At 41.6% G+C, this 72,089-nt stretch overlaps 1 protein-coding gene and 2 long non-coding RNA genes across 3 annotated transcripts in view; all 3 read right to left on the bottom strand.

Moving 5' to 3' along the window:
* LOC133379887 (uncharacterized) overlaps positions 1-908 on the bottom strand; it is a 2,673-nt gene extending 1,765 nt beyond the window's left edge. The window contains exon 1 of the long non-coding RNA XR_009761296.1: positions 727-908. This is a non-coding gene — a long non-coding RNA (uncharacterized LOC133379887). The remainder of the gene's footprint in view (positions 1-726) is intronic.
* Positions 909-6,111: 5,203 nt separating this feature from the next.
* TOB1 (transducer of ERBB2, 1) lies at positions 6,112-11,118 on the bottom strand. Its single transcript, XM_061616005.1, has 2 exons — positions 10,897-11,118; positions 6,112-7,996 (listed from the first exon to the last, which is right to left on the bottom strand). The coding sequence occupies exon 2, from the start codon at positions 7,852-7,854 to the stop codon at positions 6,859-6,861; it is 996 nt and encodes a 331-aa protein (XP_061471989.1). The 5' UTR covers positions 7,855-7,996; positions 10,897-11,118; the 3' UTR covers positions 6,112-6,858.
* A 10,264-nt stretch (positions 11,119-21,382) lies between these two features.
* LOC133382138 (uncharacterized) lies at positions 21,383-27,898 on the bottom strand. The gene is made up of 3 exons (XR_009761808.1): positions 27,785-27,898; positions 26,754-26,913; positions 21,383-21,964 (listed from the first exon to the last, which is right to left on the bottom strand). It is a non-coding gene; the product is annotated as an uncharacterized LOC133382138 (long non-coding RNA).
* Between the last annotated feature and the right edge of the window lie 44,191 nt (positions 27,899-72,089).

Here is a 72,089-nt window from a genome sequence, read left to right as displayed (position 1 = left end):
TTCTGTGTGCAACAGATGTGGAGTGGCAGGGAGGAGGAACAGAATGTGCCTTTCTGCACTGACAAAAGAGTGAATCAGGCTTTTAAAGTGGAGATGAGAGAGAACTAGTTAGGATGGTGAAGAGTGAGAGATGCAAGCAAGAGGAATCACATAAACCTGTTGCCACCTGACGGCCCTATCATTGACCATCAGACTTTTGTAAACAATGGATGGCTGTGGTATATGCAAGTACTGTTGACTGGAATGGCTGGGTCATGTGATCTTGATTATATGAGAAAAGGCACAATATGGTGGGCACCCTCCCCTCCCCATGATAAGCCTGTGTATATGTTCTTTTACTGACTACACCAGGGATGCAGAACCTTGGATGTCCGTTGACCCATAGGAAATGTCAATCAGGGACCTCATCTGTCCCTCCCTCCATGTGTGTTTGTTGGAAGGGGATTAGCTGCACAGAGGTGCTTGCTCAGGGGGGAAAATGAGGGGTGTAACAGGAGTACCATGCATGTTTGATCATTACCACCACTTCTTGCTTCTGCTCAGAATGAGGACATTGGCTAGGTAGCTTCTCACATACAAACCCTCCCTGTTCATGTAACTCCCTCCCCACGCCCAGATTAAATTAGGATATCACCATCTTCCTCTTTCCCTGTAGCTGCCATCATGCATCCAAAATTCATAATCACAATATACTGATGCTGTATGAACCAACCAGGCCACTGTTACCTTAGCTTCTTTCTCCCTTCCAACTCTAGATTCAACACCAGTTTGCTCTTTCTTGGGTGCATGTTCAGGGCTAAAACAAAACTGAAGACTGCAAACCAAAATTGGGGCCGCAGCATTTTGAAGAGGCCAGGGTAGGCCCAGAAGAACCTACAGGCCACATATAACTCAAGGGCCACAGGTCTGGAATACACAAATGAGACAGTGGGTAATTTGCTGTTGTTCATTAGTTACCTGCATATGATGCATCTCTACCTGTTTTTTTTTTTTTGGTGTGGTTTCATATAAAGGTTTGGGCCAATAACTGCATATAAAATATAATGTGCAAACAGAGTCTTGGCTGTACAACCTGCCTCACTGCCGTAGTTTTTATTCAAACCATGAAGAAGTAATGAAATATATCACTAACATATAAATACATACAAGGTCAAATGGTGGCATCTTCATACATTAGAAATGTTTTATACACTAGACTTATACTAAGACACATGGCTGATCTTCCCCCCACTCTTTAGAACTAATGTTAAGCTACTTTAAAACTGTCTGCTATATCCTATAAAATGTAAGTACAATAAGGTCACCTGCTAGTTTGACCAGCGTTACAGATGCAGTGTGCAGTCTTAGCCAATTATTGTACCACCATACACTTTTAGACATGAGTTACAATCTTTCACTAATCTTCCTAACTACACTTGAGATCTAAACAGCAATGACAGAGGTTGTAAGAAAAACTTGACAATATACAGCACAAATTTGAGTTCAGTGGGATTTGCTCCTTGATCAACTGTGGTCTTAAAACTGTGGTCTTGAGACTACATTGGTATAACACCATGGTTCCCAAACTTTTCCTCCCATGGACCACTTGAAAATTACTGGTGATCTTGGTAGACCACTTAATGATTTTCCTGCCCATTGTAACAATTGTAATGTGCTGTGCTTGATGCTGCATGATTTTTAATTGCATTTTATTGCTTATATATTGTATTATATTTGAATTCCATAGACTGTAGTACAATAAAATACAATATAAGAAATAAAAGAAGCAACACAAATACAATTAAAAATCAATATATTTAATGTGATAGATGTGCTGTCTCCCTTCAACCACATATCCACAGACATGCTGCAGACCACTTGAATGAAGTTCATGGACCACTGGTGGTTCACAGACCAAAGTTTGGGAACCCCTGATATAACACATGATTAATAAGCACATTATTTTTCTTTCTGATAATGATGCCACATGGAAAATGTAGACTTTATTTATGAGATATTATTTAGATAGATGGAATTCATGTTATTCCTTTTCCAAATGTTTTGATGACTCTGCTTTTCTGACATCTTACACAGCATTAACTACCAAATCACTTGTACTTGCCAATAATCCCAAACCTTATGTCTCTTAACTATTACAGCTAAAACACCATTGTAACCAGGGCCAGTAGGGCAGGGTCAGATGGCTTAGCCTACTACCAGCAAGTCCTCCGACCTCTTGCTTTCTGGAATACCGGACAAGAGTGTTCTGAACTCAAGTGGCCCTTTCATTGGTAACTAGAGTTGCAAGTATGTGTGTCCATAATTTTGTTCACTGGATGACCTGTGCCAGGGCCCTAGGGGGCAAACATTAGCCAAAGCTGCTAGTGATTGGTACCACAGCCAACATATGTACACCAGAACTTGTACTGGCACCGAGACCACTAAGGCCAAAGTTTATGAACTACAGGGCTATGTCAGTGTTGAACATAATAGGCACAAATATAATTAGATACAGAATTGCATCCATTGTGACATTTGATTCAGTAATCAATTATTTACTTACTTGATTCCGGTCAAGTAGGTTCTATAATTTTTAACACATTATTCAGTTTGACATTTCCTGTCTCAAAAGTAAGCACCTTCTATTATGCAGAGCACATTTTGACAAACTTCTCTCATGCATTAAGTGGAAACCTGTTACAAATAAAGTCCTGCTGAAACCAACAGTTCTTATACTCTCCACAGACCACATGTGTAGGTTAAAAGACGTTCCACCCCTCTACTGGATTCCTCGCTCTTACCTAATGCCAAATTGTAAGTAAATCATTTGATCAAGCAGCAGTGGACAGGTCCTTATTGGCAGGTCCTGATTTCAAGCTAATTTCATTTTCTGCTCATAATGGAAAGGATTTTTAACAGCGGTCATGGGTCACATTTTAAAATATCTGAATAATGTGCAATTGCCTAACATTGCAAATAAGGATACATACACTAGGGATGGGGTTCGCTGCTTAGTTCCAATTCACTTGTATTCCAATAGTCCATTGTTCCATCCCGGTCTGCCCTTTTTTTGTTCCCGCTTTGGCACTTTCCGATTTCATCCTTTTTATTTTTGGGTGTGAAAAAAATGTGTTATTTTTAACATAAAATGCCTATGTAAATGATCAGTGTTCCACATGGTTTATTTTTTCCTATTTATCACACCTACACACTGTTACAAATTCATCAGCTTAGATGAAATTACAAAGATAATTATGTAAAATCAGGGGGGGAAATGGGTAAAAAATCCATGCCAATTACAGCCGCAGCCCGCCGCAAGAAATCAGTGCCAGCCGGAAAAGACACCAGACTGTTGAATTCAGTCAGAATCAGACACGAAAGTCTGATTTAGTGGATATGTCAGAATCAGGTACTAAGTCTGATTTAGTGGATATTCTCCCCCATCCCTAACACACACACAGTGAACTGTACAAAAGTTATACAACGAGGGGAAATGGCTTGCTTGGCGCACACCTCTGAAACTTATACTTGGCACCTTATTCATGTTAAGGGGAAACCTTGCTTTTCTTCCTAAGCGGTACAAGAAAGCATGAACACACGGTAGCACTTACATCAGCTCTCAGATATCAACATCATCAGTTCTGCATTGACTCAGGGTAAACTCATAATGCAAGCAAGACCAAAATACTCAGCCTTTTTGTTTTTATTTGAGTATTTATTTGTTAAAGCATTTCTAGACCAATTTTCAGTCTTGAACAATACACTAAAGCAGGGGTTCTCAAACTGTGGTCCATGAGTTTCATATATGTGGTCCGCGGCATTTCCACATTAAATATTTGTATTGATTTTTATTGCTTTTATTTCTTATATTGTATTTTATTGTATTACAATTTGACTTCTATGGAATGAAAATTGGAATACAAAAACATGCAATAAAAGCAATACAAATACAATTAAAAATCATACAGCTTCTAGTACAGCACATTACAATAGTGACATTAAGTGATCCACCAAGATCCACTGCAATTTTCAAGTGGTCCATGGAGAAAAAAGTTTGGGAACCACTGCATTAAATGTTCTTCTGTATTTTTCTCCTAAAGGCATACATCAAAGGTATATTATTGGCAGTCTTTCTTCCAACTGTTTGAAGGCGTCAAGTATGCTAGAATGATACTAGAAAGTATGCTAGGCTTCAGTATTAATAAGGGAACATTCTAAGGACAAATTAGGGTTAGTTTTTTTTAAAAAACTACTTTAAAAGATGCAGTCCAATCCTACTTGTGAGTTAGCTCAACTAGCTTTGGCTATGCATTTCTTGTTCCTAGATTATAGGAACACATTATCTAATCGTGTCATTATCTGTGTCATGGACATTTGTTAAATGATAACAATCTTGGTGTTATATGGTAAATTAAAAGGAGTCTGACCTTAATTCCAGGACATTCACTTCTACTGAACAATAACCATTGTTCAGTTAATAATTTAAATATTACTAGAGAGGCCCATCATTTTATTTCCCTGTTGCTTTTAGGGGACAAATGGGAGAGGCTATAGCTTAATGGGGTACAGCAGCACATGATTTTCATGTAGACAGAGGGCCCAGCTCAATCCATGGCATCTCCAGCTACAAAGGCCCTTTGGCAGTAGGGACTTGGACTCTTGCTTGAGTTATTCCCAGTGGAAGTGGACAGAGTTAGGCTAGACAGACCACTGATCTAAAAAGTAGTTTTATAAATTCAGTACTTGTTGGATGTCAAGGTGAAGCAGATGCTGAGCTCAATACAAGCAAGCTAGATAATAGGAATGATAAAGGGGGGAAAGGCCAAGCTCTATTACAGCTATTGAACTTCAGTACACATAGATTTTTCTTTCTATGTCAGGGCTCAGGCTCTGTACCTACTCCATTTGTTGGCCTAATTTTTCTCCACAGCCTCATTCCAGCCTCCCTACAACAAAGCTTACTATGGAGCTAAGCAGCATGGTTAATTCTATTACAGGAACATGGAAACACCCACCGCATTCCCAACTTAAAACCAGGAGCACAGTGATGACTCAAGATAGCTTTATGTCAATGGAGCCTGCAGAACTTAATTATATATACTACAAAATTGACCTTGGATTGTGTGATGTAAGAACAACAATGTGGGACAAAAAAATGTCAATCAAATTAGTTGTCAGGCTTTGGAAAACCACAGTTGCTATCTTGCTCCATACTTTTTGTTTTTTACTTTTTAAATTGGCTCCAGAAAAAGTCAATTCAACTTTTTGTGTTCAGCCGCTGGAGAGCTGCCTCTGTTAATTTTTTTACAAGCCACTTTTACTCGTCATTTGGGATGCAGAATGAGAAGTATTTTTCCACAAATATCAATTAAAATGACATTTTACAGTTTCTAGCTTATGTAAACAGCACCTACAATACAGGCATACCCAGCTTAAAGTCGCTTCACTTAAAGTCGCCTTGCTATAACGTACATGCTCCATACTCCACCATACCCCACTGTAACGTACGTGCTTCGCAATAACAGACAGTTAATGGCATGACGCCGCTGCCATCTAGTGGCAATTGCTGTGCAGTACATGCATAGATAATTGCTTCACTTTAAGTATTTTCACTTTACATACACGCTCCGGTCCCATTGTGTATGTTAAAGCGGGGTATGCCTGTATTTATCAGACCACCCACAGAATGAACCAAGCCATGATGAAATATATTTATAGAAATGGTATTCTTTAAAAAACATTAATTTTTCTCAGACTGCTTTCTGAGCTATAAGGCTCTAACAAAAGATCAAAATATTAATTACTGATTAAAGACAAGCTCAAATATACTTATTACATGTATTCATATCAGCTTCATCAATCCCACCCCCTCAATTCTCTTTTCATTTTATAAACTATCCCTAGAAACTCAGCATTAAATAATTCACATAGGGAGAACTAGATGATGTTTTGTTCAAAAACAACACCTAATAAAACAGTGAACTGTGTCATAATTTTAAGTAGCACACCAAATTATCATGGTGCATCAACACAGCAAACTGTTTTATGAGCCATGTTAATACACAGACTGTTCCATAGCATTAACAGTACAATACAACCTTATTTTTACCATTAAAAAGTCCACAACAGCAGTTGAATTTTGAAGAATTTTAATACAAACTTAATATAAACTATTTCAGTCCCTCTCTTTAACATAAGACACTGACTCAAAATACTTTTATACCTTTTTCAAGTATTGCACAATGTAGGTACAAAATTAATATTTACGATTACATTTTTTCCATAATATATAGCAAAAAATCTTTAAACTTTTTAACAGAAAATACAATTTGTGTTTCTTTCTTGGAAAAAAGTATTCCATACAATTTGAATTCCATCGCTTAAGGAATATTTTGTACACTTTTAGAACTGATGTTTTTTTAATATGGATTTTATAATTTCAGTAAAAAAAATACAACATGAAGCTGCTGCAGTTGTCACAGATCACGGTAGTAAAAAGATAAAAATGCAATACCATGTTGTAGAAACAATATATACTCTGATATTTTACAAACTTTGTACTAAATTAAATTATACAGTTAGAAAAGACCAATAACCCCACTTATTAGTGCCAATTTTTTACATATAAAAAAATCAGCCATGTCCTTGCTATATCTTAAATACTGTAAGAGGCCATATCTTGAGTATATTTAATGTACAGTCAATAAAAAATAACTTTGTGCTTGGTTGGCAAATGAAAAAAAATGATGCATGTTGTCCTTATCTAACCAAGCTTGAATGTATTCATACTACAAGCTTTTTTAAAAAAACTCAAGAGGTGGAAAAGATACACCCTTGGGTACGTGCATTTCAACTTGTACAATATGATTTGTATTTATTTTAGTTAGCCATAACAGGCTGGAATTGCTGGTTAGAGTACTGCATGCTATTTAAGCTGAAATTCAAGCCATCCACAAAAGATTTCTCATTTAGACCTCCATAGGCCGCAAACATATCAAAGGCATTACTGTACTGGAGAGGATTAAGGTTAAGGGGACTGTCGCCAGGGAACAGGTTGTTTGTACTACCTTGGCCCTGTACATTAGGGAAAATGAACTCCTTTGCATTAGGAGAAAGAGCAGATGTTTTCTGCTGCTGTGGTGGTTGCTGCTGTTGTGGAACCTGTTGGCTACCTAGACCAAGACCATAGAGAGAATGCATGGAGGAGGAAAGAGCTTTCTGTTTCAGCAGATCGTTGACATTCAAGCCAAGGTTAGTGGGAGAAGTGCGGGCAACCTTGTTGGTACGGTTGCTGTTCTTCATTTTGGTTGAGCCAAACTTGGTGGCAGCAAATGTGGCAGTGGTGAAAGTTAAAGGCTGAGTGGAACGGGGCATGAAGGTTGGGCTCACAGTAGCAGAGTGACCAAAGGGAGGTGAAGGAGAACTTGAGACAGAAGATGCCGGGTCACTAATTGGCATGAACACCTGGGCCTCTGGATTAAAGCTATTCTTGATTTCCTTATCCAACTCACATCCATTTTCATTGGAATCATCCACATAAAGCACTTTCACTGGTCCCTTTTCACCAATTTGGTATGAAACCTCAAATGGGTCAATCCAGACACTAAGATCCTGAGGCAAATTGCCACGAACATCATCAATGTCCAAACCACTCTCTTTGGATGCTTGTTCAATAACTGGGTCCACTTTCTCCCCTACATGTATACATCTAAACCCTGATCCTTTGTATGGCTTTTCTGGATACCAATGCCCTTCATATTTCTTCTTAAGTAGTCTTTCAAGCTCTTCACCAAAAATGTTCACACGTCGTCTGGGAAGCTTATTGTACAAATATGAAATAATGAAATTGAGTGCTACTTGTATTTCAAGCTGCATAGCTGCTACGGCACTGAATTACAAAATCTCCGTTTCAAACCAGAGAAGGAGAGAAATGTTCAAAATACCACAGGAAAGCAAAATTTTGTTCAAAGTGCTGTTTCTAGTAGATTATTATTCTTCACCTTGAGTAGTGTTGTTCCTTTAAGAAAAACAAAAGCAAAGATCCAAATAAGGAAAGTGTAGCAGCAAGTTGACTAGGCCTGATATTTTAGCATCACACTTTACCTAAAACAGGCTATATTTCCCAACTGCAGACATTTGCAATATACACTGGCACTGAACATGCTACTTAAAAGCTTTATTCACAGAACAAATGCATAATCACTATGGATGAAAATACATCAATAAAGTGTTTATAACAGAGAGCCCATTTCAAATTCTAAGTTTACAAACCAGAAACTTAAGTAACAAGGAGAGAAAGCATGTCTTTAAGACATAATCATTGCCAAAGTTTTAGTTACCAGCCCTAGCTTTGGTGATTTTTAGAACCCAGCTGTAACATTAGGACATTTGAGAAAGTAAACAGACTAAAAAGTAATTCCTCCTTTTGATGCTGTAAAACTCTTTATTTGAAGTGTAATATGTTTTCAATACTGATAAAATTTCAAAACTGCTTGAGCTCAAAGACAATAGAAATCATTCCTTTTTTATATAGAAAATAGTTTTAAAAATCTATAAACAATTCCAGAATGATAATTTTATTACAAGGTGCATACATGAAGTCTATTAAAAGGAATCAAGCAAAAAACCATCCTTACTACACAATAGACTTCATGATTCTATAGAAAGAATATACTAAGTTCCGCAACGTATTGGGGAATTTGAAAAAGCTGTTAGCCAAATTCAGTCCTTACACAGGAGATATTTTTGTCTCATTTATAATGTCAATGTAACTGCCCTATAGAGTCAATAACGAAGTGTAATATAAAATACAATGCTAAATCAGTAACATTAAAATGCTACCAAAATGTCCACTGCCAGGATTAAAAGCCTTAAGACAAAGCTTCCATCTTACATATGTTGCTGCAACATTTAACTAAGTTGTATTTCCCAATTAACATTTTGGGTTTTTTTTAACTGTACTGCACTGCAATAGTAGTTTTAAAATACAGTTAAGTTCATAAACTAGACAGCAAAGATGCACTCAAAATGAATGGATTTTATTTCCTTGCCCTAAATCGTTCGCTTTCAAAGGTTAACCCAGTGTTTAAAGACATTTCCCTTTCCTTCTGCCCTCTTTATATGGTAAGAGAAACACCAGCTGTATGATAAGTCGACCTTTAAATGACTGCTGGATCAGCACTAGGTGGGGATAAGAAAAGATCAAGGGCAAACAAGATATTTACAAATGCAACATACAAGGGGCAGCTATATGGAACATTTAAAATGATTTATTAATCCTCTGTTTAACCTCCCCAGCATGTAGGAAAGACACCCTTTAAAGAAAGACAGAAATTAAATTTTCATTCTTTCAACTTCCCTAGCACAAAGAGCGGACTAAACAAAACAACCTGGAATATTTCAAATGTTTTCTAACTTTAAAAAAGGACCTTTTAAAATTAGTTAAATCTGTTAATTGCATTAATCGTGGAAGTGGAGATGGGAGGGAAAGAGGAGGAACCCTTATGCAGAGTATATGGCGTTACATAACCAGGCAGTTGGGTCTCATTAGATTGCTGCTCACAGCTCTTGGAGCTTCAGCAGCAGGAGAAAAAGTGTTTTCTATGAAGAGGGAAATGATTGGCCCTCTCTCTCCCGGTCAAGCCAAGCCAGGCCTAGTTCTCCACTGTGTCATTCCCAGTAGCCTTCCCCCTCAGTCTTCTTGTGCTACGAAGAAGGGTTTGATCATAAGGGACAGCTGATACTTTTAAAAGTGAATTTTCAACCTAACATACGTAGGCACAGATATAGATAGGATTACCTTATGATTTCTCTCCCAGCCTTGCCTGATATTGTTTGGATCTTTGTAATCTACTGTTTCCAATACTGTATAAAGACAGACTCACTGTCCAAAGAGTCCCCCTCCCATTATAGCTAGTATGCTTTTCGCTCAGCACAATATATACTATCTCATCTAATGAAGTCCTACCACAACAGCCCCACAGCCTTGCCCATGTTAAACTCCTGCTAACGCATGTCCCCCCCCCCTTCTGGGTAGGATTCTGTCAACCCCCTTCCCTCCGCCAGCCTCTCCAACTGCACTGGCCTTTCTGACAGGCTGTGCCAACTACACTTGCACCTCCCCTCCTCTTCCCCCCCCCGCCAACATTCAAGTGGGCTGTCCCAATACTTCAGCCTCCTCTCCCTCCCACAACTAAAGGAGGGGCTGTGCCAGACGCCCCAAGCAGGCTCCCTCTCCCCAGCCATGAACTGGGAGTGGGAAGACGAGGGAAAGAGCTGTGCCAACCAACACCGCCCATTCGCACCCGAATTTCCCCTCTCCGGTTGCTGTGCGAGTCTGTCTTGTGCCAACAACATCCACCGAGCCCCCTTTCCCCACCGCCACCCGCTGCCTCAAAGAGGGCTGCGCCAGTGCGCCTGCCTGCGCCTCTCTCTCTGTCTCTCTCTCTCTCGCTTCTCCGCCTCCCTCTGCAGGGTTGTGTCAACACCCTCAGCTAGGGCTGCCCTGGCAGCCCTTCTACCAACACCCTATTTGCCTCCCTAGTAAGATACCAGCCGTCCCCGGTGTGGTCTGGGCCGGTCCTTCCCCCCCACAAAAGCTACCTTCATGGAGCAGCCCCACGAAGGCTCTTCTACCCTCCCTTCCCCCTCCCAGTCAAGCTGCGCCAACTCTTCAGTCTCTCCTTCGGCGACGCTGGCACAAATGCCTCCCACCACCACCACCTCACACATAACACGCCTCACGCACCATCGACCCCGTTCTATGGGGCTGTACGACGGAGCCCCCTCCCCGAACTCACCACCCTCAACCCCACCGGCCGCTGGCAATCCTCCCCCCTCCCTCCCAGCACGGTCTGGCAGAAGCTCACCACCCCTCGCCATGGCCTGGGAGAGAGCGAGCGACAGAGAGATACTCACCCGGGGTGAGTAGGGAAGGTGATGTGAATAGTGCAAACAATCCAGGTGAGAGTCCGGGGGTGGGGGTGAAGGAAGGAAAGGGAGGCTCAGTGCCAAAACCCCATAACCCTGTAAAGGGAAAAAGGGAGGATTGCGCTTCTCACACCCCGGAACGAGAGAAACAGCGCGCTCCGCCTCAGTAGCCGCTAGACGCCTTCTTGCAGCGACTAAGCCTTCGCCTCGCCACTATATATGCCCTTCCTTGCCCCGCCCCTTCCATCCCTTGTGGCTACGCCCACCCGCTCTCCGCCCACAACCCTCTGGCCCCACCCTCTAACCTACCAATCGGCCGTCCCCTGCTCTAGACGCTGCTTCTGATTGGGATTCTTTACTTGCCAATAAGGCGCAGTCCCCCCCCCCGTTTCCCCTCCTACTCCTCAACCCTCATCCCACCAAATACCCTTTCCCACTTGTCTTCGCCGTCCTTCCAGCAAGAGGGTGCATGTTATTGTCCTTTTTCTCATCCAGGTGAACGCCCAAAAATCCTCCCTCTTCGTTTCTCTCCGTGTGTGGGTTTCACTTTTGGACACATAACTGGAAAAAAACCTTATATTTTTTCGTTACTATTTTGGCAACTGGATTGTATTTCAGGTCTGAATTATGCCTTGCCATTCCTTCTTTCTCCCGGCGTCGTTCTCAGGTTTCCCGTTCTCCTCTGGCAGCTGTTTCCTGCTCTTTCCACATTTTTCCTTTAACACCCCTGCCAACACTGTCGTCTTCTTCTGGTGCTGCTGCTGCCACCTCCTTCTCCTTCCCCATCTTTGCAGATGCTCCTCCCACGTTCTGTATGTCTCCTCCCCACATCTTCAGTATTGATATAGTCTGCTTATCGCTATCTTACTTTATGTGCCTCCCCCCCTCTACTCCCCCCTTCGTCTCTAGAGCCAATGAACATTGCATATTCTCTACGTCAACTCCCTCCCTCATCCCCACCCCCTGCTGCTACGAGGCTTGCGCTTACGTCAAACATCTACGTCACTTTCCATTGGGTATAACCTCCCCTCTCGAGGAAGCACGAAACTACATCTCCCAAGATGCTCTTTGCGTTAGACGTCATTGAGGAAAAATGTGTCTGAACCTGTAAAGGGAGAATTGGAAGTCATGAAAAGCAAGGGCTCCTCAACCTGTTCCTGACTCAGAAAGAAGCTGCGGCGACCAGACCTACCTGAAGTGAACACAGACCTACCAAACCGCCACACAGGAAGGATGGGCTCGCCCTTCCTCCCTTTTTGTATGTGTGGCAGGTGGCAAGTCTGCCGGTCGCTGTTTTCATATATTTTCTTAATAAATAAAAAAATAAAATAACATTAATTTAGTGACATGCCTTTGGCAAGCAATACTAGGGTTGCGCTTACCAGGTTTTACTCAGGGATGCCATTTAGTAAGCAGGTAGTAGTTCTCCACATGAGATTATTCATCAAAAACGTATACATTTCTCTGGCAAGTGCACTACTTCAACACCCGAAGGATGGAGCCAGTCCCGATGTCCCCCTGAATTGAAGGCATCTTGAAAGGAAGATTGCTGTTGTTACTGGCACATACACGCACCACACTTTTTGCCTTTGGTAAAGCAGGTTTAGCAGACTTTTATATTGTTTCAAAATCCTGCAAAACCTGTTTGTTCAAAAGTATCAGCGTGGGTCAAAAGAATTGTGTACTGTACGCAATGGAAAATGTGCTATTTCCCCTGTCTCTAGCTTTGACTATTGATGCAGACAATTAAATAGGCCTCTGTAATTACAAAGATGCTAAAGTTTAAGGCACACCTCTTTTTAAAAAACTACTTAGAAAAAAGGGAGGATCCGTATTATTGTTATTATTGTTGTTGTTTTATTTATATCTCACATCTCCTCCAAGAAGCTCATGGTAGCCTACACTTTATCCTCACAAGCCCTTTGAGGTAGGTTAGGCTAAGAGACTGTGACTGGCCCAAGGCCACCCAGTGAGCTTCATCGCTGAGTGGAGATTTGAACCCTGGTGCCCAGGTCTTAGTCTGACACTCTAATCACTACACCACACTACATCCCCTTTGATTTGAGTCGATTTGAGTCCGTGGCATGACCAATAAACAGAACCCCGGGCACGGCTATGGGGATAGGATGGGGTTTGATTCTCACAGGGCGAGTTCACAAAGGGCAGGTAGCAAATTTGTCCTCACCCAAATAGTGTTCTCAAATGCACCCTTTTAACTTTATCCTATATAAACAAACAGCTTCTTTTTACTCCTATGAGGAAAAAGTTGAGGGCACTCCTGCGGTGAGGAAAAAACTTGTCCTTCACCGCCCCTCAGACTCGACGGACTGAGTTCCTGAACCAGGAGAGCGGGGGGGGGGAGGGGGCAACGGAGTGTGTCTTCTCAGTGTTTAGAGCCATGCACTGTCGTTCTTTCAAATAACACACAATATACCACTCCCTTTTATGCACATCCTTGTCTGTCATCGCTAGTGAGATATAAAAGTAAACGCAACAAACGTTCATAAAAAACAAGAGTTTTGATGTTTTGGCAATTTTATGTTGGCATTTGGACTTTCCGAGAAACTTGTAGACCTGAATACAGTATGCCTAGTAATTGTTGTTGTTGATTATGATGTAATAAGTGCCTGATCTGACAAAAAAAAAAAAAAAGGAAAAAGCAGGGATATTGGTGTGTGGGGAGGTGTTACCCGCTTTCCTGCCCCCTTCTGCCGTAGAAGCAGAGCATAAACAGAGACAGCAGAGGGAACACTGGGCGGGTTTATTTCCTACCAAAGAGCAGCAGCCGAGTAGTCTTCGAGATGGATCTCTGACTCTCACCACTCCTCTTTTCTCTTATAATTGGTTTCCAAAGCCGTCAGTCACCGGTGACCAGGCAACGTGCCAATCGCGTTACTCCCACCCTCGGCTAAAACACGTACCGCTGGCGGTCCCTGGTTTTTAGCAGGGCAGAAAAAGGAATGCAAAGGTAGCTGGCGGGAGGGAAGAACAGAGGGGAGAAGAGATGTCAGATCGGAGATGAAAGGAAACGGAAAGGACACAGGTAAAGCAAGAAATAAAGGGAACCGTCGTCTTGCAATTGTACCTGTTCTCTATTGGCGGAGGGACAGCGCAGTCTTTCCAACCTCGCTGCGCCGGGTGGAGAAGGAGGAAAAGTCATTGGGTGGGGAAACATGCCATTCAAAACGCGAAACAACTACAGGACTGCGAGGTGCGATTTCCATCGTAGTGACGGTGAGGCTTTACTATGCCGGGCAGGATCTCTGGGTTGCCAGGCGGTCCTTCACTGTGGAGCTTTGCCATCTTCGCGGGAAGGGAAGAAATTACGCGTTTGTTTCTCTTCACAAAGACGATTGAAAACAGTCTTAAGTGTTGGATGGGTGACGGCCTGGTAAAGCACAGAAAACTGGGGGTGGGGTGGATGGGTGTCGCGTGATGATTGGCTACAAATTGGAATATAAACAATGGGATTTCTGCATTTGTGCCCGGTTCTATATTTGAAACCATTCGTATGTATTGATTCCTCTCTGTTATTCACAGTGATACGTAGTTTCTTGTTTTTAAATAATAAAACATACGCAAAAATATTAACGGTTGTACGCGCAAATACTTTTTGTTTGTTTCGTCTCCCTTTTTTCTCATCCTCCCACCTTTTTTAATTCCCTTTAAGCTAAAAATATTGTCCACAGGTGGCAGCGATGACCGATTGGCTAGTCCCTCCTTTGTCACCACTTGATTGGTCACTGGATATCCAGGAGGAATACGTCAAACTCGGTTTGTTTTTTTTGGGGGGGGCGAAGAAGATAAAGGTAGCTACTATGGAAGAAAAGAGCCCTGAATGGAGTAGAACAACCCATTGCCTCACCACCTTCAGCACGTCAAAAGAAGTGCTTAACTGTGGGCACTGGGTGAAGGGAGGCAGAAAGAGCAAACAGCCACTGGGGATAGCTGGTCTCTGAATAAAAAAATCTGAAGCATAACTCACCTAAACTGAGTGGTGCAGATTGCATGAAAACTAGTGTATACCCATAAGTTTGTAGGAAAGTTGGGGATGGGGAGAGGAGTTGTCAACTGCTGCTGCTGCTGCTGCTGGAAAGAGTACAGAACAGAACCAAACCCAATGCAAACAAGCAAACCTGCCTAAGCATGAATCCAGGGCCAGTGGTCTTAAGTGGTTGGAAGACAGGACAAGGCCTCAGGAGACCCAGGTTCTGAATCTGGCCATGGAGCACACAGGATTTTGACACGGTTCAAATGACATGCATTCAAGGAATGTTTGAGGAGGATTGTGGGGCACACATGAGAAGGGTATATGCTCATACTAATGTTTGTACATAGAGATCCCCCACCCAAGATGGGATCCTTGCGTGGAGGATCTACATGCATGCATGCTGGACATGTGGGTAGCAGGGAAGGGGTATGGGGGTGGGGGTCGGGGTGGTGATGAGACTAGCCTGTATCACACCACACATACCACTGCCCCCCCCCAAAATTTTTGGAATACATGGGGGATTTTTGGCACCTCCTTTTATCTCAGCCTAATTTTATTGTGAGCATAAAATAGGGGTGGGAAAGAATTGTATGCCAATATGAGCTCTTTGGATGAAGGACAGGATAACAATATAATAACTTCTGCAGCAACTTTTTAAAGTTCTTTTTAAATTAACAAAAATGCAGTACTAATATTATGTAGGAAACTACCTTGTATTGAGTCAGACCACTGGTCCATCTAGCTCCATGCTGGTAATTACCTTTAAAGTTCTAAACAACCTCAGCCCAAGCTACTTGAAAGACTGTCTGCTCCCAAGTGAATCTGCCACTCATAAGAGCCCTGCTGAATCAGGCCATATGGCTCATTTAGTCCAGCATCTCGTTCTCACAGTGGCCAACCAGATGCCAATGGGAAGCCCGCAAGGAGGACCTGATTAGCACTCTCTGTGTTTATGATTTTCCAGCAACTGGCATTAATGTTTTTATATACATAAATGTATTTTATTGATTTTCAACACTTATACAAATCTTAAACAAGTAACAACAGATTATGGAGTACATAATGTGAGAATTTCACATCACAATGAAAGAAACAAGCAACTGGTATTCATAGGCACGCTGTCTCCTACAGTGAAGGCAGAAGAATGCAATTGCAACTATTATTTACGATATGCTGCTGTAGCCCTATTGCATGGTCCATCTGCCTTCTGAGCCACAGTTGGTGCAGTGGCAATGCGTAAGAGGGCTTTCTTTGTGGCAACGTCCAATATGTCAAACTCCCTGCCTGAAGAGGTTAGGTTATCTTCCTCTTACTTGAATTGTCCCAGTGTTCGAAGTCTTTAGTTCTGTCATAGATTTATTTATTTATGTATTTATTTAAGCTCAGGCTCTCTCTGCCTTTGTTCTTTGATGCTGCTTTTAGTCTTGTTTGTTCTTGGTAATTTGTTTTAATGATGGATTCTTGTTTTTATTTTTCATTAGTGGCTTTGAGCAGCTCCTCTTGGAGGAGGAAACGGGAAATACATTTTTGCAATAAATACTGTCTTCGCACAGACTGGCAGTGGCTCTTCAGGGCTTCAGAAAGGAGTCTTTCCTAGGTTGGACATGCCAGGTATTGAAAGTGGGACCTTCTGCATGTAAAGCATGTGCTCTGCCACTGAGCTGCAGCCCTTCCCTCAGGACCACCAAAGGGACTTCTGAAATATAAACTTGCAAGCTGAACTGTGAGTAGCAGAAATTCTTGTACTAGTAGGGTTGTCAGATCATCATGCATTCAAGTGCCTGCTTTCTAGCAGGGACAGGAACCTGTGGTCATTTTCCAGCTCCCATCAGTACCTCCCGGCCAGCATGGCCATTGATCAGGAACAATGAGAGATGGATTCCAAGAACTACCTATTTTTTTAAAAAAAGTCCCTCTTCCAGGGATCTTACAATCTAAAGTTTGAAAGAAGAGGAAGGAGAAGGAAATAAATAGGGCCATATCAAATTAAAGAAATCTAGTTGTTTAATCAAAATGCAGTGGCACTTATTCTCTAGTAAACAGAGTTATGATTTTAACCTTAATCAGTTAAACTTGTGTAAATTTGCATATAAAGAAAACAATTTTGTGGGAACCCCCCCTTTTTATATCAACCTACCTCCAAGGAGCTCGAGATCTTTTTTCTCTTCCCCCATTTTGTAACATGAACCTTTTGATGCAGGTTAGGCCAGCTAAGAGAGAATGAATGGCCCAAGGTCAGAAAAGTGTTTTTTTGTGACAGTAATCACCAGTACGCAGTACTGGTACTTCTTTCTTTGCTGCCCATGGCAGCCATTTTGTGTTGGCACTTTTATCAAGATACAAGTATTGGCACCTCTTTATTTTTAACAACAACAAAAAAGCACAGCCCTTGAGGTTTTTATATACATTTTATTAATTAAACAATTTAGTGTGTGTGTGTGCGCGCGCACCTCCAATGAAGATTTAAATTGAAAGATAGGCTGAATAAACTAGAAGAAGTTCTCTTTTCTTATTCTCATATTGGTGCCTTCCATGCTGTGTATTCATGCACCTAGCATGCTGGTGTCCACATACAAGATGCCTTTGACCTAGATCTAGCAATGTAACCCTATACAGATGCTAATTCTGAATATTTCTTTTTTAGTGGGTAAGAAGTATGATATACCTGAAGTTACTAAGGGCATCCTGTGGTCTGTCACGTGGCTTTTTGTTCCTCTGAAATCTTATTCTATGAACATATGAACCTATCTTATATTGAACCAGAGTATCATTGTATTATCTGTTTCCTCACTGGGGACTGAACCTGTGACCCTCTGCATGCAAAGCATGTTGTTGTTTTTTAAACACTGAGGTACAGCTCTTGTCTTGCGGTTTATCAGCTACTGTATCCTACCTGATACCCAACTATCCTTTGCTCCAGCACCTTGAAACACCTCACAGTGATGTCAGGAGCAACATTATACTGTGAGTAGTTTGAAAATTGCTGCCTTAGTTTACACTGGGCTGAGCGATACATTTTGATTTTTCTGTGAAATAAAAGCCATTATTGTACTACTGAAAAGGAAATTATCTGATTGAATAATGTAAAATTGAACATCCAAAAGAAGTATATAACTACTTTAATTTCACATGTGCTATTGTAACTACATCTGATATTAATTACTGCACTATTCATATTCCATAGTGACCAATATTGATCAGTCATCATAGTCATCCTTTTTGGTAATAACAACTGCTGTGGTTCTTGGGCAGTGTTTGTAATGAGCAGAGATGTGTCAACAGTGTGGGGAAAATAATGGCAGTACATTTCACAGTCATCAAGGTTTAATTAACACCAGTGCTATTTCATAATCCTATAACTCCAGAGTAGTTAGTATTATTGTGGGATGGGCAGATCATAATTCTGTATGTGATTACACAAGCAGGAAAACATAGTTTATTTATTACCGTGGATAATATATATATATATGTATATTGGTCAGTGCTGTGGGATGCATGATTGCTTTACGTGAATGATTTTTTTTCAATCAGCGTGGAAAGTGAGTTACTCTTTCAGGCTTTTAACACACCACAATTGTTGTTAGACTATATTGCCATTCATGATAATTGCTGTTGCCACAAACAGCAAACTCTGGCATATGGGAGAATGGACTTCTCAGTTGTCAGAATTCTTAATGTACTATGTAACTTCAGGAGTTCACCCAAGACCAAGTACTTCTTAATAAATCAATAAATTTCAAAACAGCAAATTAAATTATAAAAGATGTATTGGTCTAGCAAATATTATATTGCCAGGCTACAAATGTGTATTTACTGAGAAGTCCCACTGTATTCAGTGGCACTTACTCTGAGGTAAGAGCATGTAGGGACTGTAGCCTTAGTGTTGGCAACAGATACAAAATTGGGCAATTTCTCTAAAAGCAGCTGCATCACTTTTTCGTCCATATATTTAACTACTTTTCTCCAGTAAGTGATAACTGATTTTTGAGAATATATGGATTGTATCCTTTGTTTGTGTTATTAGGCCTACTTATAAGGTCAAATTCCTCCAGAAATATATATGCGCACGTGTCTTTTAGGAAGAGCCACACAGCAGGGTAGCTTTAGGTATCCTGCAGTTATAGGAGCCGATTCACTTGGTGGAATAACATTAACAATTAAGCACTGCTAGTTACCACTGGTTCTGGTTCTTTTCCACCAGTGGTATGTGAACACCTCTGCTGGTGTGAGCTGAATTGCCAGTGTGCTGTCAGTTGCAACCACCTGTTTTAAGAAAGCAGCACTATTCTAGCCTAAAAGGACATGAAATGCCATAGCAAACAATAAGAGGTTTTTTTAAATTGTGTGTGATGTGGAGAAAATGAAAAGAGAGATTTTTCCCCTCTCTCATAACTAGAATTTGGGGTCACCTGATGAAACTGATTGGCAGTAGATTCAGGACTAGGAGGCTGGCAACCAAGAGGTCTTTTGTATCTCTAAAAGTTGTGCAGGGGGAAGGGAGAATTCCACCTGGTGGTTTTTCCCATTACAGTGTTGCAAGAACACCTGTACTTGGCTGACTTTCTCTTCTCCTAAAGATACAGGATCAGTCTCAGGGATTAAACCTGGCATCCCTATTAAGGACTGACAAATAAAAGGGTGGTGGTATTGAACAAACACCCTGTCAGCGCAAGGATTTATGTTTGCACGATGGAACTTCCCTCACCTCTCCTCCGCTAGCACATGCTGCACACCGTCCCCAAATCTGCTCCAGAGGGTTTGGGGAGCCCCTAGAATAGATTTAGTGGGTGCCCAAGTGGAGGAGAGGGAGGGACATTCTGTTGCACAAGTATAAATCCTTGCACTGACGGGGCGTGTTAGTTGGATACCACCCAAAGTTCTTACTTGCATAACACATAATTCACTTGCAAAATCCGTGGGCACTAAATGTGATGATGGCTTTAAAAAGAGATTAGTCAGTGAAGGATAGGTCAATTAACAGCTAGTAGCCAATAGCAGAATGGAACCTCTGGGTTCAGAGCCAGACTTATAATCTCCAATACCAACTATTGCAGGCAAAGAGGGAAATAGGAAGAGGAGGACTGTCACTTTCATGCCTTTCTTGTGGGCTGCCTGGAAGTATCTTGTTGGCCATTGTAGTCAACAGGATGCTGGACTAGATAGACCTTTGGTCTGATCCAGCTCTTCTCATGTTTCTTCTTAAAAGAGTAAGAGATTAGTCTTAGTTTAGAAGCCACAGACTTCAGGAGTAGAATTATTCTTCCTTGGATAGTAGCAAAACTTGCACCAAACCTGCAAGATCTCATGCGTCATCCAACATACATGGCTATCAGCTCACACTCTGCTTTTAATTATTGAATGATGGAAAAGATCAACACACATGTCATCTCTTGTTACCATAGCTCCAGTAACCCTTGTATTGTGCCAACATCCTGAGTGATTTATTGTCCCACTAAGCCTTTCAGGAAACAAAGGACTTTTAGAAAGCAACAATACAAAGATGAGAGTGACATGAGACGAGCTGATTCCTCTTCTTGTTCTCAATCGATGCTGCGCACACACGCCCACCCCCTAATAATTCATAGATAGGATGTTTGCGCACAGATTATTCCAAGGGTGTATCTGGTCGGTGCCAGCACACCAAGGATAGATCCCTGGGCTCTGCCCTTCATGCAGTTATTTGAATTTCATAATGTAAAGAAAGGAGAAAGCTAGGAGAGCCTGCTTATGCCCTTCCTTGCATAACTACCTTGTAAAGTAGTCCAGTTGTGTGCAAAAACTATCCAGTAATGCTGTCACCACACTCCCCCCTTAACACCTACATCTAAACAGGAGTGAATTCTAGGGGTCAAGGCAGTTACACAGATTGGAACCTCAAGATAGCATGCAGTTTACTTGGCCCTCTCTGGGGCAAAAGAAACTTGCTGTGCTCTGCCTAGATCCCGCTCAATTTACCAGTGGCACAGAGCCAATACCCAGAGATCAGAGCAACCTGCTTTTCTCTTTCAGCCCCAATCCTATACATCTGCAGCATGAACCAAGTGACTGAGGCTCATGACAGGTTTACAACAACCCTGTGAGTGTGGCAACAATGCACGCAAGACCCCAACAGCCTAATTATTATTGTTGTTGTTGTCGTTATGTACCTTCCAGTCGATTACGACTTATGGCATCCATATGAATCAGTGACCTCCAGAAGCATCTATCACGGACCACCCTGCTCAGATCTTGTAAGTTCAGGTCTGTGGCTTCCTTTGTGGAATCAATCCATCTCTTATTTGGCCTTCCTCTTTTTCTGCTCCCTTCTGTTTTTCCCAGCATTATTGTCTTTTCTAGTGAATCATGTCTTCTCATGATGTGTCCAAAGTATGATAACCTCAGCTTCATCATTTTAGCTTCTAGTGACAGTTCTGGTTTAATAAAAAAATGACAGCGAGAGGACAGATGGACAAAGCAGAAGATTGAAAATAAAATGAGCTCTTTAGTTCAAATCTATTTCCTAGTTACAAGCAAGCATCTGGTCTCCTCATGAGTAACACAATGTAGATGGTCAGTTGCTGGTTTTTCTGATGGTTGGTAAGCAGGCCTGTAGCGGGGGGGATTAGGGCACTGACCCCCCTAGAACTGTGCTTGCCCCCCTCCCGGAGATTTTTTGGGGAAATTGTCTTTTAAATTTGTGACATGACAGACAATGACAACCTCCCTTTAAAAATGATAGCTTCTTTTAAGAACAGGAACAATTTAAGAATAGGATCCTCTGAAAAATTCAGTGAATGAGGCAGGGCAAGTGGACAACAAAAGCCTCTTCTGGAGGAGCCCCCCAAAGTCTGCTTGCTCAAGACTTTCCCTGACTGAGGATGGATTCTTCATGACCACAATCACTAGTTAAGTGATCTTGAAAAAACCAGGCAGTATAGTAGCATGACTCATGAAGAGTTAAATATTACAACTTTGCATTATGGGCGAGAGTGAGACTCCACCCCTTAGACTTTCCTTTGCTCTGCTGTTCAGTTTCAGTTGTGTTCTCTATCCAGCTAGCAGTAAAGGTGCACGTTTGTTCGCCTGCTGTAAAAAAGTTAAGAGTTTGTTTATTCTGCAGTTATTATAATGAGAAGAACCAAACTTATGTTTATTGCTAAAGGGTGAAATACAGAGATAACTAATGAACTGAAAAAACGGCTACCTAAGTTATCCTTTACTCTTTTAAAGCACTCACTATACTCACAATTTTAGTGGCTATTTTTTCTTCCTTTCATGAGTACTTGATGGCAAATGCTGAAAACAGCCCTGGAGGGGTCTGTGTAAAAGCTGAAACTGACCCTTTATAAAAGAAATTGATGCTAAAAACACTGGGATGTGTTAGAGACATTTGAGAACGATATTTAAGTACCAAAATCCTTCTGATATTATATTTTATTAACTCTTAAACAAAATACCATCTGGAACAGAACAGAACAGCCCAGAACAGCAACTTTCAAGCAAGCCATGCCTACCAAATTCACCAGTCATGCAATTCACCAGATTCATGCAATAAGCACCAAACTGCTATGATGACACAAATAAATATAACTCTAAAGAGTAGTTCTAAAATACTGTAATATTTTATTCATCTAAAAATATTTTAACATATAGCATTGTAAGCTATATTCTTTGGAAAAACATGAATGCAATAAAAATAAACAGGAACTAAAATAATGTATACAAATATGTGTAAATATACTAAAACAACACTTGTGTATAAACGTAACAGTGAGTACAAATAGCAGCAACCTTTCTAAACATTCTGCATAATAAAGAGAACACATATACCCTGTTTTGTACAGGTAGGTGACATCATTTCAAACATAGAACAGTACTTATCAGCACTGAAAATAATCAGCTAACACTACGCAAGATCATGATATAGAGGAAAACAGACAGCAGCAGAGAACAAAGAAGCAAATAAATCAGAAAGTCATGAACAATTTCAATACTCCTATTTCATCCAATGCACCTAAATAATCATTGTCAACAATCAAATTCTTATCTTCAGCAGTACAACAGTATTACACTTCATCTTGATCATTGTGTTTAATCAGTAATCTGTTCAAGAAACCCAAGGACACAACAGTTCTGTGCCAGGGAGTATGTCAGGACTGCTGCCATCTGTCCTGCCTTGAGATAAATCAAGCTTCTCATGGCATATTCAAATGTTCAAAGTGTTGTGACAAATGAAGAATCCATGCCATAGGCAGAAATGTTTTCCTCTATAACATGATCTTGCGCAATGTTAGATTATTATTTTCAGTGTTGATAACAGTTAAGTACTATTAAGTACTGTTCTATGCTTCAAATGACCTTGCACACCTGCCTACACAAAACAGGGTATATGTGTTCTATTTATTATGCAGAACATTTACACAAATACTGGTTTTGTTGCTGCTACTTATACTCATTGTTATATTTATACACAAATGTTGTTTTAGAATACAGTGCCTTGCAAAAGTAATCAGACCCCTGACATGCTCTCATATTACTGAATTACAAATGGTACATTGTAATTTCGTTCTGTATATTTTATTTTGAAACACTGAAACTCAAAATCAATTATAAGGTGACATTGGTTTTATGTTGGGAAATGTTTGTAAGAAACAAAAAACTGAAACATGTTGCTTGCATAAGTATTTAACCCCTGTGCTGTAAAAAACCCCAGTTTACACAGATGAAAGAAATTGCCCTGTTGAGGACACAGTAACTTTCTATTGGCCTCCATCTGTGAACCATTAAAGTTGCTGTCCCATTGTCAGGATAAAACCCCCACTGTTGAAGGATCATTGGTCAGGCTGTGGATGTGAAGGAAAATGAAGACCAAGGAGCATTTTACAGAAGCGAGAGATAATGTAATACAAATGCATAGATTAGGAAAAGGACACAAAATAATATCCAAGTGTTTGGATATCCTAATGAGCACAGTTGCATCAATAATCAGGAAGTGGAAGGTGAATCACACCACCCAGGCACTGCCAAGAAAAGGCCGTCCCTCAAAACTCAGCGCTTGAACAAGAAGGAGGCTTGTGAGAGAAGGCACAGAGAGGCCAACAATCACTTTGAAGGAGCTGCAGAGTTCAGTGGCTGGGAGTGGAGTAATGGCACACCAGTCAACCATATCAAGAGCTCTGCATGACACTGGCCTGTAAGGGAAGGGGGCAAGAAAGAAGGTGTTACTCAAAAAGTACCATCTCAAAGCATGTCTGGAGTTTCCCAGAAAGCATGAGAGTGCCCCAGCTGCGATGTGGGAAAAGGTTTTGTAGTCAGATGAGACTAAGAGAGAACTTTTTTGCCCAAACTCAAAGCACGATGTGTGGAGCAAACCTAGCACTGCTCATGCCTCAAGACACACCATCCCTACAGTGAAGTATGGTGGGGGCAACATCATGTTGTGGGGATGCTTCTCATCAGCAGGGACTGGGCATCTTGTGAAAACTGAAGGAAGAATGGATAAAGGGAAATACTGCAAGACAACCTGCTTCAGTCCACTAAACTGAAACTTGGGAAGAAATTCACTTTTCAGCAGGACAATGATCCCAAGCACAAGGCCAAAGCAACATTGGAGTGGCTCAAGAACAAAAAGGTGAATGTCCTACAGTGGCCCACTCAAAGTCCGGATCTCAATCTGATTGAGAATCTGTGGCGCTGTTTGAAAATTGCAGTTCACAAGCGACATCCAACCAACCTGAACGAGCTGGAACAAATCTGCCAAGAAGAATGGGCCAAAATCCCTCCTACACTGTGTGCAAAGCTGGTACATACCTATCCTAAAAGACTTAAAGCTGTTATTGCTGCAAAAGGTGGCTCTACCAAATATTAATGTGTGGGGGTTGAATACTTATGCAAGCAACATGTCTCAGTTTTTTGTTTCTTACAAACATTTTCAAACATAAAACCAATATCATCTTACAATAATTGATTTCGAGTTTCAGTGTTTCAAAATAAAATATCATACAGAATGAAATTACAATGTACCATTTGTGATTCAGTAATATGAGAGCATCGGTCAGGAGTCTGATTACTTTTGCAAGGCACTGTATATATTTACATATATTTGTATATATATTGTCTTATTTCCTGCTGTGTTTGTATTTTTATTGCATTCATATTTTCCCAAAGAATATAGCTAAGATGCTATGTATTAAAATATTTTTAGAACAATGAATGTGGTTTCCATGGAAGTTCTGTGGCTTATTACATAAATCCCATCTAGACGTGTGGGTGGTGAGTTTGGTAGGGCTGGCATACTGGGAAGTTGCTCTCCAAGGCCATTTTCCAGAAAAACATTATCGCCTGGAACAGGTATTGGAATGTGGTTTCCATGGAAGTTTTGTGGTATTGAATGAATCCCATCTAGATGTGTGGTTGGAGAATTTGGTAGGTCTGGCTCGCTGGGAGTTGCAATTCCAGACTGTTTTTCTGAAAAATATTAAAACCTGGAACAGGTATTGGAATGTGGTTTCCGTGAAAGTTTTGTGGCTTATTGCATGAATCTCGTCTAGTCATGTGAGACTGGTGAATTTGGTAGGCCTAGCTTGCTTGGAGGTTGCTGCTCCATTCTGTTCCAGATGGCATTTTGGTTGCTAAAAGGTTAATAAAATATAATATTGGAAGGGTTTTGGTTCTTAAATATTGGTTCTTTAAGGGCCCTTTCCAGCTCGGCTTTTACACCATCCCACCATAGAGAAATGAAATATTGTTGTGTATGCTACAGTTAGCTAACTGGCTGGCTGGTCACCTAGGCTGTAACTCAGGCCTAATTTCTGATTTTCCCAATATATCCAGCTCAGTATGAGGCCTTTTCAGGTTTCTGTACAGAAAAATCAACCCAGCAACCAGTAAAAATAATTCCAATTGCTTTCTGCAATTAGTTTCCAATAGCTTAATTAGCCCTTTATAAAACAGCCAGTTAAAAAGTTTTCCTTTGATTGTCCAGCAGGAAGGATAATCTAAAGGTCAGGAACAAGACTAGACAGAGGGTCTCTTGAGGAGTTAACAAACACACCCAAACGTATTTATTTGCTCTCTGCCCTTCTGTAAACTTGTAGTATGGACAAGTTTGTTTTTCAGGCGGAGTCTAAAACCTAATGCATCAAAGCCAAGTTCAGGAGTTCATTGTCATTAACAAAGTAGTTCAGTTCAAGAAGAATATAGTTAATGCAATCTCTGGATAGAGGAAGAGTGAGAGGAAAGGTTACTACCTTTCCCTTCCCCTGTCCTGGCTCTCAGTCCTCTCCAGCAGTGAAAGGGGGAGGGGATTGGCTGGCACTATGCACCTCTCACCCCCAAATGCCCCACCTAGAAATGTGGCTGCCCCACCTAACATGGAAGGATGGCTACAGGGCTGTAGGTGAGGGGGAAAGTTTGCATGGCCACAGACTACCCATGTTGTGGTTGAGTGACATCTGGGACTTTTCAGCCAATCAGCACTTGCCTGGTAGTCTGTCTCTTAACAACTTTAGGAAAGCTGGGGAAATGGCTATCTTGCTGTACATTTTACCAGGCTTCCCTAACTCCTTGCTAGACTGGATTTAATATTTTCCTGCCAGACAGGATTTAACTAGGAACTTTGTGTATTTTAGGAAGGATGTCCCTTATTCACTGGGCATGATGGAGGTCAGGAGACCAGTCTTTGCTACACATAATACTTGTATTCTGAAATAAAATTCAGACCCTTCTCCAGGTCCTCCTTCTGAGAGGGTCTCGGAGGGTGGTGACAAGGGAGAAGGCCTTTTCAGTTGTGTCTTCCCATGTGTGGAATATGCTTCTCAGTGAGGTCCACCTGGCACCTTCATTGACATCTTTTCAGCGACTAGTAAAGACTTACCTTTTTCCCAGGCGTTTGATAGACTGAGATGGTGTTGTTGGTTATTAATGCTGCCAAAGCTTCCTGTGGCTCCATGGGGGTGTTGTTGTTTTACTGTTTTAGTTTTATAGCATGATATATTTGTTTTGTTTTTAACATATTTTGTAAGTCACTTGACAACCTTCAGGTAAGAAGTGACAAATAAATCCAATAAATAAATAAATAAACAATAACATGCACTTAAGTCATAGACACTTGGATATTCAAGGTCTATGGATTTTATACTTGGCTGAAGTGTTCATGTCACACTTTGCTCACACCTCACGCTATCCACTTTCACTATAACCAAAAAAAAGAATATGTGCATTCAGGCAGTGAGGGCATTATAACACTTTTCTTCTGAGAATGTTACGTGTACACAGTTTGAAGATGAGCTAGTGCCGCAATGTAAACCATTTGTCTTGGTTATGTCTAAATACCGTACTGAACATGTGTGCTAGTGAGACTCCTGGGAAGCAGGATTGCAATTCAGTGGTTGGATCCAGATTTACTCAGAAGTAAGTCCTATCAAATTCAGTGGGGTCTACTCCAGGTAAGTGGGATTAGGATTGCATCCTTAGCCATTCTTAGAGTAGACCCACTGAAATAGGACTGATTTCAGTGGACCTATTCTAATTGTGATTAAAGCGGTATCCAAGCAAATGGGTGGTATTTGATGCTAGTCCTACTCAGAGTAGACCCACTGAAGTTAATAGACATGACTAACTTAAGTTCATTAATTTCAATGGGTCTGTTTTGGGTAGGGCTTAGTTGACTATAACGTCATGATGGCTTCTTCTAATTTCATTGAAGCTACCACAATATACTCCTGCATTAAAAAGGGTTATTATAACCCCTTATAATAACATGTAAAATCCACTAGGTTTGAAGATGGAAGCAGATATAACAAGCACACAATTAAACTGACTTTTTAAAAAAAACACATCACCATTGTTAGAGTTCAACAGGTCTAACCAATTTCAGTACTATTGTTAAAGTGAAACAATACCTACCTGGAGACTTGAGGGACTTGAATTATATATGTTCTCCAACTATAAGCCACAAACTGCACTGTGTGATAATAAAATGCAGATAAATGGTCACAACATGGAGATCAGTATCTCCTTAGTTCCTAGTGAAAAATAGAAAGCAGTTGCTTAATATGGCCCAGAAGTGGCTCTTTTTCAAAAGGAATTTCTAAGAATATACAGTTTGGGCTTGTTTACATGGGACCCCAGATCCACATTTAAAATGCTGCTTTTTTCCATCGCGATTGATTTTGACAGTTCACATACTTCCACCCTCGCTACGAATAAATTGGCTGTTTTTCTTTGTAGCATTCACATGCGTGTGCGTTTATTGCTATCAGCGTTTCCTTGTTGCTGTGCCCACACATTAGCATGTTAACTGCAGAGGCGGGGAAGGGGCAGTGTTTCCCTAAACGAAGGAATAAGCACTTGAAAGAAAGGGAATCGCTCCCACCCGTGGCTGTTAGGCTGTCCCTGCGCAAGATTGGTGTGCCTTTGGCACCCTGGGACAAGCCTCAGCATGCGTTCTGGGAAATATTAAAAAAAACCCAAACAATTATCTTTAGAGAGACATTAAAAGCAGCTACTAAAGGAAGCATTAATCGTTTTATATTATCGCTCTCCGTGAGTGGAGCAGATGCTGGGATGAGACGCCAAGGCAGATCTCCTTTCCCCTGCGCTTTTGGCGCTTATAAATTACCCCAGCGGTGCCTTCGCCAGCCTCCTCTTGCCGTGGCTGTGAAAAGGGCGCATGCATCAGCCCTAGGGGGGGAGAGATCCAGCTTTGGGGGGAGGGGAGGGATGCTACGAGGCAGAAAAGGTCCTCCACACGCACACGTTCTCATACTCTCTTGCACAAACACATGCTAGATGTAAACAACAGGGCCAAAACTACTGCTCCGAGGAAGGAATTTTACGAGCTCCAGCCCTGCTACCCTCGATGAAGGGGTGAGGAATGTGATTTTGTTTAAAGGAGCGGGGGAGGAAATGTATTGGGGGGAAGCAGGAGTAAACGGGAGAAAGGAAGGCGAGAACAACCGGAAGTTGCTTCATCAACCGCAGGAAACAAAATGACGCCCGGAGACTGTTCAAGGGGCGGGGAAAAGGGAGGATCTAATGGCGAAGAAACTCTGCAGCCAGAAAAGATGCTTAAAAGGTAATACACGGTAGAAGCAGGTGCAGATTTTAAAAGCAAATGCTAGTTTTTGTTGCATCCATTTAATCCAGAGTTAAAGGCAAAAGCAGTAGAATGCACGTGTGTTGGGTAAAATGGTCCAAATTAAAAGGTTCTGCGAAACGGATCAGATGCAGATTTTTTGGGCATCTGACTAAACACAGTTGACTAAACACAGCCAAATGTATTAGTGCCATCCACAGCCTGCAATGCCCCCTCAATTCTTAACCATACTTTTTAATGTAATGTTTATCTTATCTTACCCTATTGGACAATCAATCTGTCTATTGAGTGGGGAGGGATTATACTCAATGGTAGAGCCATATGCTTTGCATGCATAAAGTCTCATTCCATCCCTGGCATTTCTGCTTAAAAGAATCAAATAGAAGATGAGGGGAAAGACCTCTACCTGACACCCCAGAGAGCTGCTGCCACTCAGAGTAGACAACACTGGGCTACATGGACAAATCTGTCCTGGATTAAGGCAACTTCCTATATTCCTATCTATACTTTAGGTCAAAGAGAGGTAGTGATCCACAGGCAGGATCTGCTCCTCAAAGCAATTTAATCTAGCAGCTGCTGTCTCCACAAACTTTTTAAAAGATGAGGCAAAAATTACTTGGTCACAGTTTCACTTCTAAGGAAAAGAAAATTTGTTTTCATCATTATTGCCACATTTTATTTATACAGAATTTACACATTTTTTAAAAGATCATTCTGGGCCCACAGGATCAAGAAACCTGAATATTAGATTGAACAAAGCATAAAGAACAAGATGGATCAACAAGGAGAAATCAAAGAAGGAGCAAGATCATGATGGGCCTTAAAAGTCAGAATGAGTTTGTAGCAAATATGGAAAAAGTAGGCTGTAAACCAAAACAAGAAATAAGAGAACGCATGAGTAGAATGACAAACCAGACAAGCTGCAAGCACTGAGGACTGAAATAAGAGAGGAAAGATGAAAAGCTGGGAGCCTAGTAAGACTAGTAGTAGCCCAATCAAGATGAGAAACAACCAAAACTTGAACTTAAGTTGTAGTTATAAGCAAAAGAAAGAAATGATTTCATTTCTGCAATGTTCAGCAAGAAGTAACAGCAGGTCTTTGCAAAAGAATCAATGTGTGAAAGAAAAGATAGATCAGAATCAAATAATACACTTAAACAGTAGAAGCAGCAGTAAAATAAGCAGAAGCAGTAAAATAAAAATATTATTAACAGTAATGCCAGGCGGATACCAGGAGATGATTTTACAGGAATATAATAAATATAGATTTTCCTATGATCAACTTCATATGATGTTTTGACATCCAAGATGAGATTGCAGTTAGACACCTATAAGCAAGGCCAAGATCAAAAGACAATAATGCTGGAGCATACATACGATCATTAAAATAAAAGGAGTGACTCAGCTAGCCAAGATGGAAACAATACAAGGGGAAAGAAGGCAACATGAATTTGTTATGGGTGATACCCAAAGTTAGTTATACTCAGAGTAGACCCATTGAAACCAATGAACTTAAGTAACTTAAAAGTCAATTCACTTCAGAGGGTCTACTCTGTCTTCACTGGATATCATTTTTTTTAAATCATACAGAGTTTATCTATGAATCAATAATCTAAAACCCCAACAAGAAAAACATAATAGTATGAAACAGTCACTAAAAACATGGCACTAGTACAAAGCCAGCAGGAGCAACTTTTGTATAAGATCCAAAAATATAAAAATGCTATTAAAAAGCCTGGGAGAACAGGAAGGTCTTCAGCTGGTGCCTAAAAGACAAAAGCATACATACCAGGCAAGCCTTTCTGGGGAGGGCATTCCATAAACGGGGTGTCATTGTAACTGAAAAGTCCCTCCTCTGGTAGCCATCTTAGATGGAACCTTGCAAAATACTAATAGAAATAGAGCTGTGTAAACGAGGAGGAAGACAGAACTTCACATATCAATGTTACCTCTTTCTTTGGATTTTGTATGGGATGCCCTAACTATGTCTCAGTGTATGTGCACCATAACTGTGAAACCCTTACTAGTAGATGGATCCAACTTCATTGTAATTCTGAATCTGGCCATCCTTGCCTTAGCCACCATTCATGGTGCATTAAATAATTTCCTTATTTTTAGTCTCATTCCTACCATTGCTTCTTTTTGGACACCATGACTTTTTGGCTAGCACTTTCCCCCCCTGCCACATGGATACACATATGACGTTTAGAATAAGAGATGCCTATATTTCAGGCCTTTAGCATCTGGATAAGAGTCTCCCTTTAGTTAGGGTAGAGATTCCCAAATCATATTCAGGATCAACCTGTATAAAATTCCAATCCTAACCTTGCAACTGTTCTGCCTGAGGACCAGGCCTTCTTCTCATACTTTCCCATGGCAAACTTTCTAAGGCAATCCAAAATCTTCCTTTTCTGGTTGTTTGTTCCCTTTTGTATTTGTTTCCTCATTTGCCCAGCAGTGGCTGGCACTAGATTCTGAAGAGAATATTGGACAATTCCATAAGGTGTGTAACTTTGCTTTAACAACTGGTTTGGAATGAATGGTTTCTTTCTTACCTCGCATAATAATTACATGTTATTGGATTGCTCATTTCTCCCCCCCCCTTTTTTTTTTTTTGGAGAGTGGGGTGAGAATCTGCTTTCACTGTATGACTATATTATCAGCTGCTCTTTCACTATGTTATAGAAAGCTGAACACAGGACTGGATAAACAAAATTTATCACTGACTCACCCTCTGATTAGGATAAATGGTGAAGCATTTTAAGCCATCTTCAAAGACTTCCCCCCCACCGTATGTTAGAGGAAAGCTCTCTGTTTATCTGTATGGGCTCTAAACACACAAATCATGTACTTTCTCTTGCATCAATTCTATTTCCTACTTCTCAGGACTGAATGCTAAAAATCCATCTACTATCCACCTAAATCCATCTAAGACATCTCTTTTCCTCTGCAGAATCTTGATCAATTTGCTGCTTAATCCTGTATCTGTGGTTTCATCTCTTATCTTGACTGGGGCAGTTCCATCCTTTTCCTGGCAGTTTTTCCTTATACAATTCGAAGCTTATCTTTCTTAGCCTCCTAATAAACAAACAAGGCTGTAGTCCTGTGCACACTTACCAAGAGAGTAAGTTCCTGTGGACTCATCCTAACTCTCTCCCTCCCAGTTCCAGTATATATTTCTGTAACTATCTAACTTTTCATTTGTGAAGCTTCTCATTCATAATGACAGGTTTGATAAAGTTTTCTATGCTCAAAAGCATGAGAAAAGCAAAAAAGAAAAGCGGGTGAGGATGATTTGCCATTTAGCTTGGCCTCAGCCATGATTCTTACACAGTTCAACCTCTTTTATCCAAATGACGTGGGAAAGATCCAATCCATCAGATTTTGAGTTAATACAAGTACTGAGTGGTATTCACAGGCAGCAATGTAAAGGAACACAGTGAAAGTGGCTAAAAGGGAATTTTGAGAATAATGGAGGTTCTGTTGTAACCTTGTGTTTTGAGAAAGGATATGCCAAATTTGCAAATTATCAACTTGCCTTTAAAATCCTAAATATAAGCTTGCCCTTAAGACGTCCTGAATGTGCTTATATATTTATTTATTTGAAATATTTCTATTCCACCTCCAATTTTGTAAATTAAAAACAGCAGAACAAAGAAAATAACAGAATACCAGCTGCTTAAAACCAACAAAGAAAAATATAAAGAGTCAATGCCAAACTAGAATATGAATTATGAATATCTTTAGCCCTTCCACGGCTGGTTTTAAAAAAAAGGCATGGGGGAGGGCATGAAACTCAAAGGGACCACATGAGGAAGGAGACTTTAACCCTTTGCTTCTGTCACAGTCCCAATCTGGATTGCTCTCCAGTTGCAAACAGCGGGCATGGGGCACCTGATCTGGACCATGATTGTGGCAGAGACAATGGGTTAAAGTCTCCCTTCACACTGCCAGCCATTTAAAAAAGATTAGGTTAATAAATTTTTGCCTGGCAGTTAAAAACCAGTAAGTTTGGTGCTAAGTAAGTCTTCCTGCGGATAACACTGCAAAGTGTGTGTGTTGGGTGTGTGTGTGACATAACTAAGGCTGGCCTAAGACATTTTGCTGCCTGAGGCAAAGCCCAAGACAGCGCCCACACATTCTACATATAGAATCCCACTGAACTGGCAGGTGGATCTTACTTAAACACTGGTGACAGGACAGCAACTTCCACTGCATCTGGGGGCAGGCTAGTTTAGGGCACCCAGAGGGTATGGTGGGGGCTGCTGCCTTGCCACCAGCATGTGCTGTCTGAGGCAACTGCCTCACAGTAAAACTGGTCCTTGCCACATCCTTAAATGTCCCTTTTCCTCTCATCACCCACCTAGTGTCTGACTGTAGTTGAACTCATTGTAGTTGTAGTAGCTGGACAAGTTAGTTATTGTCAAGGAAATTTTTAAGTAATAGTTGTGAGTCCAAATGGACACCCAGTCCCAGCTTTTAGTGGACACAAATGGGCACATTAAATTTAATCAATGAAACAAGAACACCAATTTAGATTGGAAGGCGCTGAAATACTGACTAGAGGTCAAGGTATGAAATTCTAGCGAAATTGAACCGTGCACAAAGGGGCACATTACACAATAATTCTTAGATCCTTATACACCAGTCTTTCTCAAAAACCTCTTAACAAAATGTCTCTCCCTGTACACTGTGATGTCTTGTTTCCTGTATCTTCATTCTTTTTTTCGTAAGAATTCTGCTACACCAGGGCATGGATCATAAAGCAGCAGTTTTTAATTTTACGTTGCTTTTTAATTCATGTATTTACTGATGGGTGGGCAGGCTAGTAAGAATTTTGGTAGGCTAATAACTTGTGTAAATGCAAGGCTGTATTCACTCCTTCCCCCCACGTTTTATTCTCTTTTTTTAGTTTGAACCACTTTTGCCTCAATCCAAATGACAGAGCTTATACATGGTAGAAAGGCTTCCATGTGCAAACCATTTGAATGAAAAAAATGAGTACAGAGTAACAATTCCTTAAAAAATGCTCTGGTTGTTGTAACCCATCCTGGGATTTTATGGTGAGAAGCAGGTAAGAATGCCAATAAAAAGCAATATAATGATAATGATGATGATGTGAGAGGAGACTGTTCCTTAGATACTTGACTCCCATGCCATATACAGCTTTACTAGTCACTGAAGAAGGGCTATGATGATGTAACAGCTCTCAAAGTGAACATATCAGTAGTAATTAGGGTTGCCAGGTCCATGGCCTGAGACTGATCCTGTATCTTTAGGAAAAGAGAAGGTCAGTCAAGTGCAGGTGTTCTTGCAACACTGTAATGGGAAAAACCACAAGGTGGAATTCTCCCTTCCCCCTGCACAACTTTTAAAGATACAGAAGACCTCTTGCAGGCCAGGCCTGGCAACCAAGAGGTCTTCTGTATCTTTAAAAGTTGTGGAGGGGGGAGGGAGAATTCCACCTTGTGGTTTTTCCCATTACAGAGTTGCAAGAACACCTGCACTTGGCTGACTTTCTTTTCTCCTAAAGATACAGGATCAGTCTCAGGCCAAGAACCTGGCAACCCTAATGCTTAACGTCAGAGACCTTGGGTGTTCCCCTCCGAAGAACATGTCAGACTGAGGAAACAACATCTATGGAAATGCTTAAGAAAGCTTTTGTATGATTTTTTTTAATTAAAGGAGCCAATTGGCTCCTCTTTAGTGTAAGGAAAGAACAAGGCCTGTCTGTTCACTCAAGGAGAGCTCACTTGGTTGAGCAAGCCTTCACATTTTCTTTTGTGCTTGGGGAGTATTAAGCAGCCTCTGACTTTTATTTTGTTTTTGGCTAGGCTTTAATTTGAACAACTTTAAGAATCATGGCTATGTGCCTAGGGGTTGGGCCAGCCGACCTTGATGAAATTAAAGATAAACAATAAGGACACAGATCTCAAGTTCTGCTGGCTGTAGCAATTAGGCATGCTAGCCCTCTGACCTTTTACCTCTCCCTGGAGGCACCTCCTGCTTTGAATGCAGCATAAGGAATGGGAATGGAAGAATAACCTTGACTTTAATATAATGGAAGGAAGGGTCACCTGCAATCATTAACCAGGCAGCCCACAACCTTATGCACAGGCAATTAACACAGAGGTCAGCACCTGGCTGATGTATCTTGGCAAGCAACCACAGCTGAAAGCAGCCACACTGTACTTGGCATTAAGCCTGCCAAGCACATTTGTTTCTAGAAATACATCACATCAAGGCATTTATCAGCCTGGTACTATGGATGTTTAAAGGTGCATAGGGCTACAATCTGACAGCAGGTCCTATCCACATTTTACTCACTTTGAGTGGGATAGGATTACTATTAAACCCTCTTCTGCAAGTAGATAGATGTTGACATACTGAATCTTACACTGGCATGGGAATGTTACACCAGTGGAAAAGTGCAGTGATACAACGCTAGAGGAAAGGGAGGGGATTTATTATTTATTACATTTTAATCTCATCCTTACTCCAAGAATCTCAGGGTGTGTGTCTCCCACTTTTATCCCCACAAGAATCCTGTGAGGTGGGGCAGGCTGAGAGAGTGGTTGGCCCAAGGTCACACAGTTTGTTTCATGGCTGACTTCCCCAGTCATAACTGAACATTCTAGCTACTATATCACACAGACTTCCCCAATGGGTGGAGGTGGAGGTCTGGCAAAAGCAGTGTGGAATTTAAAAGAAATCCTATGCTCTATCGAAGGCAACCCCACCCTAGTGTAATGTATGCAAAATAGGGATCATAAATTTTAAAATTCCTGATGAAGTCAGTGGAAAGCCCAAAATATTAGTGCTCTCTTCCTATCCCACAACAGCAGAAGACAGGATTCCAACTAAGCAAGCAGCCAATCACATGAAACAGCACAAGGAATATATAAACCTCAGCCATGGAATCCATATGGAACAAGTATCACGGGACTACATCAGTCTGTCCTTATGTTGATAGAATTAGGAGGAGGACACAAGTGGGAACTCCGAGATGAGGAACTTGGTGAAGGACACTTAGCACATCAAAAAGAATACCTTACAAAAATTAAAAAATTAAATTGCCAGGGTGAACAAAAATAATCCTGCAGGTAGGGATGGACAAATCTGTCAATTTATGTTTCTCTCAGTTTTTCAGTTTTCCAATTTTAAGTTCAGTTCTCCACATTTCTACATCAGTTTGTGATTATTGTTTTTTAAAGTCCTCATTAAAAGTCATCAGCATATTAGTCTGAACTTCTCCTAATATACAGCTATTTGTAGGGAAACAAACAACTGTATATCCATTACTTCCAGAAGTAATGGTTATACTAGGGAAAAGTGAGCATAAAAATGCATAACAAAAATAGTATTAAAATGTGTTATATTATGGAAATTTGCTTTGCAAAAATATGATTATGAGACATTGGCAACTATCTAGATGACAATGCTGTGATTAGTAGGAGCCAGCATGGGTTTGTCAAGAAAAAATCCTGTCAAACAAATCTCACCTCTTTTTTTGATCGGGTCACTAGCTTAGTAGATGGTGGAAATGCTGTAGATGTCATCTATCTAGATTTCAGTAAAGCGTTTGACAAAGTCCCCCACGACCTTTTGATTAGCAAACTGGTCAAATGCGGACTACATGGAAATACTATCAGGTGGATTCACAACTGGTTGGAAAACCGTACTCAAAGAGTGGTCGTCGGTGGCTCTGCTTCGGACTGGAAGGAGGTTTCGAGTGGAGTGCCACAGGGTTCTGTCCTGGGGTCGATACTCTTCAACATTTTTATCAATGACTTAGATGATGGGGTGGAGGGAAGCCTTATGAAGTTTGCGGATGATACGAAACTGGGAGGGATAGCTAACACAATGGAAGACAGGAATAAAATCCAAAGGGACCTGGATAGACTAGAAAATTGGGCTGAAATTAATAAAATGACATTCAATAAAGACAAATACAGCATTCTGCATTTAGGCCACAAAAACAAAATGCACGGGTACAGGATGGGAAATACCCGGCTTAGCAGTAGTGCGTGTGAGAAGGACCTTGGAATTGTAGTGGATCGCAAGTTGAACATGACCCAGCAGTGTGATGCTGCAGCAAAAAAGGCAAATGCGGTTTTGGGATGCATAAACAGAGCTATAGTTTCCAGGTCAAGGGAAGTAATAGTCCCACTATATTCTGCATTAGTCAGGCCTCATCTGGAATATTGCGTTCAGTTCTGGGCGCCTCATTTTAAGAAAGATACAGACAAGTTAGAGCGGGTTCAGAAGAGGGCGACGAGGATGATAGCCAGTATGGAGAACAAGTCTTATGAGGAAAGGTTGAAGAACTTGGCATGTTCAGTCTGGCGAAGAGAAGGCTGAGGGGTGACATGATTACACTCTTTTAAGTACCTGAAGGGCTGTCACATAGAGGAGGGTACAGATTTGTTCTCTGCTGCCCCAGAGGGTAGGACTAGTTCTAATGGTTTTAAGTTGCAGGAGCGTAGATTCAGATTGGACATTAGAAGGAACTTCTTGACAGAGAGGGCAGTTCGGCAATGGAACCGACTGCCTAGGGAGGTGGTGGGATCCCCTTCGCTGGATGTCTTCAAGCAGAGGCTGGACAGCTATCTGCGGGAGATGCTCTAGCTGTGGATTTCCTGCTGTGAGCAGGGGGTTGGACTCGATGGCCTACAAGGCCCCTTCCAACTCTATGATTCTATGATTCTATGACAAAATTCCATACTCCTGGGTTAGTTGGAATCCTGTCTTCCGATGTTGTGGGATAGGAAGACAGTACTGATATTTTGGGCTTTACACTAGCTCCACTAGGAGTTTTTAAATTTATGATCCCTACTTTGCATACATTACAAGTAATGCATTTTTTCATAACATTCACAGTTTTGGTACTCCTTCCTCTGAAAGAAACTTATCTTGGAAAGCCTTTCCCTCATGGAAATGTGGGAGCAGCAAACCTTTAAAGGAAGATACTTGGTCCTTCAGTAGCATTCCACACACGCAGTCCAATTGCTGCCCTGAAACGACTGTTAGTGTGACTAAAACACAAACTGACAGAGACAAAGAACTTCAAGAGAATCCCTTTCCAAGGCCTCGTATTTAACTGGAACATTGCACAGCATCAGAATTGTCTCAATCATTTAAATAGCCCTGCCCTGGGCTGACCTTGGAACAAAGACAGCATATGAAGTGCAGAAGGTTTGAATGGGAGATCGTTTCTGGTGGTGGAACCATGGCAAAGCATGCCAGGTTTTTAAATATCTTCTAATTTGTCACACACGTCAGGTGCTTCAGAGACAAATACCTGCCACTCCAGGCTGTTGCCTGTTTGTTAAAAGCTACTGGCAGGGATAATGAATTCCCAAAGAATAAATGACTAGCAATTAGAAGAGTAGGTCAAAGAGGGAATGATGACTCATGTGAAGAACAAAACTTATCTCAGTATCTGATGACATACAGCTCATGTAGACGACTACATACATCTCCATGGCACTTTGTAAAATGACTAGTTTTCACAGCATCGCTGGAAAATAGGAAGCAAAGCAGATGCTTCAAATATGTACCTGAACCCAACATTTAATAATGAAAACTATTATATATATATATGTATATATATATATATATATATATATATATATATATATATATATATATATATATATAATAAAAAGATGTCAGCCTCTTTAGAGCAATGTGGAAAACTGAAGCCCCTGAGCCTTCTAAGAGTCACTGACAAACCAGCAAAGATGGAGTTTGTTGCCACAAAATGCAACATTGACCATGAGCTTGTAAAAATGAATTAATAGGTCCTCCTCCTGCCTATCAAAGTAATCATTCTGCTTTCTTTCCCACAATGTCATTCACAAGTATAAACAGAGGGAAAGGATGTTTACATGTGCCTTTAATGCCCAGTACTAAGGGTGGCTAACCATTTGTTGCCAGCTGAGGGTTACATTGAGAGTTGGCTGCCCCTCTAAGGACTGCATGCCTGTGGTGGAAATGGCCAATACAAACACGTGTGCACACACACACGACACAAACAGGCAGGCACACACACACACACACACTGCAGAGGAATTGGGATATAGGCAGGTGCACACATTCTTAAGATCTTTGTACTGCACCTGAGGGAGAAGAGGTTTTGCAAGGTAAATTGAGACAGAGGCATCCAATTTGTGGAGGGCTAGTGCCGCCCCCCCCCAGCATCTCAGCTGTAGGGACGTGCTAGATTTCCACCCAATTCAAATTTGGCACCAAATTGTCCATTAATTTGCATATTCACTATCATTGTGGATAGGATTTTTATGTAGTGATTTTCCAAGGCTACTTTTGGAAATGGATTTCCTTTAAAAATATAGATATTTCATTTAAAAATATCAGTATTAATATCAATATCTTACTGAGGGGGAAAACAGATCAGCAAAAGCAGCAGCTTATAGACAACAAACTCGACTCAGTACCTATAAGGTCAACAGATTGCTTTTGAACTGGCACTGGCCAACGGATCCCATTCCTACTCAGCAGGACACACTTCATTAGAACATTTTTTTTTAATTATTAGGAGTCACGGGGGGCACAGAAAATCAGGGGCCAGATCCAGTCTGCAGGCTAGCCAGTCCTACCATACATGAAAATGCCCTTTGGCATTCTGTATAAGCAAATATATGGTTTGGATGGAGCATACCACTTGCTTCACAAGTGCAAAGTCCTCAGAATGTAACATTATGGAAATATTGAGCACAATAATATCAGTGGAAATGTTTAGGACTGAGAATACCACTCAAACATGATGAGCATGAAAGGAGTTGTAGCTGTTGCCTACCTCAGCATGGCACTATCTGCTGTACTTTGACAACAGAAACCGCATGCCCGTACTGTCATCCGCTATGCCCTCCCATATTCAGACTTGAAATGGCTATGTGCGCTTCCTACATCCTAGGCCTGCTCATTCAAAACATCATCACTGCTGCCCACCCCTCTTACCATGGCAGCTAGAGAAGCAAGTACTGGCCCTACTTTGGGGGACACATCCTTTTGCCTGCTCTTTGGCCTTGGACAACTCCATATGTACAACACAGTGGATCTGCAACATGGACATCTCCATGGCAATTATGTGAAATTTAAAAGGAGTTGATCCTTAGTAAAACAAAACAGCAATTCAATCCTCTCTTACACAATTTCTGCCCTTTTTCACTTTGGTCATGTTATCCACACACATCTTTTCACTGGCTTCTGCTGCTTGTCTATATTTCCAGACGTTCTAGAGTACAACTGCCATCAAACCCAGCTAACATGGCTAATGGTCAGGGATATTTGAAGCTATCATCCAAAACATATAGAGGGCACAAAGTTGGAGAAGCCTGTCCTAATCCTTACATTTATGGTTCTGACTTCACCAGTCAGTCCTCCTAGCTCTAGAGTGAAACACTCTGGGCAAGAACCATGCCATTTCACACTTGTTTTCTGCACACTGTCTGGTAGTTAACAGGAGGACAAGAGCAGAGGGACCTGCAGCCCAGAGCCACAGTGCTGGGCCTGTTCTGGGCCTGGTTCTGTGACACTGGAAAATATTCTGAATAATCGGATTATTGATACAGAACATTTCTGACATCTCTGAATGCAAAACACTAAAGTTGATTACATATTAGTTCAAAAAAATTGCCTGTGAGCGTGTCACATTTCCTAATTATAATAGAGTTTCCTTTGTTTTACTGGAATGCTTTCTTTAGATACACGCAAACAAAGTCTGGCAGAGACTGCAATTGGAATATAGAAAATCATAGACTCAAAATCTGTATTTACTGTAGGTCACACCTATAGTTGACTAGGACTGTAATCCTACAAGCAATTCGGCTCCTTAAGGGTGCAATCTGATACCCATTCACCATAGGGTAATTCTCATTGAGCTTAATCTGACTTACTTCTGAGTAAATATGCATAGAATTGTGTTGTAAATAGTATTAACTGCAATAGGATTTAAGAAGGCTCACTGCATGCAGAATTGCAGTTTCTATGATATATTTTACTCTGCATGCAAGGACATATAATACGCCTTGGGAATAGATCAGTGGGAAAGACATGGTACTTCTGTGTCACACTGCTTCCTCAGTTTCAATCCATAACTTACATCAGATAGTTTATGAAATATTTCAGCTAGATGGGACAGCAATATTACTATTTTAATATTTGATTTATTATACAACTTTTAATCAGCTAAACATATATCAGCTGAACATATATCTCAATATGCTGTGTGGATAGTGCCATTATATAGTTTAGTCACTAGGTAGCACTGGACTTAGTTGTATAAAGCTAGAACAGATCCTTGTTGCTCTTCTGTCTTGATTAAGAGAGATATTTCCTGTGAGGCTGCCTGACTGGTGTGTCCTCCAAACCTTCCATGACAACGCTATGGCTAATTCCAAGGAACAATTAATGCATCACATTCTGCCAATTGTAATAGTCTGCTATGGATGTTACAACTAACCAAGGTAACAGAAATAACAGTACAAGAAACTTGAATCTCTAATTTTCTACTTTAGCAGCCATAATTGTGAATATCACAGATTAAATGTGACAGTCAGTGTGGTGAGCGAACAAAGCTACCTTAAATCAACTCAGACCATCCGTCCATCTAGCTCACTGCTATCTGCTTTGACTGGCAGCAGCTCTCCAAGATATTAGGGCAGGGGTCTTTCCCAGGTCTGCTACTTGAGGTCCTTTCAAAAAATTGAGATCATAGTTAGACCTGGAACCTTCTACATGTACCCTATCACTGACCTATGCCTCCCATCTAATAATCAGTAGCTGGACTTGGACACAGAGATCTAAGGTCAGATTCCAAGTTAGCCATGGCTTAGGGCAGGGATGAGGAACCCACGATCCTATAGATGTTGTACTCCATCAGCCCCAGTCAGCATGGACAATGGTCAGGGATTATGCGAGTTGTAGTCCAGCAACATCTGGAGAGCAACAGATCCTCTAACCCTGGCTTAAGGCAAGCCACAAGCTCTTAGCCCAGGAATTGGGAACCCTGTGGCCTTCCGGATGTTGCAGGGCTACAACTCACATAATCCCTGACCATAGGCCCTACTGGTTGTGGCAGATAAGAGATGGAGCTCAATGGCATCTGGAGAGTGACAGGTTCCCATCTCTGTTGTAGCTGCGTTACAGGATAATTGTGAAGATAAAATAGGATATCCCTATATATGCTGCTGAGCCATTTGGAGAAAGGATGGGGAAAATATGATAAACAAACATGCATGCTGCTAACTCTTCTGGAAGTAAGAGCACTGTATCTCACACAAATTAGCTCAAGGAACTTCCATTATCACAGATTCATGTAATTAACACATAACTAAAACTGTTACCTGTGTGCAGTAACAACTCACTCATCTTAGTTTTTTCTATCACGTAGACAGCTTTTACTTTATTTTGTTTACTTTAGCCTAACATATTGAAAAGTAGCAATTGCTTCTTCTGCTAGTAGGTAATAACATGGCAGTCACAGACATACAGTAGTAACTCAGACATAGTATTAAACTGAACATACCCACTGCAGACCTGCACTTCCAGTGCTTAGAGCCATCTTACTATGATGTAAGAGAGATCGTTCATTCGGACCTGTCCCTGAGCATCCACTGTACTTTACACTTCTTTCTTTCTTTCTTTCTGGCAGGCTTCTCTGAAACAAACCTTTATTGCAAAGTACAGTGTTCTTCTTTGAAGCACACCCATGTCTCATGGGTCAGTAGCTTCCAAATGATTTGCTTGTTTGCACTGTACTTCCAGAGAACAGGGAGAACTTACTGCAAATCATACAGAAAACTCTTCTGTCTCCACCGCTATGATGTGGGAGGAATGAAAGTGAGTACAGGGGTAAATAATTCCTTAGAACTCAAGGGAGTATGGTAATAAGGGTTAGCATATACAGTATTTAATAGTTTTAATCACAAGGGGTTAAGTTTCACACTCCTTTTTAGGGCTCCAAACAGGCTAAAATTTCTCAGGCTGGGCCATTATTTTATCTTATTAGTTTGACTGACTGTCAAAACTGAAGGATGCAGTACTGGAGAAAAAAAATCCACAAGAGCTTCCCTGTCCTCCTCCACTTCAGCAATCTGTTCATATAGCTGAGCTATCATAGCAAACAAGAGTAAGCACAAAGGCACTATGTGGGGAGTAGCTGCATGGTTGTATAGTGAGCATACTTACTTTGCCACATAAGACTGAATAAAAAAATAAGGGATGCTAAAAAAGAATTTGAGGAGCACATTGCTAAGAACAGAAAAACCAACAACAAAAAATTCTATAAATACATTCAACGCAGGAGACCATCTACAGAGGCGATTGGACCCTTGGATGATAAGGGAGTCAAAGGTGTACTAAAGAACGATAAGGAGATTGCAGAGAAGCTAAATGAATTCTTTGCATCTGTCTTCACAGTGGAAGATATAGGGCAGATCCCTGAACCTGAACTAACATTTGCAGGAAGGGATTCTGAGGAACTGAGACAAATAGTGGTAACAAGAGAGGAAGTTATAGGCTTAATCGACAGTATAAAAACTGACAAATCACCAGGCCCAGATGGCATCCACCTGAGAGTTCTCAAAGAACTCAAATGTGAAATTGCTGATCTGCTAACTAAAATATGTAACTTGTCCCTCAGGTCCTCCTCTGTGCCTGAGGACTGGAAAGTGGCAAATGTAACGCCAATCTTCAAAAAGGGATCCAGGGGGGATCCCGGAAATTACAGGCCAGTCAGCTTAACTTCTGTCACTGGAAAACTGGTAGTATTATTAAAGCTAGATTAACTAAGCACATAGAAGAACAAGCCTTGCTGAAGCAGAGCCAGCATGGCTTCTGCAAGGGAAAGTCCTGTCTCAGTAACCTATTAGAATTCTTTGAGAGTGTCAACAAGCATATAGATAGAGGTGATCCAGTGGACATAGTGTACTTAGACTTTCAAAAAGCTTTTGACAAGGTACCTCACCAAAGACTTCTGAGGAAGCTTAGCAGTCATGGAATAAGAGGAGAGGTCCTTTTGTGGATAAGGAATTGGTTAAGAAGCAGAAAGCAGAGAGTAGGAATAAACGGACAGTTCTCCCAATGGAGGGCTGTAGAAAGTGGAGTCCCTCAAGGATCGGTATTGGGACCTGTATTTTTCAACTTGTTCATTAATGACCTAGAGATAGGAATGAGCAGTGAAGTGGCCAAGTTTGCTGATGATACTTAAGTTGTTCAGGGTTGTTAAAACAAAAAGGGATTGCAAAGAGCTCCAAAAAGACCTCTCCAAACTGAGTGAATGGGCGGGAAAATGGCAAATGCAATTCAATATAAACAAGTGTAAAATTATGCATATTGGAGCAAAAAATCTTAATTTCACATATACGCTCATGGGGTCTGAACTGGCAATGACCGACCAGGAGAGAGACCTCGGGGTTTTAGTGGACAGCACGATGAAAATGTCGACCCAGTGTGCGGCAGCTGTGAAAAAGGCAAATTCCATGCTAGGGATAATTAGGAAAGGAATTGAAAATAAAACAGCCGATATCATAATGCCGTATAAATCTATGGTGCGGCCACATTTAGAATACTGTGTACAGTTCTGGTCGCCTCATCTCAAAAAGGATATTATAGAGTTGGAAAAGGTTCAGAAGAGGGCAACCAGAATGATCAAGGGGATGGAGCGACTCCCTTACGAGGAAAGGTTGCAGCATTTGGGGCTTTTTAGTTTAGAGAAAAGGTGGATCAGAGGAGACATGACAGAAGTGTATAAAATTATGCATGGCATTGAGAAAGTGGATAGAGAAAAGTTTTTCTCCCTCTCTCATAATACTAGAACTCGTGGGCGTTCAAAGAAGCTGAATGTTGGAAGATTCAGGACAGACAAAAGGAAGTACTTCTTTACTCAGCGCATAGTTAAACTATGGAATTTGCTCCCACAAGACGCAGTAATGGCCACCAGCTTGGATGGCTTTAAAAGAAGATTAGACAAATTCATGGAGGACAGGGCTATCAATGGCTACTAGCCGTGATGGCTGTGCTCTGCCACCCTAGTCAGAGGCAGCATGCTTCTGAAAACCAGTTGCCAGAAGCCTCAGGAGGGGAGAGTGTTCTTGCACTCGGGTCCTGCTTGCGGGCTTCCCCCAGGCACCTGGTTGGCCACTGTGAGAACAGGATGCTGGACTAGATGGGCCACTGGCCTGATCCAGCAGGCTCTTCTTATGTTCTTATGAACCATTAAAGAGAGAAGCATGAAAGTGGCTGACACCATTTGTAGGACTCATTTGATGAGATAGCTTGTGTGAACGTTGGTTTACCAGCTGTTGCATGAAGTAACCATCTTGAAAGAGTCCAAGCCTCTCAGTCTTATTTCAGCTGCCTCTCAGCCAGTACAACAGTTGTGGGGTCACTGCTGTCCTAGGCAGTAAATCAGATGTGAGACACAGAATACCAGGTCTACTGGATTTTAAAAAACCACATTGGTGCATACCTAAGACATCGGTGCAATGCAGAATCCACTTAAGATTATATTGTTCAGTGGGCTTGTGTTCAATTCAGGAGCAATGCTTGCTTCTGCACGACATATAATAATAAAATTGGAACTATATAGTGTAGATTCGCATGGATGGGATTGTCTGTTTAGGACTGGGTAGAAACTGGAAATATATCATTTGTCTCAGTCAAAGCATGGAATCCAAATGTTTATCCATTACCAGGCCCACTTACACTGGGAAGGACATCCTAGCTGCCAGCTTTCGCTGCTGCTGAAAAACAATTATTCTCTTGTATCTCCGGGAGCACTCCCACAGCACCATCTACTGTTTCTGCAGCCTCAGCATCTGAGAGACACAGAAAACTGGTAACAAGGCTGGTTTTGCGAGTTATTTTTGCTTGCATGTTTGTTTTTTTGCAGCTGTCACACCTTCCCTAACGAAGCATTTTATACAGCATGCCTTTTAGCAACTTTTCCCCCCAGCTATATTTTGAGAGTTTGGATATCCCAGTAATGCTTTTAAAACATTGTATCTGACGCACTTCCTAATGCAAGTTTTGCTGACATTGCTGGGGCAATCACAAGCACATGGCCTACAATGCTGAGAGTCATCTATGAACCTGTGACCCTCAGCAACCAATGCAGTCAGGCCTTCCCTTTTTTCCATGTTATATCAAATGTAGTCCTAAAACTAACAAGAGGAAGAGGGAGGGAGAAGAGAGAACAGATCCTTATGCAGAACTATTCCTGCCCCAAAACATTTCAGATGTTTCCCTGGAACATTTTCAAGATCAAGGCTGTGGGCACACTAATTGCCTCAAAAGCAGTGAGAATGGTTTTTCTGGCTGCATGTTGAAGCAACTCTGCCCTTGGCTGGACACACCACTCTTCCCCATTGCTAGGATTACGCAGAGCTTGGAAAAGTTACTTTTTTTAAACTAAACTCCCATCTGCCCAATCCAGTGGCCATGCTAGCTGGGGCTGATGGGAGTTGTAGTTTTAAAAAGTAACTTTTCCAAGCTGGCTTTTGGCCGGAGACTCCAGTTTTTGAGTATCCTCTCTGGGTCACCTTAATCTCTGGCCTTTCAGCATTCATTAAAAAAAAATATTAAGTTTCTAGGTGGTCTGGTTCCCGAGATATACACCAAAACATCAGCCACCGCCCCTACTTCAGTTAACTCACTTGCCGCTTCCTGCTCTAATTCCGCCCTTTCAAGTTTGTAGCCAATTACTGAAGTCAGAGTTGTGACTGACAAGGCAGTAACTATAGAGCCAAATAACTATAGAGTCAAAAAACTTGCTTTTTCCTTGCAACTCAGAAAACTTGCTCTTTGCTGCTTTTCTGAAAATCTCACAAATTGAGTAAGTAAATAGCTTTCAGTCTTTTTCTCTCTTGTGTGTAGGAGTCAGGTTTAAATTTTGAAGAGGGCAGTGTTTTGAAAACCTTCCCAATATGAAGGTTTAATCCAGTATTTTCCTGGGTGTAAAACTACAGTGCTAATCCCACATACCCAGAGTAAACTCCATTGAATTCAATAGGACTTCCTGTTGAGTAGACATGGTTAGGATTGTGCTGTAAATTGATGGGACTTTCGAGTGAACATAGCAAAGAATTGTGTTTGTGTTATATATCTTTCTGTCCCCCTCCAACCCTATTTTTAAAGCAATTTTGCAGGACTTACTTAGGTATCACTTTTTTCATTATGTAGGAAACTAATCCTGTTTTTTTTAATGTTCTGCAATGATCAACTGGTTTTGACAATAAACTATTATATGAGATGTATGTAGTGTTACATCTCCAGTGTGTGTATATGGGAATCTTTCCAACAACCATATGAGGTAGGGTTGCAGTCTAGAAATCAAGGCAGCTCACAATAAGAAATAAATCCCTTTAAAATCTAATAACCATAAAAACAAGTATAAACAGTTGCAAAACAGCTTAAAGTGGCATGATTCTGAATTTTGGGTTGCGTGAATGAAGTTGCTTATCACTTGAGGTTGCAGTTCTGTCCCTGTTTGAGTAAGCCCCACTGAATATATTGGGACTTGCTTCTGAGTAAAAAAGTGTATGATTACACTACTGTAGCTCCCCGTGCTCCAGCTGATCGTGTGCTGCAGCTGATGAGCTGTAGCGCGCAATCAGCTGTAGCGCGGGGAGCTTGCGCACTATAGCTAATCCCTGTCAGCTGGAGCGTGTGATGAGCTGGAGCGCAGGAAACTTGCGTGCTCCAGCTGATAGCTGTCAGCTGGAGCGTGGTGGCTGGAGCTCCCTGTGCTACAGCTGATTGCCCCACTGGTGCAGCCATTTTAGCAGAACGCCAACAAGCGGGGCGCCAACAAGCAGGGCCCTACTGTATGGTGTTGAATGTGCTTTAAATTAATGGTGTCGATCTGCACTAGTTGTGATGTGCATTCATTAGTGAATTGAAAAGAACAATTGTAAAATATTTTTTTTAAAACAGAGGAAGGGTTGTAGCTCAGTGGTAGGGCATACGCTTTGCATGCAAAGGTCCAAAATTTCAATTTCTGGAAAAGACTATTGCCTGGAATCCTGGAGAGACAATGCTAGTCCATGTCATCAGTACTCAGCTAGATGGCACCAAATGGAAAGAGACCCAAGGGCCACAGTGACTCTAAAATTTATCGATGTATTTTAATTACATTTATATACCACTTTATTGTAAAAAAAATCTTGAAGCAGTTTACAGAAAGAACTAAAACAAAAATATTCTTGGCAAAAACAGTTATAAAACCGAGTTAAAAATAGATAAAAAAAATAATAGCTTCTACATGCCTGGGTGGGCTTGCCTAAACAAAAATATTTTTAGAAGGTGCCAAAAAGAGTACAATGAGGGCACCTGCTAATGTCAATAGGCAGGGAGTTCCAAGCATAGGTGCTGCCACACTACAGGATCAGTTTCTTACAAGAGCAGAGCAAGTACTATGTGGAACCCATAACATGGAAAGCACACCTTGAACTTGGCTGGGTAGCAAGTCAGCACCAGTACAGATTTCAGAGCAGAGGTGTTACCTGCTGATAGGGTCTCATTCATGTCAGCAATCGTGCCACAGCATTCTGCACTACTTTCAGCCCCTGGGTCAGGTTCTGCTGTATGGGAATTTCTGTGACCTTGGGTGACTGGCTGTCAGGATTTTTTTAGTTTTGGTTTTTGGTTAGGAATCCTGACAGATTGTGGGATGCTGAGTTTTCTGGCTTACTCATAGGAACCTTGTTGTGGTTGGTATGGTATTGCATTTAAGAAATCATCACTGTCTTTTGTTTTTCTGTTTGAATTTCATTTGCCTTTATCCGCACTCCCTTTCATCCATAGAAGCAACAACAGTGGTTCCATGCACTCCATTCAACCTTCTTAAACCTACTGTTGATGCACCTTTTTGTTTGTTTCTTGCCCAATAGTGGTAAAGGAGAATTCACATACTGGGCAGTGTGGCTGCAATTGTTGTTGTTCCCAAGCTGCTGCCTATGACGGTAGACCAAACCATGCGTGTTTTCTCTCTGTCAATTATATTCACTGGAATTGGGTTGGCTGATGAAGTGAGTTTATAGCAGCCCACAGGGGAGACAGAAAAGGGTAGAGAATCTTCTTACTCATTTCTCAGACCTCTTTGTGAAGTGAAGGATCAAATCGGTAAAGAGATTTGGATGTTAAAAGGGAGTAGCAGGGCATTCCAGGCAGGGGATTGCCAACCCTACTTGGATATGGTTATCTTTGCAGGGAATCCCTAGTCAAGCTTTACCAACAACACAATCCAACCCATATCTACTGAGAAGTAAGTCCTATGGGGCTTAGTCCCTAAGTAAGTCTGTTTAGAATTCCAGCCCTTTGGGGGCATCCATCTTTACTCCTGAGCAGGGCCGGCTCCAGGAATGCTGGGGCCCTTGGGCATCAGCTTGCCCTGGGCCCCAGGGTGTGTACACGTTCGCATTTGCGCACATGCGCAGCCCACCCCCACCTACCTGTCTCCTGTCTTTTACTATTGCCATTAACCAAGATGGCGGGCACAGTTTCCCTAAGGGGATGAGGCTTCCGCTGCCATCTTTGTTGATGACATGCATGCGTGCTAAGCGCATCTCTGCCATCAACTAAGATGGCAGCAGGGGCTTCAGTACCTTAGGGAAACCGTGCCGCCATCTTCGTTAAGGGCAACGGTAAAAGACAGCAGACAGGTAAGTGGGGAGACATGGGGGGCGCGGATCATGGAAGGGAAGTGGAGGGGTGGCTGAGGGGCCTCCTGTAGCTCCAGGGGCCGTCAGGCCAGTGCCCAACCTGGCCGCCCTTTAGAACCGGCTCTGCTCCTGAGTGCTCCTATCTAACATCTCCATAACACTAGGCTCCTTTCTTCCTACAATGGCCCTCTAGTGACTGGCCTGGCCTGAGGGCACTTAAACCCTTTTTGCCAGAAGCTGGCTAGATTAAATGTTCCCTACCCAGGCTCCATCTTTTAGCTAAGATTTCTATCTTAATTTCCAGTCAGATAAATGTTTTTCTATTAATTGTATGTGCCAAGCAACTATGCTTGATGCTTAATGTATCATGCTTAATGACATCACTCGGGCCTGCCCCATGATGTCACTCAGACCCATCCCAAGATGTCACTCAGACCTACCCCAGGACATCACATGGACCCACTCCAGGACATCACTTGGACCTGCCTTATGGCATCGCTCAGGTCAACCCCCGAAATCTCAGGGTTTGGGATGCTTCTGACCTGGCAATCCTACTTCAGATTTTTTAGGACTGCCCACAGCAAAGCCTCTGTCTGAGCCTACAGCAAAGCGTTTCCCACACTTGGAGTGGCAATGGGTTGATCTACCAATCAGCTGCGAAACCTGTCAGAAGCTGAATTTTAAAAAACCCACACTCAAGCTGATGCAACCAGATTTTAGAGTAAAAAGGGGTGACATTTGACTAGTGTCATGTGCCCATGTTTTCAGAAAACAGAGGTGGAGATGCACTGGAACTGGTGTAACAGTAAATGTGTCTCTACCCCAAATTTGTATCAACTAATCTGAAATAAACATCCCAGTCTCTAGCTCTATCCTCACTATTTTACTCAGAGCTTGGAAAAGTTACTTTTTGAACTATAACTCCCATCAGCCCAATCCAGTGGACATGGTGGCTGGGGCTGATGGGACTTGTAGTTTAAAAAAGTAACTTTTCCAAGCTCTGATTTTACTACTACTGTTTTAATATATGATTAGCACCCAAAATCCTTAGCATGTATTGGAATTGCCATTCCTCCATATGTTGCAATACATTTTCCAGATGCCCTGCCACTGATTAGTTAGCACTTAACATGCTTAGATCAACATTTTGTTCTGTAAGCCTAATACATGTTTATGTTGTGGGTGTTCTTGAAGATCCCATCCAACCCCCTACAGCACATGGCATCCTAAAAGGCTTTCAGCTACAGCTTTTTCTTAGTAGTAAATGTGCAGGTTGCTAGGAAAGTCCTGCCTTCCTTCTCAGTCCTTGGAAGTGCTATTATTGAGGAAAGTACTGTTCATGTCACCACAGAATTACTCAGATCTTTAGGATTAGCCTGTAAGAGGAATCTCTCGATGTCTAGCCCATGAAATATTGTTCCATGGTGTCAGATTCACTATTGCTGCTGGCTGTGCGCTCCCCTGCTTTGTTCGTCAAGCTTTTTTTTTTAAAGTTGGAGACAGCAGAATAAGCATGCAAACACACATATACATACAAAGCAAGGTCCTTCCCTCAAGTCCATTATGTGGGGAAATATTGTCTCTCATCCTACCCACGGTGACTCAGAGCAAATATAAATATATAATGTGAGTGACAGAATCCATTTTAACAAATTATCTGCAAAGATGAGTGAATGCTTCCAACATATGCATGTTGTTTCAAACAGGATCCATTTTTCTAAACAGAGAAAAGGAAGAAGCTAGTTTTTAAAAAGAAAAAAAATGGTATCTCCAGTGTTCTCATAAAACGTATTTCTTTTCTAAGGACGCAGAAATGACAGACAGACAAGACAAAGATTTATTGGGATAATTGGCTGTTCACTTTTCTTTCAGATCTGTGGTTAGATGCAGGTAATAATTGTCCTGCTATACCCACCTAGGCCGCATTTCTATGAAATGGCCGCCAATTTTGGTCCAGGAAGAAATCACTGTGAAAATTGCTAGGCATAACTTTCAGAACTAAAGTGTCTGCTGAATTTGGTTCAGATAAATCCAATTGTCTCTACCTGTCTGCCACATTTTCTGTGTGGAGAAGCAATTTCAAAAACAATAGTTTATCCAACATTTGGTGACAGTCGAGCAAGTGATACATGCCTGTATCATTTTGTGACCGTGTACACCTTTTTTTCTTTTTCTTTTCCTTATAGGCTGAATGCTCCTAGCTAAACTTCTCCTGCATGACAGCACTCCTGTAGCCCTTTATTTATTTGTTTTTAAGTTAAAAAGGACCTCTGTAAACAATTCTAATCAGAACATAATGAACGCTGTTCTGCTGAGCAAGGAACATGTAGACTCCACAGGTATTTCCTTTTAGCTGGAAGAATACATTATGCGGCCTGCTTATAATTTTCAGGGAAGGCAAGACAAACCATTTGTAAGCAATTTATATGGACAATTCTGTAGAGTCAATGTGGTCTAGAGGATAAGATGCCAGAGTAGAAGCAGGAGGCCTGGCTTTGAATCTGACGTACTGTGGAGATCAAGGACAAATAATTTCATAACTGTGTTTGTGCCTGGCCCTAGTCTATTTTTGGATCTCTTTGATATTGTTGGGTTAAGAAAATGAAGGTTGATATAAACATGATATCGGTTTATTTCCCCCTGACCTGACCCCACACTCCAGGTGGCTGGGTAAATAAAAGCCTGAATAAACTGGAGATGACTCCCTTCCTTCCTTATGCATTCAATATCAATACCCTATAGATTGTATCATATTGCTGACCCTGAGCACAAAGAAAGCTAATGTTTCTTTTAACATGTCTATAGATTTCTACACGTATCTGTTTGTAAATGCAGAAATGTAACCTGAATGTATCCCCCACTGAAGGGCCTCTCTTGTTTCAATACTCCCCTTTTCCTATCTGTACTTTGTTCTTTTGGCTCCTAGCGCTTATCTCAAGGTTGCACAAACTATGCAAGTGAATGTCTGCAAAAGAAGCAAGATGTTCCTAGCTTTGTTACTTTAAGCACCCCTCCAGGGGCGTCACTAGGAGGGTGCGGGGGGTGCGTACTGCACCGGGTGACACCATCAGAGGGGGGTGACTCTCAGCTTTAATTTTTAAAAAAATTAAGTTTCTAGGTGGTCCGGTTCTTGAGATATACATAAAAACATCAGCCGCCCCCTTTAAATCTTTTTTTAAACTGCTGTATAGCACTTCGTAGCTTTAACCCCGCCCATTCAGAATTGCAGCCAATCAGTGAAGTGTTTGTTTGACCTGTGGCAGTGTCTAGTAAACCTCATTGCAAGGCCAGAAAATGGTGGTTCCCCCCCCCCCGTTTATCTGAAAATCTCATAAATTGGGTAAGTATATACATTTCAGTTTTTTCCCCTCTTGTGTGTAGGAGTCAGATCCTGGGCAGTGTTTTCAAAACCTTCCCAGTACTTGCTTTTGTGGGGGTAAAAGCATTGCTAATCCCATATGTCCAGAGTAAATCCCATTGAATTCAGTAGGATTTACTTTTGAGTAGACATGGTTATGAATGTGCTGAAAATCAATGGGACTTTGGAGTGAATGTAAAAAAGAATTGTGTTTGTGTTCTCTTTCTGTCCCTCCCTCCTCTAGTCCTATTTTAAAGCAAGTAGGCAGGGCTTACTTAGGTATTACAGTTTTTATTCTGTAGGAAACAAATACTGATCTTTTTAAAACTAATACTGATTTTTCTGCAATGATCAACTGGTTTAACAATAAACTATTATATGGGCTGTATGTATTTATACATCTGCAGTGTGTGTGTGTGTAGTCTTTCCAACAACCCTGTGAGGTAGGGTTGGAAACCAAGGCAGCTCACAACAAGAAATAAAGCCATTTAAAATCCAATAACCATAAAGCAAGAATAAACAGTTGGAAAACAGCCTAAAGAGGCATGATTCTGAATTTTGGGTTGGGTGAATGAAGTTTATTTATTTATTATTTGATTTATATCCCGCCCTTCCTCCCAGTAGGAGCCCAGGGCGGCATACAAAAGCACTAAAAGCACTTTAAAACATCATAAAAACAGACTTTAAAATATATTAAAAAATCTTTGAAAATATTTTTTTAAAGCTTTTAAAAAAAAGAAAAGGCTTAAAAACATATTAAAAAGCAATTCCAACACAGACTCAGACTGGGATAAGGTCTCAACTTAAAAGGACAAGTTCCTTATCACTAGAGGCTGTAGTTCTCTGCACACTTCCCAGTTTGAGTAAGCCCCATTGAATACATTGGGACTTGCTTCTGAGTAAACAAACATCGGATTGCACTATAAATATATTTACAGATTGTGTAATTCATAAACATATTTGAGAGTCATGTTTATATAAATATTTCTTCATACTGTGTCCCAATAAGTATTTGATTTCACACTATGGTTGTAGATGATTTTTTCCTCTACATTCCCTTCTTCCTGGGGGTGGTCATGGTTCTCCATTGTTTTCATCCTGAGGGGAGGATAGGCTGAGAGATGGTGAGTAGCACATTTAAGGTCTCTTCACTTCCCCCCCTTTTTTATTTGTATTTATTTTATATTTCTCCAATATCTTCCCCTGGCTGTTTTTATGTATTTTAAATATTTTTAGATTAAATAAATAGGAAATCATAATTGTGAACCTCCCTAAAAGCAATTTACCTATCCTTATGTTTTGGCAAAGTGATGGTGTGGAGGCATGCTGGTAGAACAAGAGACCATGTTTGAGGCATGTTATACAGTGTTTGAGGACTTTGTCACACATTACTTTTTGAGACCTGTAGATTCATGTTGGAAAGAACATGTGCATGTATTGAATGGTGGCTTGGGTGCTGTTTTTTCAGTCTATGCTGCATGCGTAGGGAAGGTGATACATCATCTGGCAGCTAGCTTCATAACAGGAGAATGAAAAACATTTGGATCACCATTCACTTGTTTACTTTTCTCACTATTGAGACCACTTCATATATTACCTTTTCATACACAGAAATTTAATCTTTGTGTAGGAAAAAGTATTTTGTAAAATGTGAAGGACAGTGGCTGCCCAGTCAGTATAACCACTGTACAAGATCTACTCAGCCACTGTAATTACCTTTTTGTTTTGAGTGCCCTTTTGTCTGGGTCTTGGTTCAGGTGTGTATCCAACTTTGATGTGCTTATGGAAGGGGTGTGTGTGAGGCGTCCTTCCCTGGCTCTCCCTGTCAGGTTCCTACCTGCTCGTGGTTACTGCCTGTCACTAGGCACCACCAGGGACTCCACCAGTCCGGACTGCTCTCCCTTATGGTTTCTCTCCCCGCTCTAGCACAGATCTCAACAGATCCCCCTGCTAGGCAACCACCAGTAACGTCCCAATACTAGTATTCCCAGAGACTCTGAATACTGGTATTGTTATTCTCCCACCGCTGCCACCACTTGTGAGGCGTCCTTCCCTGGCTCTCCCTGTCAGGTTCCTACCTGCTCGTGGTTACTGCCTGTCACTAGGCACCACCAGGGACTCCACCAGTCTGGACCACTCTCTCTTATGGTTTCTCTCCCCGCTCTAGCACAGATCTCAACAGATCCCCCTGCTAGGCAACCACCAGTAACGTCCCAATACTAGTATTCCCAGAGACTCTGATACTCCAAGTGTGGAGGCTTGGACAAACATTGTGTTATGGAAAACCAAAGTCTGTGTGAAAGTACACATTTGGGAATGCCATCAGTGTAATCCTAAACACACTTAATAAATAATATCGAACTTGCACTTTACAAAATATATTATGGTCGTGTCCATAAGCACCAGGAGGGTAGTCGCCCAGGGGATCTTAGTCCCTCTGCTTTTTTGGGAGCAGGGTCCCTATGTCTCCAAGCATCCTACAGTCAGCATGAAAAGGGAGTGTGTTAGTCACTGAGAAGAGTCTTCTAATATGCTTCCTTGCCTTTTCTGCAGATTGGAGCCAATCAGAGTGAAAGGAGGTGAGTCATCCACTGAGAAGACTCTTCTCAGTTGCTAACGCTCTCCACTTTCATGCTGATTGGCTCCTAGAGATGTTTGTTGTTGTGAGAGAATGCATTAACAAAGATCTCATTCTTAATCCAGGAGCAAAAAAGGGTGTATGTGGCTGTAACTATCATGAAGGGACTCTGCACTTCTGAATTTTCTACTAAACAACTGATAAATACCTATGTAACTTTGTGTCTGGAGACTTATTATTAAGAATCACTTTCCATAATTGTAAGGAGGTGTGTCCACACACAAGCATCCCAGGCCCCTAAATGAGGGGAGAGAGCAGCATAGGAACATAAGCAGGTGTCTTATTCCAGGGGTTCCCAAACCTTTCTTCTACGTAGACCACTTGAAAATTGCTGAGGGTCTGAAAGTATCTGAAAATTTACTATGGGCATATGCAAGATAATTAACTCCCATTAGTAATAAGAGCAAGAATTTGAGCTATGCGTATGATATTGTAATTCAAAGGTGTAATTTTAATTTTGCTAGTTGTTTATGTCACTACTATTGCCATTACATTCAGTGATATATGGGAATTACGATTTACAAGTAACATTAGTACAAAAAACATTACTAAGGATTCTGTATGGTCTGATACGGGAGGAGGTCCATGGGGGTGACACTATGAGTTACTGCACCAGGTGACACCAACCCTAGTGATGCCACTGCACCCCTCTTTACATATCTAAAAGTTACTTTGTCTACAGTTATTTTTTTTGTAGTTTATGACGTCTGCTCCCCATTTTTGTAACCACTGGGGAATCTATATAATCTACTGTATTTCAATAAACGGGGTTCCCACTTCTGAAAGGCAACTTGCTGGCAGGTTTTGGGACCCCTTTGCAAAGGTAATTTTGGCAACTTATTTCCTGATCTCTGGCAGTGGGTTATTGCTCTCACCTCCGCACCTTCCCAGGTGGATGTGAGCTGAGTAGACAGTGACGGCTTGCGTGTTGGGTTTGGACCTAACAATATAGAGATTGCTTCTCATTATTTGCCAGTGCCATGCACTGAGCTGCAACTGTAGGTTTTCAAGAGGTTATTTATTTATTAAAGTTCATTGCCTGCAGTGCAAAATGTAACAGACTCTCCTAACATAACAGTGTTCTATCTTTGGGCCCAGCCCTCAAAAAAGCTATTATAAAAACAGTACAGGGTGGCGATGGCAATTTTTTAGATGGGCCACTTGCAAATTTCATTCACAAAAGAAATCTCATTCTTCCTCAAAGTCTGAAATTCTTTTTCAGTTTTATTCTGATTTCCCCCTTCTGAACTCATTCTGCTGCAGATTCCTGTGCTTGATCTTACCAGAAGCAAGATCATGAATAGATTTTATTGCCAAAGGGTTCTGACACCATAAGATTGCCCCATAAAGATTACCTGAGGGAAGGGACTGAAAGTAAATAAACCAAGTACTGTAATGGCTTTATATAAATATATGGTGAGGCCATATTAGGAATATCATGTACAGTTTTGATCACCGCATCTCAAAAAGGGTATGGTAGAGCTAGAAAATGTGCAGAAAAGGGCAGTCAAATGATCAGGGGTCTGAAACACCTGGATGCAATCCATCTGCATGATAAGTCCAGTTAGATCACTTGACTGAACTATCTGCATCACATAGCAGCCATGTGCCTCCTCTAGTTATAGTCATTTATACAGAATCCTGCTTTCACACACATAATCCCCCTAGCTCAGCCTTTCTCAACTAGTGGGCCACCAGATGTTGTTGGACCACAAGTCCCATCAGCTTCAGCCAGCATTGCCAATGGTCAGGAAAGATGGGAATTGTGGTCCAACAACATCTGGTGGCCCACTAGTTGGGAAAGGGTGCCCTAGCTGGACTGAATCTCATATGTGATAGGCTGTTAGAACTGAATTCAAACTAAGAAACACCATAAATGGAAGAAGATGTCCTGCTTGCCTTGTCCAAGGTGTTACTGTGTTGGCAATTAAGACTACCCTAGTACAGTTGCAGCAGTCAATCAATCAATAAAACAATAGAGCTGGAAGTGGTTTTTATATTTTATATTGTTTAAATTGTTTTTATGTTGTTTTAAATTTTAAAATGGTGTTTTAAATTGTTTTTAAAATATGTGTTTTAAATTGTATATTTGTTTTAATGTTTCTGGTTGCTGTAAACCGCCAGAGAGCTTCGGCTATGGGGCGGTATACAAGTGCAATAAATAAATAAATAAATAATAAATAAATAATGCCAAGCTAGATGCAACACCGTCCACGCAATTGTGTGACTGGTTTTAAAAGTATATTACAGGTGCAGGAAGCCTGGGGGACATAGGAGGGTTTTAACCCTTTGCCCCTCCTGTGGTCACAATCCAAATCAGGGCTCCTGTACCTGCAGAGAGAGGGAGTTCCCATTCGTTCCATTGGGAGTAAGTGGAGGGGCATGCAATCTGATTCAAATTGTGTCAAAGGTTTTTTTTAAAAAAAAACAAAAACACCTACAACCCACAACAGGACCCCAATCTGGACCAGGGTAAATGGGTGTCTGAACTTGCACTTTAAATCTTTTTAAATGGCAGCTTATCTAGTTTGATCCTTAGACATGGGAAGCATCCTTATACCATCAGCCCATCTAGCTCAGTACTGGAGTTGCCATTGTGGCACTCACAGGCACCAATGTGTCTGCCAATACCTCCTATAGCACCCACAAAATGTCTCCATGTGAGTGAGCATGGTGGGGGCTGATATACTGTAGGTGTCTTTTCCCTCGCTGACAGCAGACTGATGTGGGGGGGATGCCCACACTATTTTTTTATATGGTAGCCATTTTGTACTATGCCATACATCCACAGCAGCCATTTTGTGACTGGGACCCATGGCACTTTCTCCTCAAATTTTCAAGTGTGCCCACTGGCCTGAAAAGGTTGCTGACTGACTGAAAGCTGCTCTGTAGGACTGAGACAAGTATATTTCCTAGCGTCACCTGGAGATGCCAGGGACTGGGGACCTTGTGTTCTACCACTGAGCTACAGCCCTTTCTAGTTCTTCATTTCTGCCTTCTCCCCTTCCTTTTAGTCTGTAATATTTTTCTGAAAAGGTTGCAACCCTAACCACACTTCCTAAAGAGTAAGTACCCTTAGATAAAGAAGGGTTTATAGCTGTATAAGCATGCACTGGGTTGCACTGAAAGTTTACCATGGATCATATATTTCCTCTCATCACCATGTCCATTACATATTAGCAACTTTGTTCAAAAATTAGCTTTTATGCCATACCTCACCTGCTGTATAAGTCCAGATGAGTATGCAGTTTACTGTTTTCAAAAGCTAAGGAATTCACAGTACACTGGACTGTCCCTAAATACCATGGCAAAGATGTGCAGGGGGGTGAGGTGGAGGAATGAGAATATGAGCCTGCATGCACAGATGTGTCTAGGTGATTACAGCAGCCCATGACATCTATGATATTGTCAAAATCCACAACAGGTTCTGCAATAGCAGAAAGCATTCCCTTCTGCCGAACATTTTCTGGCTCTGAATAAATGCTTCCCTGGATATTTGTTTTTGCTGAAGGCACACAATAGAGAATTTCAAAGCTGCATGCGTGTGCAAATCGTACAGTTTATCTATAGTCAGACTAGTGAGAAATACACAGAGGGGGGCTGGAACAGTAATGAGGCCTACAGAGGGGGGCTACTAGCCCTTCTAGGGGATATCTGGTGTGCTCCAACCATCTACTATTCCATAGACCACCATTGTTTTGTAAATTATTTCCTCCTATTCATGTGAAAGGAGAGAGCTTGCAACGGTCAGACTCCTGCTATTCACCATGCAGTTCTATTTCCTTCCTTCTGAAGCAGCAGACAAATTCTCCCTCCAGCATGGACAACACTTTAACTGCAGCAGCAGCAGATGGAAATTCCCTTTGTTTCCACCCTCTCCATTGTGTTAATGGATATGTGTCTGCTGAGGGGGCCTGATGCTATAGAAAGGCAAAGAAGGGGCCCTATTCAGTAATAGAGCTCAAAAAGGTACTAAGTGCCCTCAAAGGTAGAAGGGGTAAGGTCCTCAGCAATATGGACCCCCTTGTAAAGGTAATCCATGAGTTGCCATTTCAAATTTCTCACAGTGCCCTGGAGTGCCTGACATAGTGTTTCTCCCAGAGCTTGGAAGATTATTTTTAAAAAGTCATAAACTACAGTTACAGTTACATGGCCCAAAAAAGTAGTAATTACCATTACAATTGCAGTTGCTCTGAAAGTAACTGATTGCTTTACTTTTCCTCCAAAGTAATCGCTACAATTACATTTCAATTACTTTTTAAAAAAAGCCTACAAGGTGCTGGCCTTGGCTGCTGCACATCTAAGTAGCCTAAAACAACATTAAAAATAAACAAACACATACAGAGGTAGTAGAATAATTATTTTTATTCATAAGATAGCAATGGTGGTCTCTCCGCTAGTAAGGGTGGTCACTACTCAGATCTTTGCACATCAAACCAAGTGCAACCCCCCCCACTCAGCCAGCCAGCATAATCTCTCTCACTTAACCACCTCCCAGACCCTGCCCTGCCACCAACTAAGGGACACTCACTCAAGCAAACATTTTCCCCTGAGATGAAAAAAGTTAAAATACTGCAAATGCTGCACAGTAGCCAGAGAGGGTGGTGGAGGCCAAGTGCAAACACAGTATTCTCTCTCTCACACATGCACGTACATTGTCATCTTTCACCTCCACAGTTCTTTATCTCCATTCTGCTGCTGCCTCCTTCTCCTCCTTTATCCATGTTCTTGACCTCCAGATCCTTTTCCCCTCCATTCCATTCTTCACCACCACTATCCATTTTTTAAAATAATTGTTTTCTCCACTCCACCCCGTCTCACTCTCCGCTTCCTTCCATCCACAGAGCATGAGGAAAGAGCGACACTGCACAGAAGCCCAGTTTGAGGCACATGATTTTCATCCACAAATCAGAGGAGCAGAAGACTTCCCCTGCTCCCCCCCCAAGTAATGCCCAAAAGTAATTCTGGAAACGTTACAATTACTCCACAAAAGTAGTAAAATTACTCCTAGTTCTATTACAATCAAAATGTAAAGGAATTACCCACTCGTTACTCAAAAAAGTAATGAATTACAAGTAAAACTCTGGTTGCTCCTTGCTCTTATTTATTTATTATTGCATTTATATCCCAGCCTGTTCTTCAAGGTGCTCATGGTGATGGGCACGGTTCTCCCCTCCCCATTTTATCCTCAAAGGTAGGTTAGGATGAGAGAGTGTGACTGGTCCAATATCACCTGTGTGTGTGTGCGTGTGTGTGCGCGTGTGCACACGCGCGCAAGAGAGAGAGAGAGAGAGAGAAATGGTTTATGGGAAATGTAAATCACGACTTCCATTTGCTTCCCCACAAGTCCCCTGAACAAAGCTACGTCTCATGCTCTGGGGCATTGTGGGAAATTTAAGGTGATGAGTGGCTCCCAGATTTAGCTGCTTGCTGCGGCCAAGGCCACCATCAGTACCCTGCTGGATGAATGGGCACCAGCAGCTGCTTGAGGATGCCAGATGCCCTGGGTGAGCAGCAGCTGACAAGTAGGTCTCAGGGAGCAAGCCTCAGAAGTCTTGGACCAACCAGATATCTCAGAAGGATACATCTTGTAGGTATCACCATGGGAAAGTGGGTGTTTGTGTTTAAGACACCCCATTAAAATTATCAAGTGCAAAGGACAGGACTCCTGTAGTTCCAATGGTTGTGTAGCAGAAGGATCCCAGTGCATGCCTACAGCAGGACAATGTGCACCCTTGAATTCTTGCCAAGTCTTTACTGCAAAGCAACCAATGCCTCACCTTCTAAACTAAAGTGCACCTCATGCTTCTTCAGAAAGAACATACAATACAAAAAAGTTTTTTTAAAACAACAAAGCTATCATGGATTACTGTGTATTGTCAGGTAGCAAATGTGAATTCACACTTAATTCATGTTGTGCAAATTGCAACAAGGTTAGGCTTCAATTATCTATGGTATCTATCCCCCTCAGTTAAGATTTAGGGACAGAGCTGATTCTCAGACCATGGTGCTGCTTGCAGAGCTAGCATGTTGCTTTGCGGTCAGTCAAGATGTGAAACACCAGACAAGAGCTTGTGAGAACTAACCTGGCAACTGCCCATGCCTCACTAGGGAAACCCACATCACATTGAGACTGTAGGGCTAGGTGGACCTCAGGCTGTCACCTTTTTTAACATCTGTTTGTGCAATTCTTCTCAAGTTACAAGGGCCCCCTTGTGAAAACAAGTAATTCTAAATTATGTTCATGAAGGATTACAAAAACATTCCAGTTTTATTATCCAAAAATTTACTTTTTTAAAAAAAGTTGTGCCTACAAGGTGCTGGTCAAGGCTGCGGCACATCTAAGTAGCCTAAAACAACACTGAATATAACACACGCACAAATCTGGAAGCAGTGCTTGCAGACTTCAAATTTTGCACATGTCATCTTTCAAAATGTAAAAAAAATTACCTTTCTAATGTGCACTTTGAATGCCATTACCGACTCCCTATACACGTCCTCACAAAAAAAATTGGGTTGGTATTGTCAAGGTTGGCTGGGGTACTGAATGAGATTATTATATATTAATATCTTTTCTTACGCATGTATATAAGCTGAATGAGATGTATCAATGTAAAGCATTTTTGCTCTTTCCCTTTTCTTTTTTATTATTTTAGTACTGCTTTGTCATTTCCTTTTCCTTAATAAATACTATTTTAAAAATATTAATAATAATGGTAATTAATTCTGCACAAGCTTCTATGCACTATTACAAAATTGCCTATAGTAGGGGCGGGGATGGATGCATTAAAATGGGTTTGCCTGGGAACTTTGGAAGGAAGGAACTATATGGAACAAACTTCCCCTGCCAGCAACTAAGGTAAGTGCCCAAGCAAGGCTCACCTGCCCAAGCAAACATTATTAGGGTGTGGCAGAGCTTGGAAAAGTTACTTTTTTGAACTACAGCTCCCATCAGCCCCAGCTAGCATGGCCACTGGATTAGGCTGATGGGAGTTGTAGTTCAAAAAAGTAACTTTTCCAAGCTCTGGGGTGTGGGAGGCAGGCTGGCTAGTTAGCTAGCAGTGATGGTCTCTCCACTGGTAAGGGAGGAGGGCAGGGGAGGGAGGCAGAGGCCATCACTCAGAGATTTGCACGCCAAACCAAGTGCAATCCTCCCCCCCCCACTCTCAGCCAGCAAGTGTCATCTCTCTCACTCAATCACCTCCTAGACCCTGCCCTGCCATCAATTAAAGCACACCTGCCCAAGCAAACATTTTCCCCTGGGGTGCAGAAAAGTTCAAACACTGCAGATGCAGCAAAGTAGCAGGCAGGGCAGCAAAGACCGCTTCACATGCCAAGTGCAAACATAGTATTAATGAAACACACACACACACACACTGTCATCTCTCACTTCCATAGTTCTTCATCTCTATTTTGCTGATGCCTCCTTCTTCTCCTTCATTTACAACCTTGCGCTCCAGCTGCTTTCTCCCTCCACTCCATTCTTCTCCACCACTGTCCATGTTTAAAACAATTGCTTTCTCCACTCTTGTTTTCCACCTCCTCCCTTGTTGCCTCCTAAACACACATAGAGCACAAGGGAACAGCGATGCTGCACAGAAGCCCAGTTTGAGGCACATGGTTTTCATCCATGAATCAGAGGAACAGAAGACTCCTCCCCATAACTGCAATTAGTAATGCTGCAAATGTTACAATTGCATCTCAAAAGTAATAAAATTACTCCTTGTATTACAATCAAAATGTAAAGAAATTACCAACTTGTTCCTCAAAAAAGTAATAAATTACCAAGGTCTGGTTTATCCACCAAGCAGTTGCAAAATCTATCAGAAGCAAATTTTCTAAAAAAAAATACACTCAAGCTGCTCTCACCAGGGGTAGAAACACACTCACTGTTCTGCTGGCAGTGCATCTCTATTTCTGTCTTCTGAAAACCGGGCACACAACGCTACTCAAAGAGCTTCAAAGCTTCAAAGAGATTTTGCAACTGATCAGCAGGTCAACCTGTTCTCCCTCCAGGTGTGGCTAATAGAAACACTTTGATCTGGTGACTACTGTGGACTTATCCACACAGGAGCATTACTTCATATTAAAGACACTGTTTTTATCTCCATTTTCTATTTGCACTGTCCACAATAAGGGCTCAGTGCCAGCTGCAAACATGGTGCTTTCTATTCACACTGAGATGAAGGATCAATCACCCTCTAATTTAACATTTCCACACCCTCTGGTTGCTTCACAACTGAGCATGCTCAGTTTGTTCTACCAGCTACAGTACGTTCCATTTTAAAAAGAAAAACAACCCAGAAATTTGATTATTTGTATTTTCACTGATATGATACAGCTGAAATACAAATATTTGTTTGAGCAGTGTTATGCTTTGTCACACAAGTTAGGGAGGAAAGAAAAATAATGATACCATCTGCAGCAATATAAAAAAGGCCAGCAGAATGGAAGAGAGCAGCCAGAAGTTGCTTGTCAGCCCACAGGATACAAAACAAAAGAAGGGAGAGGAGATAGTGGGTGTGGAGAGGGGAACAATTGACATACCCACCTAAAAGCATTGCAGCAAAGCATCTGCAAGGAGGATCCCAACACAGTGGTTTTTTTTCTTCTACTTTTTGTATTATCAGTGGATTGAGTTAGTACAAATTTACAGGGGGAAAACTATGTGATAGCTTCTGTTTGCCGGTAACATCACGTGAACCGTGGGAATTAAAAGGAGATGTGAGTAGCACCAAACACACAGTATATTACCATGTAGACGAGCCTTGTGTTTAGAGCCTAAGAAACAGAAGGAGGGAGGGGCAGAGAGAAAAATAATACTTTATCCCAATTTAACCATCCTCATTATGTGAAGATATTTAAACTATGTTTAGGGGTTACCTAATCCATATTAAGTGATCTTGAGACAAAACAGTAGTGTGTATGTTAAGTCTGAGTTTACTATTATAAAAACAGAACCACGGGCTGGTATTCAAGATCAGGATCAATGAAATGAATGTGATCTTCAGAAGCTGCCCTATGGTGGTTTTACATAATTACAAAAGGCATTCAGATATTATAGCAACAAGTGTGGCTTGCAGTCCTGTTATTATTTTTAAAAAATGCCTTGAAGATCAACTAGAAGCACTTGCAAATCATACTCCAATTTTTTTCATTTTATTCTTTTTAGCAAGTTAGCTGAACTTGCTGTTCCTGTACCTCCAGAATTAAATAAGCATCACCTGTTACCATGCTCCAGCATACCTGGCTGAAAATAATAGTTTATTTTCTAAATTGTTATCAGTAAAAAAACAAAAACTTTTATATACTGTGGTTTCTGCTTCAAAGACTTTGGTGGCTTGGGCATAATTGTAAAGACATGCAAGAGTTTTAATGAGCTTTCCTGATGCTTTTGCTTTGGAGAGATCCATTCTGGCCTTTCAACTGGAGGAGAAAAGAATTAAGGAAGCATATTTGGTTTCCCAGCTGATATATATGCTGCCTCTTTCATGTTAAATGAAGGGATAAGGGTTGTTCAACCTTAAACAAAGACAGCATTTCATAGTGTTCATTAAACCTTTGAATTAAAGGGCTGCTAAACAGAGGATTTTTTTGCTTCAATTTGCATCACTTACTGGCATGAATCTCATTTGCCATTTTGTTGCCCATTCACCAAGCTTATGTTTCATACAGGTAAGTTGCCATTGCAGTTTTAAGTCTCAGATGAAAGCAATCTATGTTTTCTGACTCTGAAGAATATTTTCATTTATGAAGAATTACAAGTGCTTGCAGTGTTCCACACAGAAAAAGCAATTTTTAAAATAGTACTTGCACTGTTGAGTTTTTGAAAATACAAAATTTGCTGAGTGCTCTGAGGGGTGATGAACTTGCACAAGAATGAGTAGGATGCAAGATGAACAAAATATTAACAAAAGTACCTTTGTACAGTTCAGTGTCAGTTTTCAATTTTATTTATTTATTTATTTATTATTTCAATTTATATACCGCCCTAAGCAAAATAGCTAAATAGAGATGTGTAAATGAGTGGTATGTTCTCTTCATGACAGGAGTCTCCTTTTTCTCTTTGGTGACTATTTAGGATATACTAGAATTCAGAGCAGGTTCAGACATGATTGCATATACATTAGTTGATAACTCAGCAAAGGCTGTAAACACACTAGTCGCGAGATCAAAGCATTTCCATTAGCCACACCTGGAAGGGGAACGGATTGATCTGCTGATCAGTTGCGAAATCTCTTAGAAGCTTTTTTTAAATGCACTCAAGCTGCTCCCACCAGGTTTTACAGTAAAAGGGTGTGGGGCTTGAGTAGGGTTGTGTGCCCCTGTGTTCAGAAGAGAGAGATGGAGAAGCACTGGAACCGGCAGATCAGTGAGTGTTTTTCTACCCAAAGATTCATAACTGAGGGCACTTCCAGGGTAGAAAGTACTCACTCGCTGTTCTGCTGGTTTCAGTGCTTCTCCACCTCTCTCTTCTGGAAACGGGGGCACACAACGCTAGTCAAACCCCACCCCTTTTTACAGTAGAACCTGGTGGGAGCAGCTTGAGTGCATTTTTTAAAAATTCAGCTTCAAAGAGATTTCACAACTGATCAGCAGATCAACCCATTCCCCGTCCAGGTGTGGCTAATGGAAATGCTTTGCTGTAGGCACCTAGTGTCTTCACAGCCCCAGAAGACCTGTTTATTGACCATTCATCCTGATTTGTTTGAAGGGAGATTAGCGTTAGAAACACATTCACTGCTGTGCAAGTTCCAGTGCATCTCCACCTCTCTCTTCTGAAAATGGGAGCACATGACAATAGTGAAACCCTGCCCATTTTTATTGTAAAACATGGAATCAGCTGGAGTGCTTTTTTTAAAAACAATTCAGCTTCAAAGAGACTTCACAACTGATTGGCAGATGAACCTATTCCTCCTCCAGGTATGGCTAATGGAAAGCTTTGATCTGGTGACTAGGGTGTTTACAGCTAGATCAGCCTTTCCCAACCAGTGTGCCTCCAGATGTTGTTGGACCACAACTCCCATCAGCCTCAGCCAGCATTGCCAATGGTCAGGAAAGATGGGAGTTGTGGTCCAACAACATCTGGAGGCACACTGGTTGGGAAAGGCTGACCTAGATGACGTCAGCTATTTAATGACCATTCATTCTGATTCGTTTGCAGGGAGGTTGGATGATGACATTGCATCAAAGCAAGTGTTCTCCCACATTTCTGTGTGCATTTCCCTATCACTTTTCTTACTGCAAAAAGTCTAATCTTTTAGGGAAGCCTCTTTGTTGCAAAAAAACCCCACCAAATTAACTTTGTGTTCTGTGACATAAATTTGCTGGTATGTGATTGAATCCCAGCCGAAAATAGCAACAATCTGGAAGCACCCTATATGTATGAACTGACTCCACTGAAATGCATTATGTGAAGTAACACTAACTTAATGTCTGAGCAGACTGGATGATTCATTCACACATACAAGTTAGTTACCACCTGAATAAAAGTGGTTTTCCCTCCATACAATATATAATTAATTTTTTATCATTTTTGTAATAGGAAAGAGTGATGCCAAGTCAGATACAAAAAGAACTTATAATATAATGATAAACAGAGATGTGAAATAGCTATTAACCCAAATTAGAAATTTCCTGACAGATAGTTTTTAGTGTTATTTGCACTGAAGTGGCATGCCCAACAAACCCATAAGCCACACAGGAGGTGAAGGCAATTATTGCCAGCATGATTGGGACAGAGGAAAGAGTGACTATAGTGCCACTCCCCTGTACTAGGACGTGCCTCTTCCAAGAAGTACTGTGTCCTCTACTACTGGTTTCTTACTCAAGTTGTCATTCTAGTCACCAGGCAACTTCCTTCAGATGCAGCAGCATGAGGAGACCCTTACTTATGTCCTGAACTAACAGCTGCAGTGCAGAACCATGTGGGTGGGGCCAACAATTTGGAACTTTCTTATCCAATCCAGTCTTAACTAGAGATGGGATCTGTTGGCCGGTGCTGCTTCAAAAGCATTCTGTCAACCTAACAGGCCAGTATTGATTTGAGTTTGTCCGCTCACTGCTGCTTTTACTGATCCATTTTCTCCCCCTTGCAAAAATATTGATATTAATATTGATATTTTTAAAGGAAATATCAATATTTTGAAAGGAATTATCAATATGATTAGGTTTAGACTTTGTGCCCCTGATTACCTCCGCAGGGGTGATGGGCTAATTAAGATGGTCCGCCCCCGGAGACTTATGGATCCTGATGGTTTCCTGAATGCTCTGGGGGATGTTCCCAACATGGCTGGCACTACTACCAAAGCCCTGGTCAACCTTTGGAATACAGAGGTGACCCGGGCGGTGGGCACTATTACTCCAAAGCACCCTCTCCCACTAGGGAAGGCCTGTGATACACCTTGGTTTACTCGAACCTCGGGCCTGATGAAACGGCAGGGATGTTGGCTAGAGCAAAGATGGAGAAACACTCAATCTGTCTTTCACTGAACACTGGTTAGAGCTCATTTTTGAGCCTACCATGTGGCGGTAATGGCTGTGAAAAAAGGTTACTTCTCTACCACCGTTGTGTCTACCCAGTGCCATCCGGTGATGCTTTTTTGGGTGGTCCGGGTTTTTTTGGGCTCTGGCCCAACAGCAGACTCTGAACCATCAGTTGCTCACTGTGACATGTTTGCAAAGCACTTTGCAGATAAAATTGCTCGTATTCGGATTGACTTGGACTCCTTGTTAATTACAGTTGTGCCAGATGTCCCCGTTGCTCCCTCTGGTCATTTTTCCATGGCTACTTTTCAGCTTGTAAAGCCTGAGGATGTGGACAGGATTCTGGGAGAAATGAGGGCCACTACCTGCTCGCTTGACCCTTGCCCATCCTGGCTAATTAAATCCGCCAGATTGGGAGTGGCTGGTTGGTTGACATATCTGATTAACAGCTCCCTAAGGGAAGGCTCTATGCCAACACTGTTGAAGGAGGTTGTGACTAGACCTTTGTTAAAAAAGCCTTCATTAGATCCTGCGGATCTTAATAACTTCTGCCCAGTCTCTAATCACCCCTTTCTTGGCAAGGTGATTGAGAGGGTGGTGGTGGCTCAACTCCAAGTTTTACTGGATGAATCGGATTATCTAGATCCTTGTGAAACAGGCTTCAGGCCTGGTCACGGGACAGAGACTGCCCTAGTCGCCCTGCTTGATGACCTACACCGGGCATCAGACAGGGGGAGTGCATCCCTGTTGGTGCTGCTGGACGTCTTGGCGGCCTTCAATATGATTGACCATGGTATCCTTCTGGGCCGTCTATCTGGGATGGGATTGGGAGGCACTGTTTTACGGTGGCTCCAGTCCTACCTGACGGACAGGACCCAGAAAGTGGTGCTGGGAGACTACTGCTTGACCCCCTGGCCATTGGCCTGTGGGGTACCACAAGATTCCATTCTGTCTCCCATGCTCTTTAACATTTATATGAAACCGCTGAGAGAGGTCATCAGGAGATTTGGAGTACAATGTCATCAATATGCTGATGACGCTCAGCTCTATCTCTCCCTACCACCTGATTGCAGGGAGGGAATGCTCATCCTAAACCGGTGCCTGGAGGCTGTGAAGGTCTGGATGTGGGCTAACAAACTAAACTTAATCCAGACAAGACGGAAGTGTTGCTGGCCAAGGGGGAAACTGCCCCAGGGATAGGGTTGCAACCTGTTCTGGATGGGGTTGCACTCCCCTTGAAAGAGCAGGTCCGCAGTTTGGGGGTTCTTCTGGATCCTGTTCTGCTGCTTGAATATCAGGTGGCTACGGTAGCCAGGAGTGCTTTTGGCCATCTCAAAATGGTCTACCAGCTGCATCTGTTCCTGGAAGCAGGTGACTTGGCCACAGTGACACATGCATTCGTGACATCAAGACTTGATTACTGTAACACACTCTATGTGGGGCTGCCTTTGAAAATGATTTGGAAACTAGTTGGTCCAAATGCACCAGCCAGAATGTTAACTGGAGCACAGTGCAGGGAGCATATCACCCCTGTGCTTTATCAACTCCACTGGCTCCCAATTTGTTTCCAAGCCCAATTCAAAGTGCTGGTTTTGACCTTTAAAGCCCTAAACGGCCTTAGACCAGTGTACTTAAGGGACCGCTTATATGCATATGTTCCTACCCTGGATTTAAGATCATCTGCCTCTGGTTTCCTCTGCATGCCTGGAAGGAAAGAAGTTAGATTGACAGGCATGCGGGAGAGAGCCTTTTCAATTGTGGCTCCCAGACTTTGGAACTCCCTGTCCCAAGAAGCCCGCTTTGCTCCCTCCCTGATGGTCTTCCAGAAACTTGTAAAAACTATTTTGTTCTGGAGAGCCTTTGGTTGGGACTGATGGGTCAGCCTGACACTGTTTAAATTTTTTTATCTTTTATTTTTATCTTTTAAGTTATTTTATTCTCACTCCCTCATGTGTATGCACATATATACATGTCTTCTCTTCTTGGCCATCACTCGTGACTGAGTAAGATTGTCTTCCAAAATATAGTCTTTAACAATGAATCCATCTGAATCTGTATCCACCCCCGATGTACCAGTCCATGAGTAGGGGCTTCTGGATTTCACAGTCCTGCCCCTGTTGCTATTTGCTGATCGCCATGGAACTTTTGTTATGGAAGACGCCTGTGCGTGAATTTGTTTTATGTGGGGAGATCGGCACACCATGATCAACACACAATCTTGACAGAAAAAGGCTTTGATCCATTGGCATGGGTACCACGATGATTGGAAGTCCTTTATCTGCTGCAGCCTTCATCTGCCTTCACAGCCGTTGTAACATACACATTGTTATCCTCCACCTGCTCTGCCGTTAAGGACTTTCTTGGATCGTTCTTTGTCTGGTTCCTCTCCCTTGACCTTACCGCCATGGGTGACCCTGCTGGGAGTACATGACTCCCGATGGCATCGCTCACAGGGTTCATTGGAACACGCAAGCCCACTCACCACTACAAGGTGATGATCCAGTGAGGGGTACATGTATGTAAGTTTGTATGTGTGTATATGTGTATGCATAATGCATTTTTATGTATTTTAATTGTATTTTATGCATTTTAATTTACTGTAATGTTTGGTTTTTTATTGTGTATTTTATTATATATGTGTGCAATTTTATTGTAGCCGCCCCGAGTGCCCTGTTGTAGGGTAGAAGGGCAGGATAGAAATATTTTAAATAAATAAATAAATATTTTGAAAGAAAATATTGATAAATGAAAAGAAATATCAATAAAATTATTTTCTTAGTACCATTATCTATAGGTGATTTTTTTTAAAAAACAACAACACAGCTTCTGAAAATAGCCATGGAAAATTGCTGCATAAAAATCTAATCCTCAACAATAGAGAATAAGCAAATTAATGGAAAATTTGGTACCAAAACTGAATTGAGTGGAATTCTAGCACATCCCTTGTCCTCTCCTAGGAAGGGGGGGGGATTGTGTGGGGAAGTCCTATGCAATTGACTGTCTCCATGTGGTTCCAGTATTCCCTGTGTACTGCAGGCACAAAAAAATTGCACCAAGGGGAAATGGTGCCTGTGCTGCTGCAAGTGCAGGTGAAGGGTGGGATGTGCTAAGCCTAGGTAAGTAAGTGTAAGATAGAAAGCCTCTCACCATGGCTGCTCACCACAGCCGCAAGTTGCAACTGTTGATTTTCAGGCCTTACACTACATTTGCATCTCACTGTGTACTCATTTAACTCCTTCCAAATCAGAAGACAGTCTTGTGTTGACAGAGAACCATGAGTCATGCCAAAGAGACAATATGTGAGTCTCCTCAGTGAGCTATTCTTCCCCTAACTGATAGTAAGTGGATTTACTTGTCTGCCATTGCTGATTTCGGTATCACTGTTAGGTTTGCACTTAGTCATCCAGTGGAAGCCAGCGTTAAACTGATGAATATGGACTGTTTTGGGATTCAGAACTTTGGTCCCCTTAAAGGAAAGAAGCCCTTTCCTTTAGCCACACTGGAATGGATAACCACAGCATTTTCCTCATGTTTTCATATGCCGTGTTCTCATTTGGGGGTTGATCAGGGGGAAACCCGAAGTGTTTGATTTCAAAGAAATTGAGGATATACTGCAGAAGTTAAACTGCTATATGATGGCAAAACAACTCCAGGTTTTCTTGGATGAAACCAATTATTTGGATTCTTTTCCAGTCTTGTTTTCAGCTGGGTTTTAGAACTGAAACTATCTTGATGGATGACCTTTGTTGAGAAATAGGCTGGAGTTGATTCTTCTGGACCTCTCAGCAGCTTATAATACCATTGACCATGGTAACCTTCTGGGGATTAGGACTGAAGGTATCGTTTTGAGTTTGCTCTGGTCCTTCTTGCATGGTAGGCTCCAGAAGGTGGTTCTGGAAGACAGCTGTGCCTGTCCTGTGGCTATTGGTTTAAAGGGTGCCACAAGG

This window comes from Rhineura floridana, chromosome 3, assembly GCF_030035675.1.
Source record: "Rhineura floridana isolate rRhiFlo1 chromosome 3, rRhiFlo1.hap2, whole genome shotgun sequence".
NCBI lineage: Eukaryota > Metazoa > Chordata > Lepidosauria > Squamata > Rhineuridae > Rhineura > Rhineura floridana.
The sequence above is the reverse complement of the archived record's forward strand: the minus strand, read 5'-3'. Positions and strand labels throughout refer to the sequence as shown.

What these genes read in the sequence shown, in the direction of transcription:
- TOB1 (XM_061616005.1), bottom strand. Translation starts at nt 7,854, where the DNA reads ATGCAGCTTGAAATACAAGTAGCACTCAATTTCATTATTTCATATTTG.